Below are 72,089 nucleotides of genomic sequence, written 5' to 3' on the forward strand. Positions count from 1 at the left end.
ACCAAATTAAAGATATATATTAATATTTTTTTATTAAAATTAGTTATTTTTTAATATTTGTAAGTAATTTAATTTTAATTATAAATAATATTAAAGTCAAATTATTAAAAAAATAAATAATTTTTTTAAAAAAATTAAAAAAATAATGCTTTGGGCCGATTTTAAATCCATACTGCGCTATGGCCAAAACCGATTAAACTAAATTGAACCAAACAGATAATGGTAAGTTTAATTTGGTTTGAATTTTTCTGTAGATTCGATTAACAAAAAATCGACCACTCGAAACGAACAGCCATCCCTAGTAATAATATATTACTGTTTTTCTTTTTTTCTTTTTTTGTCATATTATAAAATCCAATATCACTAAAGCCTAAAGTTACTAAATTGTTTATCATATAATGTAATAATATATTAGTGGTTTTTTTTTTTTCCCATATATTTCATAGTTTAGAGATTCGAATCCAAGATTATTCTTTAGAAAACAGTAGCTTTGTCGATGAACTAATCCCTAATTGTTGAAAAATTCATATACATTAAATATGGATAAACGAACCATTAAATAAATTAATGAAACTCAGATCAATTAAATACCATGTTATTTTGTAATCAATTTGGCATTTTAAGTGTTACTCTACAAATTTCCACATTTTTATATCTAAAAAAATAAAAAAAATTAACAAATTATCCTTTTTAGCTTTTTTTTCTTTGCTTTTATCATGATATGGATCAAAAGCCAAAAAAAAAAAAAAAAAAAATTAGAATAGTGACATTCTTTTTACACAACCATTCTTTCGTCTACTGCATTTTATATAAATTTTCAAAAATGTCTTCTTCTAATCTTCTTTGAGATATTTGATAGACTCTAACTAAATAATATTAAGACATTTGGAACACGATAGTCAAATAATATAAATATGTTCAACTAAAAGAACTAAACATAATTCTTCTGATGTTAAAAAATTAAAATTTTTTGTGGTAGAAATTAATTAATTAATATGTAAAAATAATCTATTTATATACTTCATTTAATTGTTTTTAATATAGATACATTTGATAGGGGCAGACATACTTTCGTGTAAATTTTTTCTGCCATAAATATGTTTAATGTAATAATATTCTGTTGATTAAACATTGTCTATTAAATATGATTATAGTTGAAACAATTCAATAAGATCTGAATACATTCTCGTATGTTTGAATTGATTAAAACTCTTTGACTTTTCCATACACATATTTCAATATCAAAATTATATTAAATTAGTTAGCTAAATAAATATGTATCATATGGTTATTATTATCTATATTGTTTGGTTGATGTGCGCTAAATATTTAAATATTTTTTTAAGAGGAGTCTATCAAACATTTGAAAAAATAAAAGTATTTTTAAAAAGTTACATACTCCATTTAAAAAATAAAATATTTTTAAAAAGTTACATATAACACAGTAGAAAAAGAAAAATTGGACAGCCCAATAAAAAAAAAATTATAAATAGAGCAGAATAAAAAAAGGAAATAAAAGAAAAGAAAAGATCTCTTGTCAAAAAGCATGACTAATCCTTTGCTTTATTTCAGCAAAAAAGAATAATCATTTGCTTTAAATAAAATATAAAAAAATAAATAAAAACTTAGAAATAGAGTAGAAAGATTTGTAGTGCGATAGTAATTAAACAGGGAGCAGTAGGAAATCAGTGCTCTTGTCTGATAGTAGTCACGTGCTGAGAATGATGTCCACGTATTTTCAATTAAAAACTCAACTAAAGTTGGGAAAAGATTGAAGTTTTTGCCTACGAGCGATGAACGGCGCGTGACAAACACATTTTATTTTTAGGCAACATTTTTAACAGGAAATTAAATTTTATTTTATTTTATTTTTAGGTGGAGAGGGGAATTTTGACCTAGCATTTTGAATAAACCAATACTTATATCCATCAAAAGGATGAAATTTATTTTAAAATAATAACAAGATTTTGTTCTCTAATGTTTCAATTACATATATATTTTGGAGTCAACTATACATTTACCCTTTGGTTGACCCCAATTTCGATCTAGATTTTTTATTTTCAAAATTTTCGATTAAGACCCCTTTAATTTTAGTTTTTTGTTTTAATATAGGTTAAAAATAATTAAAATTTTGATCAAAATAAACATTTTATTACAAATAAAAAATATTATTAACTTTAAAATTTATAAGATAAAAAATAAAATTCACTACTGTAAGGGTTGATAATGCAGTATCCAGATTCAAAAAAGAAAATAAATAAAATTGAGGGTCTCAATTAAAAAAAATATTGGATCTAAAAAAATTGAAACTAAAATTAAAATTATGATACTCAATTGAAAAAAAAATAAATTAAATATGAAGTGTCTAAATTGAAAGCAGAGACAACTTAGAGGAACCAAATCCCTATATTTTGAACTTTATATGCATTTAAATTTTTATTTTTTATTTTTGAAATAAAATATATATGTTACTGGGAAAACATTTGAAACAGGTTTGTCCGGATAATATGCATTTGAAATTTAGAAGACTAGAAAACAACCTAGTCATATAAATCGGTGATAAATAAGATTGATGACCCAATTGGTCAAATTTTTGGTTGATGAATAGGCGAAGTAGGATATTAAAAAAAAAAAAAATTGAAAATTGTCACAAAGAAAATTTATCTCTTATGAAAATTTACGACTTTCTTAAGTGGATGGCACGAATTGAATCTTTCAACTAGTTCAACTTGATCAATAATTATTATTTTTATACAACATTTATTATAAAGATATTTCATTAAATAAAATATCTAAAAGGTGCAAATAATATTATTTTTCGTTAAATATGATATTTAAATTTATAGAATATTATTTATTGTTATTCAGAAAAAATTAATTATCAAATGTTTACAGTGCAATTTTTAGTTTTTAACTTTATAGATATCTTTAGTTCCAGAAGAAACAAAATATATATATATATATATATAGATCTTTTGTAAGGGAATTCCAGTATTCTCACTTTTTCCTTTCATTTTACAATTTTTTATATAGAAACCACACTATTGATATTTATTATGAGAAAAAAATTACTATTTTGAAATAAAAAACTCAATTTTTTTGAATTAATAAATTTGAAAATTAAAAGTAGTATTGATATTAATTTCTTAAAAGATTCAAGTTCAGCAACTACGCTCCAAAATAATAATAATTATTGTAATTCGCCAGCTTCTTTGAAACATTTATCTGAGACAAGACATAGTTGGGTACATTAATCCCATTCTAACCCCACTTGTCCTTGTCTCAAGTTTTAGTATCAAATGTCGATTTAAGTATATGGAAGGGTTATTGCCCACAAAAAAATAATAAATAATAATAATAAAATAAACAAAACAAAAAAGGAAAAATGAGGGGAAAAAGGCTCCAAATTTTATAGGCTTTAAGGAATAAGGGCCACTAAATTTTTGTCGCTGGATATTTTCTTTCTTAGGCATAAATATCACCAATTTAAGAACCAAAAAGATAAAAGGAAAACAAAATTTTTGAATACCAGTGTAATCTTTTTATTTTTTGCAAACAGAATATATTTATATAAAGTATAGATTTTAAAATAACACTTTCAATTTTATACATTTTGCACATATGCCTAGTTGATTCTAGAAATTACAATATTTTCTTCCATATTTCAATTTAATCCTATCTATTACTCCAACAAGTTAAACATTGTTTACACTACATCTGTTCAAATTTCTTTCACTTTTAAAATAAGAAAAAGATGCTTTAAATAAATATATATATATATATATATATTTATTTATTTATATTTATACAGATATATTATTATTACTTTTTTTTTTCAAAATGAAACATTGAACTTGTTTAATGAAACTGTCATAAGCATAAATTTGTTAAACGTGCTCTTATTTTGTAATTTATTAAGCGAATGGTCTACTAAATAATGGCAAGTTTGGCACAATTTTGCAAGGTTAATTGCGTTTATATATGAGTTAAATTGAAACGATATTGAAAAAAAAAAAAAAGGGAATAAGTTATAATTTAAAAAAATATAGAATAATATAAGTAAAAATTAAAAAAAAAATTATATACGTTAATTAACAAAAATTAACATATTATCAAAACATAAAAAACAAAAGTTGAAATAAATTGCAAACTAAAATATCAGTTATAATCTTTTTTTTTTTTCTATTACAATGAATCACAAAATTGGTTTTTTTTTTTTTCTTTTACAATGAATCAAAATTTGTTTTTTCTTTTTATGAAAAATTGGTGCAAGGTTTGAACATATTTTAATGACTTCCACATAAAAAACAAAAATTATCGACATGCATACTTATCTTAGGTGTTAAAACATCACAGTTTTTCCAAATGCTTTCTGAATAGAGCTTCAAACATCTTCCAATTGATCACATATTAATTTTGATTTATTTAATAATGTTGGTTTTTAGTTTGTAGTTTTTGTTTTTCTTTATTTAATTATGTATAATTCGAGTATCACGAATATCTTTTAAGTATGAATAGTAGTTAAAATTTATTAGATATCTTAATTAACAAGTAAGTTAAAGAAGAAAAAAAGAATATATAAATATCAAATTAAATACAATTTCAAACCGTATTAATTGTGGTTTTTTTTTTTTTTTTTTTTTTTGTCCTTACAAGTTTATAGTAATTTAAGATATTTATAAAATTAATTAATACTAATAAAAATTTATAGGTAAACAAATAACACATCATTAAAATAATGAAAAAAAAAAAAACTAAAACCAGCTATATATATATATACACACACACACACACATATATATGGAAGAAGTCACCCTTCATTTTATAGGACATAATCATCCATAATTATCAAATTATACAAATATGATAATGATAGATAGTTATCATCTGTTATATGATATTTGATTTCGTCCATAATAACAACACGTATATAATATATATGTTTTTGAGTGCCAAGAAGATCATAGATTACGTTTTTCCTTTTTTTTTTTTTTTTTAATAATATCATAAATGATGTATCACTATCACATTCGATGATTGAAAATTATGATTCAAATCTTGACAAACTTTTATTAAAATTTTGATAAACTTTGTTATTATCATATGGTGCATGATTCAGTTTAATGCCTATGATAGTGCATATACATACATACATATAAGGAGTGTCTAATATGAGGATCGTCCGTATGGCTCTTGGCATGAATGGTGGAGGTTGAACCTTCCCTCACGTGTGGGTTTTCGCATATTTCTCCCCTTCCCATTCGCACATTTCTCTTCTCTTCCCTTTCGCACTGTGGTAGCGATGTTGAGCCACTTCCACCCACCATTCTAGCGACGTTGAGCCACCACCATCTCCAGCTTGCACGTGACGTTGAGCCACCACCATTCTCCGCTCTTCGCTGCTTCCACCGGACAGAAAATCCCATTACCCTAATTTGCTTCCACCATCTAGGGATTGGGTCAAATCTGGAACTTCAATTGAACATTGCTAAAATCATCTCCACTGCTCCTTTCCAATGAATGTGGACAGAGTTGTCAACTTTCCTCTTCAATAAAACCCCACTTCTTCTTTTTTTTTTTTTTTTTTTGGTGAATTGAAAGCCTCAACATGAAGAATTGAACATTTCCTCGTAGTTTTCTCCAAATCCATATTCAAATCCTCAATTGCCCATGAAAAATTGCTTTCTCTATTGGACTACCTAAGGTTTCATATTCCATTCCAAAACTTTTGCCTGTATACACTACCTGTGGTATTCAGAGCAATTCCTTCCCTGAACAATTCTATAACATATGGAGCAACTGAAGAATAACCTCCTAATTCTTCTAAAGATTCTTTGCCTAGCCAACACTTTTGTGACTTTCATTTGGTTCATGGTTAATGTACCTATTTTGTCTGTACAAATGGTGGTGGCAGAGCCCATTGTTTTGCAAATAGAGAGCTTCCTCACCATTGCTTTATCTGCCATCATTCTCTTCATTGAATAAGCAAGAGTTAATGTAACTGCTAATGGCAAGCGGCGACCACAACAAAGGTGACAGCAACTGCTATAAATACCACTAAAGAATTCAAAACGTCGTCGAATGGTAGAGATTGAATTTTGGCAAAGTCCTTTCGAGCTGGTGAGAGCGGGAATGTGACTGCTGCGAGCCAGCGAGCGGAAAAGGCTCAGGGAAAATTTGGCCAAAAATCTCACATGAGAATTGCAATTGAAACTGGATTCAATCTCCACCATTCATGCCAAGTCTTACAATCGAAAGGCAAAAAAATTCAACATGTTTTTGAACCGCATAGGAACCATACGGACGGTCCTCATATTAGACACTCCCCATACATATATATAATGTATGTATATACCAACAGAAGGTAGAAAGAATGTAGAGTAAGAACAGAGTAGATTAAATGAATAAGCGGAAGGAAATGAAAGTAAATAGATTAGGCGGCAAAGCCAGCCAAGAACAATTAAATATAAATATAAAATTATATAGGATATATTGAAGGCGTTAGAACCAGCCAAACAATATAATATAAAATAAATTATTATAAAATAAATAATTGAAAATAATGAAATGCAAATGCTTACTTGATTACAGAAAAGTACCACAATTTGGTATCTCAATTGATTACAAAACACTCAGACTAATTCTCAAATATTTTGATTACAATTGATTATGGAAGAAGAAGAGGAGAAACTTTGCCAAGAAAACTCTCTAATTCTCTACTCAATTCAACTCCTCCAATATGTGGTGGTGAGGCTCTTTTATATAGGCAAAGGAGGGCTTGATTCAATAAGTGGGATTCCTGTTGATTGAAATGATTGTGTCGGTGAATAGTAGCTTGAATAGTTAACAGTATCTTGAATAGTATTATGCTTTTCGGTGCTTTTTACTGTTCATGAACAGTGATTGAATAGTATTTCTCGTGATCTGCTTTTTGTAAGTGGAATTCTGAAAGCAACTCTGCACTGTCAGAGATTCCTGATGTTGATTATGATTCAACCTTCCATTTTGTTGATTTTAGTCGGACCCTAGATCATAGGGATCTTGACTGTCTTGATAATCTGCCCATCTTGATGAGGATCCAGGAATAGTTTTGGATTGAGAGCCGGCATTTCTTGTTCTTTTAATCCATCTATATTCCATTCATATAATTTATCAGAACTAACAGAAAATTGATTTTTAGAATTTGATTCTTGAAATTCAGGAGGTAAGGGTTTATTATTCCATTGTTTAAAGGTATTAAATCGTGGTTTTTGATTTTTAAGTCTATTAATATGATTATCTAATGAAGATTGATTTGATTCTGTATCAGATGTATGTTGATTTTTAATAGTAGCAAGATTGGAACAGGAGGCTTTATTTTTGAAACTGGAAGTTTTTAATTGTAATTCTTTTAAGAGTTGACTAAGTTGATTAGTTTTATTAGGAAGGGTTGGAACTTTTGTAATATCTGGAAATTTTATAAATAGTTGGGGTTTAATTTCTTCTTTAGAGGAATTATCAATTTTGGTTTCTATTTTATCTAGTTGTTTACCTATTGTAATAAAACTTTGATTTGTGTAATTATTTTGTTCAATGACTTTTCTAGTTTCATTAATTAAATCTTTGTTTTCATTCGTGGAAGTTTTAAATGGTGAGGCTATGACTTGATTATTCAAATGGGGAATGATTATTTTTTCAACTGGAGGGTGACTAGACAGAACTGTGGATTTATCTGATTTAATACATTTTTCTTTTGTTAAAGTTTTTAAATTATTTAAGGATATATATATATATATATATACGAAAATTCTATGGTGAGGACTGCAGTATTAGTGACGGTTCTTTATAGTATTAACGACGATTTCTTAGAAAATTATCACCAATACTATGAAAAACCATTACCAATACTGTGATCCGTATGAGTACCGTCCGTATCATAGACGGACTGTATACATATATATATATATATATATTTTTTTTTTTTTAAAAAAAATCACTAATTATGTTAATTGATAATGTGTATTCCAACTGTACCAGCTTGATCAGTGCCCAACGGAGCAAACTGCACTTATTTTCACAAAACTCCAAACTTTAATGGCGCGTGGGACCTTTTTCATCACCAACTGCCACTTCAAACTTTGTCTGTTTGTAATTTTATAATATTATATATTTTTAATTTATACCCTCGTTTTCTTCATTTTAGCTGTGGATGAATTTAGAAAATTTCTTTTCATTGGTTCCCCTCTTCCTCTGTCATCATTTTCTGACCACCCAATAAACCATTTTACACCGTATATATTATATTATATTATATTATATTATATATATATATATATGTATAATCCATATTTCAAAACCGACGTAAAATCTTGATTTTGCAAAACGATACTGTCTAAATCATGCTCTTATTAGTTTGCCACCTTATGGGTTGGTGCTAAAATTTGTTCATTGTTTCTGTTTTTCTTCTCCCATTGCCATTTCCAAGTATCTTCTGCATATATACCATGGTTTTTTGTTTTTTTGTTTTTTGGACCTTTTAGCTAGAACAAAAATGAAAAATCTTCTCATCTCCATATAATTTTTTTGTTAGTGCTCTTGTTTTCTTGATTAGCTGTTAATGAATTGGAGATTTTTGTATTTGATTTTTCTTCCTCGTTTGTCATTATCACTGCCCGTCTATTCCTCACCACAAAATTAAGCACCAAAAAGCCACACTACTACTAAATCTTGGTTTTTCTGATAATATTCCACCTATAATCTGGATATTTTGCTTGTTATCTATTTGGGTTTTTGCTTGAATAAGTCTAGTCTTTCATGCTTTTTTGTGTTTGTCTTCCCCTTATTGCATTTTCAAGTGTTTTGCTTTGTCATGGACGCTTTAGTTGACTCCGAGAGACGGTGAATCCTATGGTTTTTCTTTGTTCTTGGTGCGATAAGTATTATGGGAATCTGGATTTGGGGATAATCCGTATGTATTAATATATTCCTAGTTGGAAGAGTGTTTTATATATATATATATATATTAGAGTTTGATCTCCTTGGATGGTAGAGTCGTGGTCAGTCTGAGGTAGTTAAAGATTTGGATAGTTTTGTCTATGGAGATGAAATTTTTTAATCCTAAATCCGTGTCTCCTTCTGAGATAGTCCATATGGGAAGAATGTACTCGAGCTCATTTTCGAGTTTCAGACATTTTGGTGTGAAACTCTCTCCGCAGTTCTGTTCTTGCAAAGGTAAATGTTTTACAATATACTATTGATTTGAGATGTAAATATTTCCTAGATTTGTTTCTTTTTCCTTCATTTTGGATCATGGCTGTCAAACAGAGTTTATGATGCATTTCAACCTCAAAATTTTTCTTCTGTTGAAGTATTTGATAGTTTCAACTTTAGCTGTCCTGTTCCTAAGTTGGTCATTTATGAGTTTGGTTTCCATATTTTGATAAAATTAGCAATATTCTAAAATCCACTTTCATTTCCGTGTTTTAAAAAAAGCTTGAGCTTTTATCTCGACGCTTGAACTAGAAATGAGCTCATGTGAGTTATGGAGAAATGAAAACTCATCTTTCTTCAATGATGTTTTCAGGGTCAGCTCCCAAAGTTTCTTATTCTAATAATATCTATCTGTCAAAAGAAGCCATTGATGGAGGGGATATAGTTGCAGCAGAAACTTGTGTATATCGGATTAATGGCACAACTGGGGCAAGTTCAAATCTGTTATCGAGGGAGACGAGAGTACTTGATGCGGTTGATGATCAGTATGGGGGAGTTGTTGTTGATCCTGAAAAGTTACCAGCAAACCCAAGTGCTTTTGGTCATATTCTTCATTACTCTCTCTCTCATTGGAAAAAGAAGGTAACCATTGCACATGGATAAACAACAAAGTAGTTGATAAAAGATATGAGATAATGAAAATGGAACTTATATAGCTGTATTGAGGCAATAAACAGATTCTTAATGAGCTGTAGAGTCTTCCCTAATAGTTGAGCTAAACTTTTAGCTAGGAAGCTGATTGGTACAATCTTTAATCACATGAAGTTTCATTTTTTGATCGTAAAAAAGTAACAGCTTCCATTTTGCGTATAGTCCTGAAGGTGGATTTTTAGTTTAACCTCACCAACAGCTCATGCAAATGACATGTTTATGGATTTCTGAGGATAGATGAACATCGATTTTTAATGAGAATCATGATGGGACTCTACAATTTCAACTCTAGTTTTGGTTCTTCTTCCCACTGTATAGTTTCAGGAAATTCACAATCTGAAGTGATACGACTGCAGGGGAAGAAAGGAATTTGGCTAAAGTTGCCAGTAGAAAGATCTGACCTTGTCCCAGCTGCTGTGAAGGTAACTCTGACAACATTTAGACCTTGTTTTCTTGAAGTGAAAGTGCATTGTGATTCATTGTTGAAACTTTAACTAGATTGGTAAAAGTTTCACAAATTAACTTGCACAAAAGTATGTTCACGCATCAGAATCCTGAATGCTTTCTTTCAACTTATCTCTTCATTTATTGAAGAGCCATATTATCTCTGAGTTTGAGTCAATTGATTTCAGGAAGGCTTTGAATACCACCACGCAGAACGAGGATATGTGATGTTAACATATTGGATTCCTGAAGGTCCTTGTATGCTACCTGCCAATGCTTCACACCAAGTAGGTGTTGGAGGATTCGTCATCAATGACAAATATGAGGTATGCTTGCTTCTGGAAATATTGTGGATAGAAAAACTAACCCAAGCTCTCCATTTCACTGATATAAACAAATGAAAGGCAATTCATCTGCTTTGGATGTTTTATAATGTTTATTTCTGGTAATCCAATTATATTTGTTTCCTAAGACAATGATCTATTGTTACTTAAATCTTGAAGAATATTAACAGCAAATTATCAAGTAAGAACTCTTTAAATCATATTTTATTTTATTTTTATTTTCTTATAGTGTTTCCTATAATCCTAGACATAACTGCAGTTCCTGAACCAGACTGAAATTTTATCTTTGATCTTCTTTGGCATAAAAGTCCTGCTGTCTTATTACAGAATCAAACATAATAACTAAACCATACACTAAACTTTTCTCAGTTCAGATAACTAGGCAACTTGGCAGATTAAAATGATATTAGATTTTTTTTAGTTACTTTGAAAGAGAACTGCAACTGGCATAATAACGAATAGTTAAAGTTTTGGCAATCATCTTTTACCTGTCAGAAAGTCTTCATTTGTTTCCTAATATATAATTCTCTAGTCCAATTTTACTCTTATTTATTTATTTATTTATTTTATCTGAAATGACAACTTGATAAGTCTTCTGATTTCACTAGGAAAACAGATTTGTTAAACATTTCTGTCACAAGTTTAATTGGCCAACTCATCTTCCAGTATTTCCCTTCAAATTTTTTGCAGGATCTGTTTTATGGATATTAGGGCTGAACATGTAGTTCAGTGAGCATTCAGGTCCAATAATACGGATACATCAGTATCTTTTAACCAATCTCATTTCTATGACTTCATAAGTCATTCAGAACTTCTTGATGTTCTATTTCTGTCAATTAAAAAGAATCTGAAAGCAATCTCATTGGCAATAGCTACTTGGAATTAAAAAAGAAAATAAACCATGCAGTGCTCTTAGTGCATAGCTAATATACTACTCTATCTCCTATATTTTAACTTGTGCATGCACTTGTCTGCCCTTTGTTCAAATTTAATACTAAAACCATATATCTTATGGGTAGAACAGGTACTTGTGGTTCAAGAGAAACATTGTGCTCCTCCATCAGCTGGTCTTTGGAAAATTCCAACTGGATTTATTCTTGAGGTAGTATCTTAGAGTTTTGGCTCTGACTAGAGTTTTTCTCAGAAGCCTCTAATTTTAGCATCAAAATCATTGAAATATTGGCTTTATTTTTTCTTTTTTTGGTTTTCCTTTTTCATGTAATTCTTGGTCAATTATTGTTTTGACAACAGGCAGAGGAAATTTTCACAGGAGCAGTGAGAGAAGTCAAGGAGGAAACTGGAGTAAGAAATTTGTTGATTCTGGTCCATCGAGGATCAACAATAGTTACAAGTCTTTCAAGATGTGTCATACCGTATGATATTTCTTTCCAGTTCTTCAGTAATTTAATTAGCAGCATTTCGTTTTTACTGCAGATTGATACAGAGTTTGTCGAAGTAATAGCATTCAGGTAATGATAATAAGCTATGGTTATTTTTTTTTTTTTTCCCCAGATTCCATTACGAACCATTTAAAGCAAAAGTAACTATTATTTAATGTCTAGAAAATGATTACCTCTATGGTTATAAGATGTGTTCTACCACTTTATTAACTGGTATGCAATATAGTCTTGGAGTACAATGCTTCTAATAAGTTACTGATAAGAATTGCAATAGGACATATTATTATACTTTTTTTTTTGTTTTTTTTTTTTTTTTTCCTTTTCCTTTTCTTTTCTTTTCTTTTCCTACAAGTTATTATAATAGATTTGGCAACCATTCTCCTATAAAATACAATAATCTAATGTTTTCTCTAACTTCAATTCCAGGCATGCTCACAATGTGGCTTTCCAAAAGTCTGATTTGTTCTTCATCTGCATGCTAAGACCCCTATCATCTCAGATCATTGTTGATGATTTTGAAATTCACGCAGCCAAGGTAAATCTCCAATCTTGAAAACACCACCAGGGTGCCTTTCCAATTTGTTTTTCTTCTCTCCTTGCATACCCTTTACAATTCTTGCTGATCACCATATACCAATTACTTCTTTGAGCCATCTATAAAAGAAGATTGTTTGCACTCTCAGAAGATTAAGAAGGGAAAGTAGAGTGAGTTGGGTTTCGAAGTTGATTTTTTGAATTTTATCCAAGTTTCTAGAGTTTCCTTTTGTTCCTTAATCTTCTTGATTTGCTGACGAAGCACCATTGTTTCTTTTGGTAAGCAATTAAGAACCGCAAACTAGAGGTTTATTTGATAAAGTCATGGAATATAGTCAGGCTGTAAAAATTAACCAGAAGTAGTGAACTAGATATGAGCTTGTTGCTCCTTTCTTCGTCCATAGGTTGGATACATATGCCAGCTAGCTCTCTTTATTCATACAATTTCCTTTCAACGCAAATAGACAAGAAAAAAATATTTTTCCAACGGATTTACAGATTTGTTCGAGGATTTGGCTGCCATGATTTTGTTCTGACTTCAGAATGTTGTTATACACATATGCAGTGGATGCCTCTAGTTGAGTTTGTGAAGCAACCTCTTATACAAGAAGACTGCATGTTCAAGAAAATAATTGACATTTGCATTGCTCGGCTAGGGAAGCGTTATTGTGGGTTATCTGCTCATCATCTGGTCTCGAAATTTGATGGTAAGCCATCATCCTTGTACTACAATGTTACAGAAGATCCTAATTTCAACTGTATAGGTGACTGAAGCGCACAGCTATGACCATGCACATATCTTCCATGAAATGCATTTCTTGCTCCTTTGTAAAGACCAAATGATGCTATGCAGCCTTAAAACCCCGGCCATACTATCTTTAACAAATAATTAACATGTAATTTACAATGATCTTTGTGCTGTAAATATGCCTCCTGTAAAAGCTGTTATGTGCGTTTATGTCATCCTTGCGCGCTGTTGTATATTTGCCTGGTATGATTATGCAATGTTGTTTCCTACCATGACCATTACATTTTCAGTGTTGCTAAAGATGTTTTTACTGAACCTCTTTGAACAGTAATTACAAGTTTATTAAATTTTTCTATGTATCTTTAAAATAATAAATTTTGGGCACATACACAGTTTCTAATTCATTTCTTTGAGGCTGAACTTGTACTTAGCATATTTCATGACATGAAAAATGAAAATGTGTGACCAAATGTATGTCGCACCAGATAACAATGAAAATAGATTGTATCATGCAAATAGGAACTGAAGTAACTTATGTTTTATTTTTTAAGATATTTTCTATGTGTAATTTTAATGAAATGGAGAAAATAGAAATTGGCTTGTTTGAAATGCTAGACTATACAGGATTATTTAAATTTTTTATGGGATCAAATTTAAAGTAGTCTAGTCTAATCTAGACAAAAAAGTATGTATAATGTTGAATGCACTGTCTTATATTTACTGGAAGAATATTCATTGTGGTAAAAATGGAAAAAAAATAAAAAATTAAAAGTGAAAAAAAGAAGTTGAAAAATAAAATAAAAAAGAGCTTAAGGAAAATCTACATTTTTAAGAAGCAAAATGTAAAGAAGCATATATATCATGCAGGTAAGGAAATAATTGCCCACCAATTGGTCAAAGCAGAACATCTTTGGGTGGTATGGCCTCTTCATTTTTTCAACCAAGTCAAGTAGTTAATTCTTTACCAACAAAAAGAGTCAAGTAGTTAACCAACATTTCCAAGTCCAATAGGCAAAATATGGGCAATGGCATGGTTTGAGATGTTGATGATGCCAATAGGCAATAGAAGACATTTTCAAAATTCAGATAGTGCAATATTCACTGACAGTAGGTCACATATTATTATCATATAGAATAATGCTATCATGACCAGTGAAACCAATACCTAACATGCTAACTTAATTGATGGAGCACTATAAATTTATTTATTTTTATAATAATATTATAGAACCATCAAATCTATCCTATAGTAAACATTTCTCGTTCGCCCTAACAGTATTTTTGAAAATTTGAAAAACTTTAAATAAAATCAATTAATACGCATCATATGCTAATTCCATAGTGATAATCACTATTTTTTATTTTTTGGCTGAAAGCGATGGTCACTACTGTCAAAAAACAGTAATATTCTATTATTATGTAAATGGTTCATAACTATCAGGTCCTTCATTTTCTAATATCCCAGGGTCTTAGCTCCTTAGAGACTAGGGAACAGGCCTGCACATTTCTTTCAATGAGCTTCTTATGGTACACCCAGTTGAAGTCTGCGAAATTTTCATCTAAACCTATAATGTTTTGGGGGATACTTGGAACCCAAATAGAATATTCTCACCCTCAAATCTGTCAACAAGTTGGAACAGCTGGACCTGCTGAAATCCAAGGAGTAATTCCTGCAAAACTATCCAAAAATAGAGCCTCCAAATCAACACGGTTTAGCTTTGCTGAGTTTTACAACAACTTACAAATATTTTTTTTGGCATAAAATATTGAATACTAATTAATCCTCTTTTTTTTTTTTTTTTTTTTTTTTTTAAAGTACACTAATTAAGCCTTGTTTTTACATACATTTTGTTATGCTACCTAAACACTCTAAATGGATAAACAATACGATATGATTAACTATAATTATATACAAATAATATTATAATATAATTGAAAATTAAATAAATTTTACAAAAAATTATGCTGCATATTGTCCCAACATTTTGAGTAAAAAAACATGAGATAATAATAAAATACAAAAACTAAAATAATTAATATCAAATTAATGAATTCAAAACTCTTTAAATATCGTTATATATTTATTTCAATTATAATATTAATTTTTAAACAAAACATATAATTTTTTAAACGTAATATGAAAATTTAAAGGTATTATTATCCATATTTTTACATTAGATATGATATATTAAATGTAAGTAGATAAATAGTTTAAGATGATTTAAATAATTTAAGATTTTTTTGGGTAAAATTCAAAGATTTGTTTAAAATATAATATAATGAGTTACAAGTTTTAAACTGTAAAGCAAATATAAAATACAAATGCTAATGTACTCCTTCAATTTTCACAATATAGTCACCCAAAAAGAAAATTTTATTTCAACCTTTTACTAGTAGAATAAACATTACCGGTATAATTAAGAGAGGGTAATTGACGTATTTCCCCTCTAAATTAAACATGCTTAAAACATAGTTTAGTTGTTAAATATTTTTTTTTATTTTTAAATTTAAATTTTACTTGTATAAATAATTTTTAAATTGATAATATTTTTAATATTTTAAAAATATATTTTCAAAAATTAAAATGTCAAAAAAATAATTAAAATTGTTGAGTTGAAAACAGACCAATCACCCATTAAAATAAGTTTGAAATATTTAAATGAAATATGTCTTTTTCTGTCTAATCGCCTGATTTTCCGCAGCCAACCCGCAAAATTCCGGAATGTCAGACATTTGAAGCTTGCTGCAAATTTAACAGCACCATTGTAATTGTAGAATGAGACTTATTTAGTTCTGAAACTTCCATTTTGCCACTGATTTTCTTTGGTCTTGTCATGTTAAAACAATAAATTGTATTGTTTATGTATGGGACGAGAGGGCCAATTATGAGAGCATTTCTTTGCATATGGAAAAAAAGTTACTTGGTCTTTTTTTTTTTTTTTTTTTTTTTTTCCAATTTTTTTTTATTGCATACAACACAAAGAAGTTTGAACGTTTGAAAATAAAGCATTTATGATATTATTATAATATATTGTCAATATCATCATTATGTTGAGATTTTTAACTACTTGAATAGTTGTGGAAAAAACAAGGATAAAGAATAGGGAATAGATGAAAATTACCTGTGTAATTAGATTTTTTGAAACAATATATATATATTGAAAAGAAGGTTTAAAGCGTCAACATTTTAAGTCTATAAAATAAAATTACACCTTTGAGAAAAAGGTCAATCGGATTTCAAATTCTAAATTTGAGGAAAGAAAATGACTATTTGATCTTTGATGCAAATTTAAAAATCAACGTAAAAAATTTTCCAGGCAAGTTGACCTATGATTCCAATAAAAGAAATAATTTATTAATCTTTTATATTGAAATGGTAAAGACCATTTTATTTTATTTTATTTTTATAAATAAAAATAGAAACAGACTATTATGGCCTATTTTAGTGATATATGGCTGAGACCAAGGGCAATTTTTCATTGTTCCATTTATTGTCTTTTTAGAGATTTTAAACTTCATTAATTACTTAATTCAAATCAAATTCAGACAAAAAAAAAAAAAAAGGAACTGACAAGGCAATGATTGCCCCTCACGGAAATTTAAACGAACAAAATAGCTACAAATTTCAGGTCGCTGATCGAAACCCATTGCGCTCCAGAATTTCCCCGATTAACTTTTTTCTCGATTCCTATGTTTTCTCGGCCACCAAACAGAATTTGAGTTAGGGTTTTGTGGCTTTTTTCTTGCGCTTGGGCAACTTTGTATTTTCTTATCCTTTTTGCTTTTATAGTCTTTTTCTTGGATTATTATCATCATTATTATTATTATTATTATTATTTTTTAATTTTTTTGTGGTGCAAAGAATCATGAGCTTGTGATTCTTCGAACCCAATTTTGAGCAATTGAGGGCTGGCGATTCAATAACAATGCGATTGTTTCCGTCGAGCTCTAGCTCGAGCTCGAACTCGGAGAAGGAAATGAGTAATGGTAAAGCAAATCGCACCCTTGTGTACCTCAATGTCTACGATCTCACGCCTGTAAATAACTACATGTACTTGTTCGGCCTCGGGATCTACCATTCAGGCATCGAAGGTATGCGAATTTCACTTTTTCTTTTGATTTTTTGAAGAAATGCGAAATGGGCTGCTATCCATTTTTGGTTTTGCTGCTATTTGAATGTGAATAAATTCGATGGTTATGAAGGAATCTTGAGGAATTACTTTAAGGGGGAAAAAGAAAAAGCTTGCTTTAGATTAAATGGAAACTAGGAAGAATTTGGACCCTCTTACAGGTTTAAATTTCTACAAAAATTGACCAATTTTGGGAGTTTTGAAGTCTAGTTTAATATTGACATTGCACTGGTTTTGTTGGGCATCATTGGAGGCATGTGGCATATATTCTAATTGTATATCATGTTCCTCTAATAAGTTCAGAAGTTGTTTTATTTTAGATAATTGCCTTGATGATAACAATTATTCGTAGAGTGAATTATCTCGAAACAAAAATTAGTTTTGAATTATTTTTTCTGCAGGCTTTGTTGCGCTTTTGTTAAGTTATTTGTCTTATCATGCTGAAGATGCAATATTTCTCCCTGATATATAGATGCATGGATGTGTATTTCTCCTTTTAGGTTGTACTTGTAACTATTTTTGCTTAGTTTGAAAGGTCTATTTGAAATTTGGAACACTGTTGTATACTAGATTTGTGACTAGAGATTGTTTGTTGAGATCTACTACAACAACTGCTAGAAAAGGTGACGGTATATTTTAGATTTTAATGTTGCTTTATAGAGAATTCAAAAAGACCAGGTTGGTTTGAGATTATATTTTGATAAAATTGCACTTCAGGGTGAGACTTCTGCAATAAGTTAGTAGGAGGCATTTGAAATGTTGTCTTATTGGAACATCCCATTATACAAAGGGTTCTTTGCAGAGACAATATCGAGAATGCATGTGTACGGATGTTGTGAATAAAAAAATAATGTGGCATTGTAACCTGTGAACTCTTTATTTGAAACTTTATGATGTATAGTTTAATTATATAAAATATTGTAGGAGTGAAAATACCCTACAAGTCAAAGAGGAAAATCATCTTATTGGAAATCTTTGATTTGGTATTGCTTGACCATGTCTAGGTTAATACTATAAAGCTACATTGACCTCCCGTTTCCCTGTTTCCAGGAAATTGGTATACTGCTACTGAAAGATGAGATTAAGAAGCAGTTTGGAAGTATAATTGTGTTGAAATTTATATTTTAACTAGGAAGCTAGCTTGATACCTACTTTCATAATTCTTATCGGTTCATTCTTAAACTTGTGTTGTTAACAGAAGAAACTTTGTACCAGTGGCAATGTTTGCAATGTTATTATATATCTTGTAGAACTCTATAGTAACCTGATATTCTCTTTACATTTTTTGCATGTTTACTGGTTTTTTTAAACTGGGAGACTTGAGGGAGAATCAAAAGAACTTTTACTTTCAAAATTTGAGAATAGATTAAACAAATTCTTTTATAATTAGGATACCCTATTGGTGGCTAAGAAAAGCCCAAATTGCTAGTTGGGATTAGTTTTGTACAAAAAATGGCGTAATGTTGAAAGTTCTTTAAAATATGCCATATGTTTACATGGGTTACTGAGTGGATATGAAGAAAAGGATTAGAACATTATTTTGAGGTTTATTTGTTAAGTATTTGAGTTACATGGGTTACTGAGTGGGTATAAATAAAAGGATTAGAGCATTATTTTGAGGTTTATTTGTTGAGTATTTGAGTTCCCATTTTTATGATAATGGTGATATTCAAAATGGTACTTTTGTGTTTCAATAAGTTTAGATGTTTTAGCAAGATGATGTGCTGAATCAATGGTATTACCAAATTCTGTTTTAACTTGTGCGTAAAGATGGGTTGATGCTAACCTTGGGGTTGACTGGTCAGTTGGTAATTTAATCTTTGTCTATGGAGAAACTTTCATATAATGACAGCATCCTTTACAAAGGAATGCATATGGTATTGAGGTTGCTGGATCAAAGGTCTTGTCTCCTTGCCACACATTAGTGCATGACCGCATCCTAATCATGTGAGTTTTGAACTGCATTTTCACATTTATACTGAATTTGGGGGAGACTGATAAGGCATTGTTGAGACTTGGATCTGCCTAATTTGGTTGTACATTGATACTTAATACTAGATTGATCATTTGAAAAACCCAACTTCCCTCTGTTAGAGTAAAAAGTTGTTAGATGGGGCGTTCATTGTTACAAGCTCAGTTTGATGTTTAAGCAATGTTGATGATGCTATGGTTCGGGATATGGAAAATAATATGGGAGATAATGGTAGATTGATCATTTGAAAAACCCAACTTCCCTATGTTGCAGTAAAAAAGTTGTTAGATGAGGCATTCATTGTTACAAGCTTGGTTTGATTTTAAGCAATCTTGGTGTTGCTATGGGTCGGGATGTGGAAAATAATATAACTTCAATACCTGAGTTTTGCTCGAGAAGAAAATAAAAAACACTGGAAACTCGCATTACTTTCATTAACTTTATAAACTTAGATGTTTGTGGGTTTTAGGACTCTTGGCCTAGCTGAAGAGAATATGCTTAATTAGAGAGAGAAGAGTAGTTACATATTTCAAGTAAATAGATGCATTAAGTATTATGAGCAAATAGATGCACTTAATACAGAGTAAATAGATGCATTAAATGGTAATATGACTAATGGGTCTATAGTCTAAGTGCGTGTATCAAAGATTATGATAGATGCATTATGTACTAACTGAGAGTTTTTTCTAACTACTCAGAAGTTGTCAACCCCAAAGGTAAAGTACAATTTCCCTTATTTATGAAGTAGTGTAATCGGTATTAGACTAAATTACTTTCTGGGTTTGGTATTTGTGAGTTATCAATTTCCCTTATTTATGAAGTAGTGTAATAGGTATTAGACTAAATTACTTTCTGGGTTTGGTATTTGTGAGTTATCAATCTTGGACAGTCAACTTTCTTTTAGTTCTCAGACAAAAAAACCTATGTTTTAGATTTCACAAAGTAGTTATCCAGGTATGCAGCATGTCTACTCTCCATTTAGTTGTGCATTAACGTACAAGTGCAGTAATTATGCTTCAGTGCACTGGTCTCGCATTTATTTTTGTTTGCTCTTGGTTTTAGACAAGCTACTTTTTACTTTTTATTTTCTGATCCCCCTCCCCTTCTTAGTATACATATGTATTAAGTTAATTGAGTAGTTGGTAGTTTCTCCCTGAAATCATTTTGATCAAATTACTTGTGAATAGACCTAATATGGTTCTATTGGTTTTGACAAGCAGCGCATGGTATGGAGTATGGCTTTGGAGCACACGAGTACCCTACCAGTGGGGTGTTTGAGGTGGAACCAAGAAGTTGCCCTGGATTTATCTTTAGACGATCTGTGTTGCTGGGAAGCACTGATTTGTCTCGTGCAGAATTTCGATCATTTATGGAGCACCTATCTGGAAAATACCATGGGGACACTTACCATTTGATTGCGAAAAATTGTAACCATTTTACTGATGAAGTTTGTATTCAGCTTACTGGAAAGCCTATTCCTGGATGGGTGAATCGCCTTGCCCGTGTTGGTAAGAGAATATTCTCTTCTTGCCACATAAACTGAGAAATTTCCTTGAAGTTGAAAAGGTCTCTTCAACATTGGTGATAAAATAATTGGCAAACTCTTGTTTTCTAGTCTGCTACTGCACTATTACTGCATGGTTTTTTATTGACCTAGCTCTAGATTTGCTTGGTTGTATAAGTATATGTCAACCACTATATTAGATCATATTTAGGTGAACACAGTGTCCATTCCATATGGCAGTTGAACATAGTATGGATACTGAGGGTGAAGACTGCATGGCTGACCTATTTCTATCATTTGAATTTAAATTAGATATTCATTTACCTGACTATGGATTTTTTTGAAGTTTCAGGTTCTTTCTGTAATTGTCTTCTGCCTGAAAGCATTCAGATATCTGCAGTGAGACATCTTCCTGATCACCCAGCATATTCAGGTGAGATTGAATTGGCAATCGTGGTTCTGCCTTTTTGTTGAGCTTGATTTTCTTAAGAACACTATGCCTATTATCTTTCCAAGAGAAAGAAGAGCAAATAAAAATAAAAATACAGGTCATAATGCTTAGGCATGTTTATTTAGCCAAACCCCGCAGTAACCTGTGGAATACAGGTTTTCTTCAAGTTGCGAATCTGCAATTCTTGGGCAATAGAAGAAGGTTAATTAAATTGTTTTTAGCATGGCTATATGATAATCTGCAGGTCCTGATATGAAAATATTAGTTTTATAATTAACAATTAAAAACATTAGTTTTATAATTAACAATCTGCAACTAATACAACTTTTCTTTGGATTATAGGGTAATGATGTTGAATTAGTAGTTGATCCATCTCGTCAATGAAAATTTTCTTGTTTTGCTTGAATTTATACAGATGATGATGGATCAGAATCTCTTGCATCATCTGGATCAGCAGAAAGTGAAGAGCATCCGGATCATCATCTGCTTACCACGCCAAATGCTGATGTTGCATTCCTAAAGGAAAAACCAGTCAGGCTAGCAAGGGAACTCCTTTAATATCTGTCTGCAATTCTTAATCACTTTTTTTTTTTTTTTTTTTGGGTGTTCTTGTTTGTTCATTGTTATCCAAGTGTTTCGGGAAACATTTCGTAGAGTATTTATTAAAAAAAAGAAAAAAGAAAAAAAAGAAGTTCCGGGGAACATGTCTCAAGTGATATGTTTGGGTGTTTGAATTATAATCTCAACCCAAGATTTGTCTGTTGCCTTGTTCAGAAAATGTGCGATTTTTTTTTTTAATTTTTTTTGATAAAATGCATGATTGATTCCGCATGGTGATAAAGAAGTTTCAAGTTTATTAAGTTTATGGTTTCTTCAGAGAATATATATTGCGTTTTTTTTTTTTTTTTTTTTTTTTTTTGGTTGGGCTTAATGAATATTTGCCTTATTGTTATTTTTTTAATTACTAAAAGAATTGCTTGGCACTATAATGATTCCAGAAATTATTTTGTTAAATCCGGTTATTGTGTTTTGGATGGGTGGTGGTGCTAATTTGGGTGGTCCAAGTGAAGAGGAGGGTAAGAATTGGTGGTAGATTTTTTGGGGTCTTAAAATTCCTAACAAAATTAAAATTTTCTAGTGAAGATCTTGAAGTGAAAGACTTCTGTGTGATAATAATTTGTTTTGAAGGAAAATAAAGAAAAGTGGATATTGTGATCTATGTCAGGATGGTGATGATACAATTTTTCATGCACTTTGGAGCTGCTCCAATGCGAAGAAAGTTTGGAAAAAAGTGGAGCTTTATTCTAAACATTAAAGGTCATAATCATAGTACTCTTGCTGATTTGTGTTTTTGGGCTCTTGCTATTTTGCTGGTCTTTCAAAAGGAAAATTTTGCTTATTTTAGTTGGGCTGTATGGACCCAAGAAATGCATTCATTCATGATAGATCTATAGAATCTGATAAGCTTCTTCCTTATAGTATGACTGATTTACAAGAAACGCATTCATTCATTTAGAATCCGATAAGCTCCTTATGGTATAACCGACTTAGATTTGTAGTTCAGGAAGCTAATCAATTTAAGGAGATTCCAAAAATAAAGTTGGCAAATTTAGGTTGGAGGTGTCAGAATTCTGGGGATTATAAAAATTAATGTGAATGGTGCTTTGTCGAGACAAATGAATCGACAAAATGGGGATTGTTATTCGTAATGATAAAAGGAATTTGATGGCTACTTATTCTAAATCTTTTTATTATTTTTATTTTTATTTATTTTTCCTTTTTTGTAGCTCGTTGACTGTGGAGCTGCTCGCTGTTAAATAGGCTTTAATCTTTTGCATGCAATCTTGATTTAATGGAAGTAAAATTGTGAGTAATTCACAAAATGGCGGTTTCAAGTATTCAAGATTTTAGTGTTCTTTTAGGTTTTAATTGTTTTCTTATCAAGAATATTAAACACTCGTCACTTTATGATAGTTTTAGGTACTCTTTTGCTTGTAGAGAAACTAATAAAGTTGTGCTTTTTATTGGCTAAGCAATGCTTTATCTTTAGATTTTTTTGATCTCGGATGGAGGAAGGTTATTTAAGCCGTTGCAAAATGATGTAAACAATAGTTCTTCTTAATATATTACAGTTTATTTCAAAAGAAAAATATACTAGAAGAGTTACTCGCATGTTTTATGAAAGAATTAATTGCACACATTGAATTCTTTTATATAAAGAATACATCTTTTTTTTTTTTTTTTTTTCCTTCTTCTTTTAATGTTAAAAAAATAATACATCTTTAACAAATATCTTTTTACTAAAGATCCCAGCCTAACCTTTCATATGCAAATAATGTACTTTAGAACGACTATGGAAATAAAAAACAAAAAGGGGAATTTGGCTCAATGCCTTTATTTTAAAGGGCTTAATGAAAAATACTCCTCTTTCTTTAAACCTTTTTTGTCTACCCACGTTTTTTTCAATATTCCAGCTCTATCCTTACCCGATAAATCACTTACAATTTCTTTCTTCCTCTTACCAGTATCCCACCTACCACATTTCGTATCTAATTTCCCTCCCCTCCCCCCCCTCTCTCTCTCTCTCTCTCTCTCTCTCTCTCTCTCTCTCTCTCTCTCTATTTCTTATCTGTTTTTTTGTTATTTTATTTGATATTTCTTTTGCTCCATTCCATTTCCTTTTCCTTCTTCGTCACATGATTCTTTTCCCTCTCACTCTCTCTATCCATTTCCCTCTTACAATAGGAGCTCTTAAATTCTTCCAGCAACTTCTTCCCTCTCCCGGATACTTTTCTTTCTCATCTTCACGGCTTCGGTTATCTACAGAACTTATTAGTAGGGCAAACGGTGGTCGGAACCTATGCCATGTCAACACAACCCCTTTTTGCAATCTTCCCTCAAACCTATCCTCACTCACGATATGTGTTATTAGGGAAGATAACATACCAACAATAGCAGGTAAGCATTGCCCTTTCTCCTTTCATCCCTTTTCAACTTTTTTCGATTTAGAAATTCTGGTCTGGTTTATACTTTGAATGCATGAATAAGGAGATAGTATTATGTTTTAGAATTCCATCATTATCATTAAGCTGTTAAGTAGAACATGTTTTTTGCCAATGGTTATATGGAAAGCTTTGGTGAGGCAGAGGTGAAGATTTTTCTTCTGGAAGTTTAGCATGTCATTCTTTACAATGACCCACTAACAAATTTTTTCATCAAATGTTAAAAAGTTAACCAAGTCTTTTTTCATTAGTTTTCATTATATTATCACTTTGGACCTGGACTTCCAATTAATTTATGCTGGCCCTTCGGACCTGGACTTCGTCAGTGGATGTGTTTCATAATAGGGTCCTATAGATTTGGTGGCTAATTTTCTTCTGTTCTAGTGTCTAATTGGCCAAATTTCATATTCATTATGTGCTTTTTTTTATATTTTCTTTTTAATGCTCATTCTTGATGTGATTTCTTGAACAAGCTATTGGTACTTCAAAGAGGCATAATGAATTAAAGAAATTGTTTTCCCTATAAAGTGCATACATCAGTCAAACAGAAGAAAAATTTGTGAAAGAACTAAAACCCTAAGCAGCCTTACAAGAAAATACATTTTTCATTACTGTTATTATGATAATAAGTGTTATTTATTAAATCTGATTTCCATGTTCTATGAGGTTTTTGTGTTCCTCAAAAGGTGTCATTTACATATATTCTATACAGGGGAAAGATGGGTGCATCACTTCATAGGTCTTCAAAAAGGCAGGCAATATAGTTAAAACCTTCATACCTTATGGTAAAATTTGTTTTCAAAATCTTTTTATTTTGCTTTTATCTTATGAATACACTTATTTATATGGTGAAAATTGACACTAACTTTTGTAGCTTGTGCATGTATGTTTTATTCTAATATAAAGAGAAATCTACCTCTTATTTTGTACATGTACGTTATCTTATTTTCTGTTTCTCTTGGTTATTTATTAGCATGCATTTCTTCCTCCATATTCGAAGTACAATTTGTTTGTAAGTTATGTCCTGTGTCCACTGTCTTCTTAGTGTTTACTCGTTGAAATTTATCTTTTAAGCATATCTTGATTTTGCAGCCCTTTTTTGACATGTTTGGATATGGAGGACCTATTGCATCTATGCATTTAGGTAGGTATGAGTTGCTTAATTTGTGTCCTCATTCTGATTGAATATTTCTAAATATTTAGTTTTACCTTTTTTCATTTCTTTGCCCTATTCTAGGCATGCTCTTGTTTCTTCAAAGACAAAGACTGCCAAGTAGAATGCTTGACGCAATGTCTTGAAGTAATACATCAGAATACATTTTTCTAGTTGAGTTGTTGAAGAACTTTTTATTTTTCCTTTTTTACTTAATCATGCTTTTCTATTGTTTGATAATATTAATTTTAAAAGTCAAGATGTTCATCCTTTTTGTTGATTGATAATTTAAGTTTCTTCCAATGAGTTATGGGTGCATTGCACTTTATGTGATTAAAAATAACCTCAATACGTTGTCTTCCGAGGTTTCTACACGAGCTACTATAATTGGCTACTGCACAAAATATCATATGCATCATTGTGGTATATATTCATACAAGTTCTTTGACATTAGCATGAAGGTTGAGTGAAATCCTTTAATGAGTACATAGAAGAAGGAATTAAGCAGATAACCTTGAAGAACTATACAAGAAAATTTATGTTGTTGTCTGTGCTGGTCCCACGGTGAAGAAATCTGATAAGGAACCACCCAAGGGCACTATAAACATTTATGATACACTTCCCTATCACCTTTTTGATTAAAAATTCAAAACCCACCACTTATTGGTGGAACATTTTCTCAAGACTTTACAATTTTTTATTTCTATTTCATTTTTTGGTTGCAAACCCCATTTTAGGTCATTTCCTTGTTTTTTTTATTGTGAGCAAAGACTAAAAGAACTATAATAATGGTAGTGAACATAGAAATGATAAAAATAAACAATAAGCATCCCACTTACTATTTCATTCTTGTTAAAACTATATGTTTTCTTAAAGCTTAAATTTTTGATGTTGATAATTATTTAATGTTAACTGCTTTTATGTTTGAATGTGCTTAACCTTATATAATGTTGTCTAGCAAAGAAAATATTTAGTTTAAATCCTAAGCCAATATCTACATATGTAATTTTGTCTAACATATATGTTGTACTTGGGAAGTGGAGTGAGAAAATGGAAGTGAGGAAAGTTGAAGCTAAAAAGTTGAAGCTCTAAAATTTGGCTTCTCATTCTAACGGGGAACTGGAGAAGTAATAGAACTCGACTACAAAAACTATTGTCAAATATTTGTTAAGGCTGTTGAGTGTTTGCACTGATGCCTTTTAATGTTTTCTCCAAAATAGTTTTGTCCTACAAACTATTGGAATTCTGAAGCTGTTGTTAATTAGATTTATCTATTCTTCAAGTTTTTGAGTCCACTTTCAGCTGTTCCTTTGGTAGCTTTAGTTGTATTTGGGCTCTACGAGTTAAGTTTTCTTGGGGTAGTGTTATTCTGCAGCATTAATCATGGTTTACGAAGTGAATTGTTTAGTGATATTGTTTTCAGTGTCTTTCTTTGAGTTCTATGAATGAGTTTTTCGATTTAAAGTATTTGCATTCATACCGCTTCATAACACTTAATATCCAATGTAAATGCACTTTGTTTTTCCTTTATTTTTTTGTATCAGCATGCATTTTTCTTTCTATTTTTATTTATATTATTATTATTACTTTAATATCTTTTATTCAAGTAAATTATTCTTGTGTCAAAGAGATACTTCATAAATATTGTTCTCCATTTTCTTTGTTGATATATTTTGTATTTATCCCCTTCTAATTTAGTAATTTCTCATACATGTTTATTGATTTAAATAGTCCATTGGGGCTTTCATTTATTGATTTAACTCAAACTCCAGTTATGATGTTGTGGAATCATTTCCCTCTACACTTCATGTTAAAAGATGCAATGATAGGTTAACGTATGATAATAATAGAAAACTATGGGAACTGTGCAAGGAAGACATTTTATATGAGTTCCTCGGTTTGGCTGCGAATCAATTATGCTTTTTGGAAGTTAGCCACAACTATATTATCTATTGTATTGACAAATACACAGACACTAAGGGGAAAAAAGCCAAGAAAAGATATTAGAAAACAGGCAAAATCACAATTAATGTAAAATAAGGTGTTCATATGAAAAAAACGAGTAAACCAATTGAAATTGCACAAATAGATATCAACATTTACATGCACTTCAAAATTTAGATGTTGCTTTTCCTCATTTCATCATTAGCCAGACTAAAAAATTTAGATGTTCTGAATTTTGGAGGTCCATTTGGTTCCTATATTGGTCAAAGTAGTGCAATGGTATTATTACCTATATTCTTCTTGTTCAGTTCATATTTGCTGACCTTCAAATTAAGGTCAACATTGAGTTCCTTTCATTGTTGTATATTTGTACATTCTACACACAGGGAGTTGGCATTTTGATCTCTGACTTGGTTGGAACTCTTAATGGATCCTCATTATCTGTATAACAATATTCAAATTAATATCTATGCTTTAGCTTTCTACTTTATTCTACCGAACCACAGAATTTCCACCTTTATCTAAGAACCTTTTTTCTCCTGTGCACTTAATAACTAGTTTTTAGGATTTTAAAAATTAAGCAATTTATTTGTCACATGTTCTGAAACATTGTTAATTTTTAAGAAATGCTCAATCCTCCCGCTATTTGTTGTGTGGGATGAACTTTTTTCTCTTTAGGGTGAAAGGAACTGGTGGAAGATTATTCATTCAATTGTATTTGTGTTGTTAGCATATTATGATATCATGAAGCTCTTTCACTTTAGGTTTCTATTCAAAAATTTAAGGACCACAAGGACCACAGCTGTTGTGGTTTGGATTATTGGTAGGTCCATGGTAGGAGCCGCATTTGATGATTATTATCTTCTTGGGGACATATTAAATTTTTTATATGAGAAGTCTACTTGCTGTTGATGTTTTATGATATCTAAATATCCACAGTTATAGTCTTTAGTTAACTTTTAATGCTTTTATTATGTGATTACTATGTTTAATATTATATTGGTTGATATTATATTGGTTTTGTTATAATTTAGCAGTTTTTTTTCCTTGCGTTAGAAGGCATGGTCTGCTATAATTATCATGAGGAGGAAGGGCAATACTAGAGTTTGTAATGTTTTTGAGCTGTTTTGTTTGCAGACATGATTGAAGAATTAATCAACAAGGGGTATGAACGTCGAAATAACGCAGTTGCAATGCAAACTCTTGTTACTAATTGGCTGGAAAATATCATGCAAGAGCGCTCAAATAATGACAGAGGCTTACGTGTTATTCCATTGAACTTATACGAGTTTCAAATTGTTGGCTATGGCATGTTCGTTGGAGTAGTCAACTTAGAAAATAAGACATGCTCAAGCAAGGAATTCGACATTGATGGATTTCCTTGTGTCCATGCAATTGAAGCATGTAAGCATTGACATATTTCTCCATATATCCTTTGCTCGGTGCATTAGTAAGTTGACTCACTCTGTGATGCATATTCGAAAACCATATATCCACTTGGAGATAAATGTCAGTGGTATGCTCGAGATGATGTCATAAACCAGCTTGTACTTCCACATAAGATTGGAAAACAGTCAATAAGACCAAGAAAGAAGAGGATTCAATCTTTAGCAGAGAAGCATCTTCAATATAGATGCAGGGGATGCAAACAGATTGGTCACAGCAGCCGATCATGCTCGATCGCCGTACCTTTTGATCGCACTACCAACCAACAGCACCATTCAACTGAAGGACCATAAATTGCTCTACGCTATATTAAGCCAATGGGGGCATGTTATACGGTATTCGTGTGTTATGCAATGTAGTACGGAATGCAATTAGTAGCTCAACCGCTAACATGTGTTTTGGCATAATATATGTTGGTTTTATGTGTTGCTTTGTTGGCAAAGTCATCCATCGTATTGTGTTTTTAAAATATCATTCTGTGTTCAGTTTTTTGTAGGTTTTTTACTGCTTCACGGATGCTATTACTACCCAATGGTAATTACCGATGCATCGTCGGTAATTGACATTTGTCCACCGTTGTAAAAAAATCACCACAATTCCATCCGACAACTTCAATCGTATGTGTTTTCACCGAGAATATGCTAAATCTAGCTTTCTTAATGTTAATTGTTGACAAAGTAAGAGAAAAAATGACATTATTAAGTGAAAGCATTCAATTTGTAGCTACTGGAAAAATTACCGTAGGTTTTATCGGTAATTACCAAAACCTATGGTAATCACATTTTACCAATTTTTTGGCCCCCATAAGTCCCCTAATGTGTGTTAAATGCAAAAACATGCAAAATATACATTTTTCAATGATCCTAAAGAGAAAAAAAACTCCAAAAGTTCTGAAAAAGTTCTCAAATTGGCATAAAACTTTGATACTGTAGGGCCTTCGGTAATTACCGATGAAACCTACTGTAATCAGTTTAAACTTGCTGGAACATTTACAGAAGCTTTCATCGGTAATTACCGAATGCCTTACAGTAATCACATTTGACAACTTTTTTAGCCCTATAAGTCCCCTGTTGTGTGCTAAATGCAAAAACATGCAAAATATACTTTCTTCAATGATCCTAAGGAGAAAAAACCCCAAAAATTCTGAAAAAGTTCTCAAATTGGCAAAACAACTTGATTACCGTAGGGCCTTCGGTAATTACCGATGAAACCTACGGTAATCAGTTTAAACTTGCTGAAAAAATTATCGAAGATTTCATCGATAATTACCGAAGGCCCTATAGTAATCACATTTGACAACTTTTTTGGCCCCCACAAGTCCCTTAATGTGTGTTAAATGCAAAAACATGCAAAATATACATTTTTCAACGATACCAAGAAGAAAAAACCCTAAATGTTATGAAAAAGTTCTCAAATTGGCAAAAAAACTTGACTACCGTAGGGCCTTCGGTAATTACCGATGAAACCTTCGGTAATCAGTTTAAACTTGCTGGAAAAATTATCGATGATTTCATCGGTAATTACCGAAGGCCCCACAGTAATCACATTTGACAACTTTTTTGGCCCCCACGAGTCCCTTAATGTGTGTTAAATGCAATAACATGCAAAATATATTTTTTTCAATGATACCAAGAAGAAAAAACCCCAAACTTTATGAAAAAGTTCTCAAATTGGCAAAAAAACTTGATTACCGTAGGGCCTTCGGTAATTACCGATGAAACCTATGGTAATCAGTTTAAACTTGCTGCAAAAATTACTGACGATTTCATCGGTAATTACTGAAGACCCTACAGTAATCACATTTGACAACTTTTTTGGCCCCAATAAGTCCCCTAATGTGTGTTAAATGCAAAAACATGCAAAATATACTTTCTTCAATGATCCTAAAGAGAAAAAACCTCAAAAATTCTGAAAAAGTTCTCAAATTGGCAAAAAAAACTTGACTACCGTATGGCCTTCGGTAATTACCGATGAAACCTACGGTAATCAGTTTAAACTTGCTGGAAAAATTACCGAAGATTTTATCGGTAATTACCGAAGGCCCTACAGTAGTCACATTTGACAACTTTTTTGGCCCCTATGAGTCCCCTAATGTGTGTTAAATGCAAAAACATGCAAAATATACTTTCTTCAATGATCCTAAGGAGAAAAAAACCCCAAAAATTCTGAAATAGTTCTCAAATTGGCAAAAAAACTTGATTACCGTAGGGCCTTCGGTAATTACCGATAAAACCTACAGTAATCAGTTTAAACTTACTGGAAAAATTATTGACGATTTCATCGGTAATTACTGAAGGCCCTACAGTAATCAGATTTGACAACTTTTTTGGCCCCCACAAGTCCCTTAATGTGTGTTAAATGCAACAACATGCAAAATATACATTTTTCAATGATACCAAGAAGAAAAACCCCAAACATTATGAAAAAATTCTCAAATTGGCAAAAAAACTTGATTACCGTAGGGCCTTCGGTAATTACCGATGAAATCTATGGTAATAGATTTATACTTTCTGGAAATATTACCAATGGTTTCATTGGTAATTATCGAAGGCCTTATGGTAATCAAGTATTTTTTGACAATTTGAGAACTTTTTCCTAACGTTTGTGATTTTTTCTTCTTGGTATTATTGAAAAATGTATATTTTGCATGTTGTTGCATTTAACACACATTAAAGGATTTGTGGGGGCCCAAAAAGTTGTCAAATGTGATTACTATAGGGACTTCGGTAATTATCGATGAAATCGTCGATAATTTTTCCAGCAAGTTTAAACTGATTACCGTAGGTTTCATCGGTAATTACCGAAGGCCCTACGGTAATCAAGTTTTTTTTCCAATTTGAAAACTTTTTCCTAACGTCTGGGGTTTTTTCTCCTTAGAATCATTGAAGAATATATATTTATCATGTTTTTGCATTTAACACACATTAGGAGACTCGTGGGGGCCAAAAAAGTTGTCAAATGTGATTACTGTAGAGCCTTCGGTAATTACCGATGAAATCTTTGGTAAATGTTTTAGCCAGTTTAAACGGATTACCGTAGGTTTCATCCGTAATTACCAAAGGCCCTACGGTAATCAAGTATTTTTTGCCAATTAGAGAACTTTTTTCCTAACGTTTGGGATTTTTTCTCCTTAGAATCATTGAAGAACGTATATTTTGCATGTTGTTGCATTTGACACTCATTAGGGGACTTTTGGGGGCCAAAAAATTGATAAAACGCGATTAACACTGTGGTTTCGGTAATTACCAATGAAACCTACGATAATCAATTTTTTTTGCCAATTTGAGAACTTTTTCCAAACTTTTGGGGATTTTTCTGTTTAGGGTCAGTGATGAATGTATATTTTGCATGTTGTTGTCGGAAACATGCATTAGTGGACTCTTTGGAGTAAAAAAAAGTGTGAATTGATGTTACTGAAAGCGTATCGGTAATCATCTTTGTTTGGATTTTTATCACTACCAAGGGTCTTCTTTTCTCTTATTTTGTCAACGGTTATCATTACTAAAGCTAGATTCTACATATTAAGATACCATTAATATAGGGTGTCATAATATTAAACATATGATCTACATTGAAAATTTATTAAAGTACAAGTCAACAGCATATTTTTTTTTCTAAACAAGCTAATGTCTTCCGGGCCAAATAAAAGGTTCTCCTCACTGCTCTTGTATTCAATAAATTTTAAAGCGAAGATGCCACAATCACCCCTACAGAATAGCATTAATGAAAACCAACCACGTGAATTTCCACATGTAAGCACAATTAAACATTAGCAATAGAAGTCGTTGGAAATGACAACACATTCATACCCATTATCTTGACAGGGTGCATCTTTGATCATCATCATCGTGAATGGCTCTAAAGTGGGAAGCACTTCCAGATTCTTCTCGTAATATCCCCCATACCTCAATAGGTAAGGCAGCATATACTTAAGGCATTTCGCATTGTCCAACTCTTTATTTTGGACATATTTATTTCCCATATTTGGATCGTATAAATCAATATGTCGAGTCTTCAAGTCCACACATGCTGCCAACCAATGGATGCCTCCATTGTTGACAGGGATTTACATTTGAAAATTAGAACGTAACGTCATTATACACAAATTGGGAAACTTAGTCAGAATTTTTTTAAATATATGTATAGACTTACATAATCACATCTCCACCACAGCACGCTAAGTTTGGGTGACTTCCCACGCACATAGCTATGAAGTGTCGAATCACATGAATATGTGCTTCAAGATGCCTCCCATATAGGATAACGGCCTTTGATGGATGACTGCCAAATAATTAAATAGATACAATATAAAATGTCATCAATATAACATTCATGAATAAATACCGATAGATGTATTATCACTTACCACACCAAACTACATAAATGAATATAAAACTTACCATCTCATATGAGGAAGAGGAGAGTGGAACGTGCCCTAGAAGTTTGGTGGTTTCTTTCTCAGCTTTAGATTGTTGCCTAGTAGTTCGTCGACGCTTAGAGTTGGGTGCTGATATGCTGCCACTGCATCTCTTAGTTTGCATCTTCTTAACTCCCTTCTTTGATTGAGATCGCAAATTCCTTTTTGGTGCCATTATAAAATACAACCTATAAATGTAACTTGACAACATTAATAACTTTTTAATTACCTTTAGCCACATAGTCAACTATGTATGCATATATAAATAACCATAATCCTAAATTACGAATACATAATTTATATAATTCTAAACAATACAAAATAATCATTTCAATTTAAATTGCCAATGCTGCTCATTTTCATCTACATTTAAAGTGTATATATATGTATACATATATATATATATATATATATAACTACGTATAAACAACTTAAGATAACATAAAATTTGATCAAACACATTTATTTATCCAACCAATTCCACATTTTTTATCACTTCCAAAATTAATTTATATCAGTTTTAATTTTTAAGCTTGTGCCAAACTATAAACCTTAATCAACTCCATATTTTTTCCCCTTTTGAACCCCAAAACTCTTTATTAAAAAAAAAAGAAAAAAAAAAGGGCTGACATCATCGATTACGTCAGCAAAACGTCAAGTGGTCCGTTACACACACACAAAACGACACGTCGTTTCTAATTAACGACATGTCGTCTTACTAGGAAGACGTGTCGTATGGGCTGGCCGACCAAATGACATGTCGTTAATAACAGACAACACATCATTTGCTTCTCCTTCAACCTCCAGCCGGTCGGCCTGAACCCGCCCGAACCGGGTCTCGTACCCGAATTCCGATCCGGAATTTTCTCCCACTTCCTACCACCGTTTCAGGCCAAACCTGTCCTATTTTTTTGTCTCTTCATTTCCTACTGATACCCAGTGTCAATCTATCCTAAAACTTATATTTTAATAATTTCCATATAAAAACCTTAATCTAACATAAATTTCAAAATTTTAACTGGTTTTAAACATCAATAAAGTGATTCACATTTCTAAACATATCACATTGTATTCAAAAAATATTATATATTCTTAAAATTCCAAGTATTTGATGTAAATATGAAATCCACAATATATATATACATCACACACGACAATAAACAAAAAAAAAATTAACTGATGATGTGGATTAAAAAATAGAAAAAAATAGATTTTTGTTTTTTAGTTGAAAAGTTAAAAGGGTTTTTCGTGGTGTGGGATATGACGTGGGATGGGGTGAAGAAAAAGTTTTTCGTGGAAATAAATTGGAAATTAATGTAAAAGATATAGATATCTTTTAAAATTATTTTAAGGTTATAATTGATATTAAAGGATAAAAAAAATAAAAAAATAAAAGAGAAGGGGTATATTTCGTTAATGCCTTGCAAAGGAGGGTAAAAGGCCAAATTCCCCAAACAAAAAATCGCAGCAGCCTGCTTCTAATTTAGAAAATCCAACGATGGGTCTTAAGTTTCCAATAATATGCATGAATTGAAGAGGATTGACTAAAGGGGAATTTGGCCCAATACCCTCATAGGACTGAGGTTAATGATTTTTGCCCCTTCACTTGATATCTTTTTTGTTCTACCCTTCAATATCCAAATTAACCTTCAAACAAAAAAAAATTACTTACATATCCTATTATATTTTAAACCAAACAAAAATCAACTTTTTCTAAACGTCTTTACACGAACACACAAATACAAAAAACCAAACAAACGGCTTTACACGAACACACAAATACAAGAAAATCCCAAAATTTCATAAAAGTGTCTCAAATTTTGCAAAAAAATTGGATGACTGTTCACCTTTGGTAATTCCCGAAGAAATCGCCGGTAACCAACAAATATCCTCCAGAAAAATTACCGACGCTTTCATCGGGAATTCCCGAGGGTGTACAGTCCAAACATTTTACCAATTTTTTGGGCCCCACAAGTCCCATAACGTGTGTTGAATGCAAAAACATGGTGAATGCCTCATCTTCATAAAAGTGTCTCAAATTTTGCAAAACAATTGGATGACTGTTCACCCTCGGTAATTCCAGAGGGAATTGTCGATAACCAACAAATACCCTCTGGAAAAATTACCGACGGTTTCGTCGGTAATTTCCGAGGTTGTACAGTCCATAACATTTTACTAATTTTTTGGGCCCCACAAGTCCCACAACGTGTGTTGAATGCAAAAACATTGCAAATAGGGATTCTAAAATTATACTAAGTAGAGAAAATCCCAAAATTTCATAAAAGTGTATCAAATTTTGCAAAAAAATTGGATGACTGTTCAACTTCGGTAATTCCCGAGGAAATCGTCGGTAACCAACACATACCCTCTAGAAAAATTACCGATGGTTTTGTCGGTAATTACCGAGGGTGTACAGTCCATCACATTTTACAAGTTTTTTGGGCCCCATAAGTCCCATAATGTGTGTTGAATGCAAAAACATGCAAAATAAGGATTCTAAAATTATGCTAAGGAGAGAAAATCTCAAAATTTCCTAAAGGTGTCTCAAATTTTGCAAAAAAATATGATGACTGTTCACCCTCGGTAAATACCGACGAAACCATCGGTAATTTTTCCAGAGGGTATGTGGTTGGTTACCGACGGTTTCCTCGGGAATTACCGAGGGGGTACAGTCATCCAATTCTTTTGTAAAATTGGAGACACGTTTATGAAATTTTGGGATTTTCTCTCCTTAGCATAATTTTAGAATCCCTATTTTGCATGTTTTTGCATTCAACACACGTTATGGGACTTGTGGGGCCCAAAAAACATGTAAAATGTGATAGACTGTACACCCTCGGTAATTACCGATGAAACCATCGGTACTTTTTCCAGAGGGTATGTCTTGGTTACCAACGATTTCCTCGGGAATTACCGAGGGAATATAGTCATCCAATTTTTTTGCAAAATTTGAGAACTTTTTAAGCAATTTTGGGATTTTATCTCCTTAGGATAATTTTAGAATCCATATTTTTCATTTTTTTGCATTCAACACACGTTATGGGACTTGTGGGGCCCAAAAAAATTGGTAAAATGTTATGGACTGTATACCCTCGGTAATTACCGATGAAACCGTCGGTAATTTTTCCAGAGGGTATGTGTTGGTTACCGACGATTTCCTCGGGAATTACCGAGGGTGAACAGTCATCCTATTTTTTTAGAAAATTTGAGAACTTTTTAAGCAATTTTGGGATTTTCTCTCCTTAGAATAATTTTAGAATCCATATTTTTCATTTTTTTGCATTCAACACACCTTAGGGGACTTGTGGGGCCCAAAAAATTGGTAAAATGTGATTGCCATAGGGTTTCGGTAATTACCGACGAAACCTTCAGTAATTTTTGAATAAAAAAAAAATTGAACGTTTTCATTTTTTAATGCCGTTTGATCACTTACTTTGCCAGAATTTATCATTAATAATGCTACATTTAGCATGTTATTGGTTGGAACACACATGATTGAAGTTGCCGGATGGAATTGTTGTCAGTCTTTTACGACGGTGTACAAATGTCAATTATCGATGATGCATTGGTCATTACCACTGGGCAGTAATATCATCCATGCAATAGGAAGAAACATACAAACAACTGAACCAAAAACTGAAGACGGAATGATATGTTATCAAAACAATACGACAGATGAATTTGACAATAAAAGAACACATAAAGCCAACGTCTATTACGCCAAAACACACGTTACGCGGTTGACCAACTGATTGCATTCCTGACTACATTTCATACACACGCATACCACATAACATGGCCTCATTGTCTGAATATAGCATCATGCGATTGATGGGCGTTCATTTCAGTGGTACTGTTGGTTGTTAGTGCTATCAAGAGGTGCGGCGGCGGAGCATGATCAGCTGTTGTGACCAACCTATTTGCACCTCCCGCATCTATATTGATGACGCTCCTCTCCTTGAGATTGAATCCTCTTCTTTCTCGGTCTTCCTGACTGTTTGCCAATTTGAGGTGGAAGTACAACCTGGTTTATGACATCATCTGGAGCATGCCATTGACTTTTATCTCCAAGTGGATATATGGTTTCCGAATATGCATCACGGAGTGAGTCAACTAAGTAATGCACCGAGCAAAGGAAATATGGAGAGATATGTCGATGCTTACATGCTGCAATTGCATGGACACAAGGAAATCCATCAATGTCAAATTCCTTGCATGAGCACGTCTTATTTTCTAAGTTAACAACTCCAACGAACATGCCATGGCCAACAACTTGAAACTCATATAAGTTCATTGGCATAACACGTAAGCCTCTGCCATTATTTGAGCGGTCCTGCATGATTTTTTCCAACCAATTAGTAACAGGAGTTTGCATTGCAGCAGCGTTAGTTCGACGTTCATACCACCACCTTTGCAAGACATCACGAATGTGATCTAGTAATGGCAAAACAGGTTTATCCCTAGCATCAATAAGCACAGAGTTCATGCTCTCTGCAATGTTAGTTGTCATTATGTTGTATCTATTGCCCGGAAAATGTGATCTAGCCCATTTTGAAGGACTTGCATCCTTGAGATATTGTACAGCTTCAATACTAACCCCTTCTAAAAGAAGCATGGCCTTATCAAAATCCTCAACAATATATGCTCTAGCTGCATCATATAAAAGTTGATATAATCGCGTTGACATTACCTTTAAACTTCTTAGCACGTAAATTTGTACCAAGATGATATGTACAGTGGCCATGGTGATTATTAGGGAAAACTGTACGTATTGCTTTTGCAATGCTCTTGTGTCTATCCGATATAAAAGTTGTATTCGGATCATCCCCAAACACTTCTTTAAAGTTCTCAAAAAACCACGTGTAAGCCGCATCCGTCTCCCCAGGGCCTATTCCATAAGCAAGTGGATAAATTTGATTGTTCGCATCCAAACATGATGCAATATATAACAAACCTCTGTATCTATTCTTCAGTGTAGTTCCATCGATAGCTACGACTCTCCGCATATGCTGGAACCCTCTAATGCTAGCTCCAAGTGCCATGAAAAAATATAAAAATCTGTTTTGATCATCAGTTTCAATTCGAGTAAACGTGTCCGGATTTTTGCTCTTCAAAATGTGACTCCATAAAGGAAGTTTTGCATATGAATCTTCTAGCGTGCCCCACAAACCTGATAGTGCAACTTCCTTAGCGGCCCATGCTTTGTTGTAGCTTATGTTTACTCCGTAATTGGAGCGAATGTCACGCACGATATCTTAAGGTTTCTATTGCCTTGAAATCCCATCAAACATTGGTTGGATGATGTCTCCGATAACTGAACTTGTTGCTTGACGATGATCCCTTTTCATGATATTTAAAGAGCAAATATACTCATCCTTGAAGGCCCTAATCATGAAGGCCTCTGTATTATCACCATGTAGTTTGGTAGCACGCATTCGCCCCATGCAATTGTTATTTGCACATACAACCTCATATCGGACTCTGTCCGACTTCTTGACCTTGAATTCAAAATTTCTCCTTAGTGCATAAAGACTAATCTTCTTCTGTAGCACATTCTTACTCGCAAAGATTTGGTTGATTCGAATGATTTCATGGGCATTGACGGATGAGAAGCGATGGTTAACCCTAAGTTCAGCCATGGTTGCGGTAGAATCCTGTCGAATGTCCAAATGGTTTTCGGTACAAGGAGAGGCAAGCACATCATCATTCACATTATCAATTGGACTACTACCATAAGGAGACTCATCATGTCGACTATCACCAGCTGAAAGTCCCGAATGTTGGATCTAACAAATGTCTCGTAACCCATCTTCACTACGATCAGTGTTGACCTCAACCTCAAATTGTTCATCTTGATCATAATCATGTCCACGATATTCATTCATATCATTAATGTCGAAGTGCTCATTATCATGATCATGTTCCACAGATTGCACATTGTTTTCACAAATTTGATTTTTAGAGAATCCAGGTTGAGTTTCCGGCACATGAAGTTTGGTCGCTGGGGACTGCATGTCGGCATCAGAGGTACAAGTAGCTATCTCGGGAACTGCAGATAGTGGGGCATTAGTCATAAATCCTGAACTTGTAGGTATCCTATTCACAACACATCCAGCAGTATTAATACTTTTTGGAACCCTGGATAACACATCAACAATAAGTGGATAGAATATAGTCAATACATTTCACTTAAAATGAAATATAGTCAATACATTTCACTTACAAGAATATAGTCAATACATTTCACTTAAAATGAAATACATAATTTAAAAAATAAATAAAATACCATTGGTTCCATTAGGAAATTAAGCATTCCCAAGTGCAATATGACCCCTGAGGACCTGCAAAATAAAGCAAACAAAATTACTTTGCAAGACTCAAAAAAATATAATAATAATAATGATAATAAAAAGGAAAACAAAATAGATTAGCACTTACTGCAGTATTGCATTTTCAACTATATCACTTTTTAACAAGAACATTTGAAAGTACTTAATAAAGTAGGAATTAACATATCCATGTCAAAGTTCATTTTAAAAGTGGACAACCCTTTATTTCTCTTGATATATTGGAATTTGTTATGCATCGAATGTCATGCTAGCTTTTGAAAGTGGTTGCTAAAGTAGGAATTAGCATATCCATGTCAAAGTTCATTTGAAATTGGAAAACACTTTATTTATCTTTATATGGTGAAATTTGCCATGCTTGCAATCATTCCATCATTATTTGATTAGTGTGTTTTGAAACTGCACAAGCAGAGCATTGCATGCAAACACATAGAAATATACACAAGCTGTGTATTGACAAATTGTCTGATATGGTTTATGTCCTTTTACATTCCTCTTTCAGGAAATATTTAGGCCACAATACATCTCAACTGGTATCTCAATCAAATGTTAGATGTTGCATAACAACCTAAAAAAACCAAAAAAAAAAAAAAAAGGAAAAACAAAAAATGAACTTACAATTGCTTTTTCTTAGTCACTTCGTCTCCCTCCAAGAAGTAACCAGAAACCCCATATATCTCCTACATCCGTATATGCACTAAAAGCTTAGACATCTTTTTATTTTTATTTTTTAGTTTTATTGTTTTCATAAAAAGCTTTTCCTCAAAAAAGGGTATATTGACTACTTGTCCAAGAAATAAACAGATGCACAAGTTTCACGGATTACCTGCTTATCCAACTAGACAAGATATTGCACCATTGCAACGCCATCTCAAATGTGTGCTTTTTTCAAACCTTCCAACTCCACTGGGTTTCAAGTTTTTAAATTATCAGTTGTAAATAAGATAAGGAAAAATCATAATTCAAAGTAAATAAATTGATTGCAAAAAATTTATTCATTCTAAGATATCAAATTGCAAACAGAAAATTAAACATGACATGTTTTTACTGGAAAATGAACAAAAGTCAAATCTTTGGATAAAATCACAGGTTTAATTATATCAAGTTTTTAAATATTTTAAATTTCCTCATTATAAAGGGTTGTCTGACTATTTGAGGGCTATCTCTAATTTGCGTTGCCACCTTGTCTTTTAAATGGCAAGGTATAAAGTTCAATAAAGCATCTAGGATAAGAAGAAACCATCCCTTGAAAAGAACAAACTTGTAAGAACTGCCAAATTTAAAAATAACTTCTTGTCTTCTACATATTGTCTCAAAAATATGAAATGGACATTTTACATATTACATATTGACATATGTCCAACTGTACGCACCAATCAAAATATGTATCTTAAATATGAACAGAAATCCATGACAAGAAATGCATGGTCAAGTTTAACATACCTATCAAACATGCTCTGTAGTATGCACCAATTTAAGGTCCACTCAAGGGTTTTAGTCAGTATCAAACGATGGCACTTTCCCTTTGAACCAGATTTGACAGTTGGACCAGCACCAGGGACCCATTTTGAGATTGGAAATGCAAGTACTCCCTTGTTAAGCATTCCGATCAAGTAGTTTTCCTTTTGCATCAATTGCATCACCACATCATGAGCAGAAAGATCCTTAACCACACAAAGCTGTTGCAAACTTTGTAGCTGGACAACCTTTTCAAGAATCGCTGCCCATGGCATGGTTTGAATTTTATTATCTGTAATATCAAGACTGCAAGAAAAAATCTTGGTCATTGTCCTAAAAAAATGATACACTCAGTATAATCACCACCAAATATTGCTGCATATCAAATTTTGAGTCATACCTATTGTAATAGAAATGACGGATTCCAAGAGTTACTCTTCCTATTAATCATTTTAGAAGTTGATTCCTAAATATATATATATATTCCTTTTTCCAAAAAGAATGTTTATACAAAGCAAAAAGGGAGCACAAGACAAGACAAGCTCGCTTAGTTCAACATTTGATAACCCAAACCCACAGAAGGCATCTGCAATACTTTTTTGTGAAGCTTCCCAAATGCAGGCAAACATATCAAAACTCTCAGATTTTCACCAGCTATTTGACAGTACCACAGGGAAGAACCCACCCAACCAAATGCAAATCTTGTTGTTGATGCCTTGTCTGGCAAGCCTGCATCATCCATTAACACATTCGAAAGACTCAGTACAAGGAGTAATAACACCTTGGCCTGAAACTCAAAACATTTAAAATTATGTATATAGCATCTAAGAAATTATTCAAAAAATCTAGAGTGATTTCCTAACACAAACAGAGGTCCTTCATTATGACCAAAGATGAACACAAAATTTGGACAAAGGTATTGAGAAATTAATTATAATTATTATTGTTCAGAAGTTTGTTCTTTCTTCTCTAAATTTTTTTTTTTTTAACCCCTTCATGTCATGACTGTTTAAGAACCTTCTAATGCATTTTACCAATATCTACTTGGCATGGTTACCTTTCTAGGGGGATATATTTGGGTTCTCCAACAAAGGGCTTCTGATTCCTCCCTCAGTCTGCAATATTGAAGACAGATTTTCTGATGAGTACTTAAAGAAAGCAATAGAACAAGATAAATTTCCTTGCTTATGGAATTTATTAATCTGGCACTAATTATAGTTGCATACAGACTTGATACTACATCATAATTACTGCAACAATTGAAAGTCTGCATATACTAACAAATTTTCTACCCAAAAAATGATGGAAAGCGACAAAATGAAAGGAGGTTCAGGACCACTCACTCATTCTCATCTCTAGTGCTGCTAGTGCAGGTGTTAGAGCAGCTGCAGGGAACACTTCAATTGTTGGCACTTAAAAATTTTCCAGAATATGACTTCCTTGGTTGAGACATTGTGAGACCGTTTTGTAGTTGGCTGCAGCAAATCATCTGAGAGGTCTCTGACGTACGCAGCTTCTTCTGAAGCCTTAACAATCTAGAAAAACAGTTTGGCTGATTCTCTGGTTCGCGGAAACATAAAACAAGGGTTGAAGAAACACCAAAGGAACGAAAAGAAATAACAATGAGAAGGTTGAAAAAGGATATTAAATTAAATTTTTAAGTAATGTAATGTTTTTTTTCCTTAAAAAAACAAAAGGCAGAGGAAACGAAAAGACGATGGAGAGGGGTTTGGGCTATTGGGTATTGGATTGCGTGGAAGAAAAAGGAATTTTTTGTAACGAGGTGGCAACGCAATACCCTAATTCTTTTAAAATTCTCTTTCTTCACAATACCCTAATTCCGAATTCTGAACTATCAAATTGAACAGGTATGTATGGAATTTTAGTGACCTGAGAGATAAAACCAGATTGTTTGGCAAAAAGGCAACTAAGTGAAGAAATCTTCATGAATGAGAAGAGGTGAGCCAGCTTTGGGAGAAAGGTGATGAAGGAGAAGAGAAAGGCCGGCGAAGAAAAAAAAATAAAATAAAAATATTTAATTTTGATATAAGGATATTTTAGGATTATTGAAAAATAAAAGGATAAAATAAAAAAAAATAAAAGAAAAGGGGATATATTCAGTTAAAGCCCTGCCCGTGAGGGCAAAGGGCCAAATTCCCCTTGACTAAATGGAGACAAACAGGCCTTGAACAAATCTTCTGTTCTTAATGTGTTACTAAGGCCGAAATGGTGGAAGAAAATGTTAAGCCCGTGAAGAAAAAAGTGGGTTCACTATATTTGATAGTAGTGGGCCCAAATGTGGGCTATATTGTTAGGAGTCATGTGGTGCAGGCCATCAAATAATAGATGTAGCTTAGTTGAGAGGAAACTTTTGTTTAGGTATGTGCAAAAATAAAATAGAACGGAGGGATGGGATTCGCAGAGGACGTAATCTTAAAAAACTAGCCAGGAAGAATTTAAATGGTGGAACTGATGCGGGGCAAACAGATAATCATTGTCAATATGAATGTGTAGGAATCTTATAAATATTATTTATTTATTTAGTTGCTATAATATTTAAAATATTGAAATTTTATTTTAAAATAAATAAATAAATAAATAAATAAAATAATAACAAACAATGGTTTAGTAAAATAATACGATTTCAGAGTGAAAAAATATCTGTTATTGGAAACGAGACAATTTTTAACATTTTGTATATTTTGAAATATTGAGTTTCTTAATATAGATGTAATCTTTCTTAAAATAATAATTATTTTTTTATTGCTGAAAGATAAGAACAAAAAGAAATATTTATTATTTTATTTTATCATTCATTCATATAAAACAAAGAAAGATAGAAACACAAAAATTATTTGTTGTTTCTGGGAATTTGGACTGCTATTATTCTCAAAAAATAATCGTTGTATCCTGGAAGACATTCGGCATCTATTAAACCGTTGAGCAATAATGAGAGGCGAAAATTGGCTTAAGGCTAAAGAGTCAAATTCTTACCTCGACTAACAATTTTTTTTTTTATCATCTTCTTCTTAAATGTGTATCTGGTGTTTATATATTTAGCAGTAGAAAACCCCTTATTTTGAATAACAATCTTACTACAATTTTTTCTGTATTCTATTGTTAATTTTCGTATTTAAAATCTATCTGGTTAGTTCTATATTTATTTCATTATTATTCTACCCATAGGTTTCAAAAGGATAGGAAGTTTATGAAATTATTGCTCTATATGATTAAATTGAATGCATGTTCATTATTGTAGTTTTACTGATATATTTGATTAGCATTACAAACTGAATTGCGTTAATAATAGTTTCTGGTATACGTATTAATTAAATTGGCCATTGATGGTTTCTTGCTTTTTTCTGTACTCTGTTTTTGGCCATTGATGGTTTCTTACTTCTTGTACTCTGTTTTCGTATACACAAACGCTTTTTCACATATATTGCTTACTTTATATAATAATAAGTTCCTTTCAATTGTTTAATTGATTACAATTAGTTATAAGGTCTTTGCGGCATAGGTAGTTATTAATTTAAAATCTGTTAGTTAATCTATTTATTAATTTTTTAATACTTATTCTATCAGTTAACGCCTTCCATAGTTCTTGTTAGTTTTTGTTCTCTATATTAATTTATTTTCTTTGACAAAAAATATATATGTTTACACACACACACTCGTACAATATATATATACCTATATATTATTTCTGGTTTATTTAATGCATTGCTTTATGTTGATTATACTAGTTTAGGAATCACGTTATAACTACATATATATATATATATATATATATATGAATGTTGGTTGATTGTGTTTTATAGTTTACTTCTTTTGGCTTTCTAAATCTTGAATTTTATAGTATATATTGTTTTTATCTTTAATATATATATATATATATAGATATATACATTTATACTGTTTGTTGATTTGGAGTTCTCCGCATATATTCAATATTTTGGGTTCTTTCTTTTATATGCACATCCTTAATTATATATATATATATATATATTATTATTCATACCTTATGCATTATTTGCCTTTACATATACAATTTTGATTAGATTAATAAGCTGATTAATTTATTAAGGATTTATTTATGCTTTCTTTCTTTAATCAAGTCTTATGGGTTACTCTTATCTTTTTCTTGCAATTGCCGAAGGAAACGTGTTACTCTCTGTTTTCTTCTAATTGGCACATATATATATACTTAAGTATCTTGCTTATATTTGATCTAATTCGATTTACTTTCCATAAACAATTGTATATATATATATATATATATATAAATATTTTATTTGTTATATATTTATCAATATAAGTAGAATTTGATTCTCTGTCATTGAATTTCCTCATAGGTTGAAGAAGACAATCGAAGCTCTGAAAAGAAGATTAAAACTCATTACTTGGAAGCCAAAGCCAATGTGATTGAGAATGGACAGAAAAATGGGAAAAAGAGAAAGTATTTTGGGCAAAATAATAGCCAAGGGAATGCAAAGAAATTCAAAGTGAAATGCTTTGTGTGCAACAAGCAAAGTCATTGTGCAAATTAATGTAGAAATTGGAACGCACAAATTAATAACAGAAAGAATAAATCTTAAGCACACATGACAGAGGAAGATAAATTGTCAATTGACATAGAAAAAATGAACTTTGCTGCTGTGTGATTTCTGAAGTAAATTTGGTTTGTAATAACAAAGAATGGTGGGTAGGCACAGATGCTACTAGACACATATGTTCCAATAGGAACATGTTTACTACTTATCATAGTGTGGACACAGAAGAACATTTTTATATGGGAATTTTCTCAACTTCTAAAGTTGAAGATCAAGGAAAAATAGATATGAAGATGACATCCGGAAAGGAACTTACTCTCAGCAATGTTCTTCATGTACCTGAAATAAGAAAGAATATAATTTCTGGGTATTTGTTTAGCAAAAATGGATTTAAGTTAGTCTTTGTGGTTGACAAATTCGTACTCATTAAAAATGGGATGTATGTGGGAAAGGGGTATTTGACTAATGGTCTATTTAAAATGAATGTAATGACTATTGTATCTCCTATTAATAATAATAAAGTATATATATAAAGTTAATCATAATAAAGTGATTAGTGTGATTTTGATAGGAATTAATTAATCACGTTTAGGTGGTAGGTTTTTTTGAATGTGCTAATGGTCTATTATATATATATATATTGATGTGTAAAATCAACTCGCAAGTGCATGAATCGTTTTCAAGTAATAAAGTGGAAAAATAGGGTTGTCGTACCCAAGTGATTAAGTATTAAGTACCAAAGATAATTATATTTTGATAATATTTAAACTAAAATTTAAGATGGAAATTGAAAACTAAATAAACTAAATTAAACAAAAGCAATCAATCAAAATTAGATCAATTTCAAGTAAGAGAGAGAATTGAATAATTATGAATACTAGGGCATTTGATTTCACTACTAATTATTCCAATTTAATTACTTAAATAGGTGAATTTAATTAACTAGTAATTTTGTTAACCACATTTAATCACAAAATTAATCAAAAGTAGTTTCCACTCATAATTGATAATATTCACATAACCTAATTTATTCCTTCTGGCCTATAAATTAAATCATGCAAATTCATCAAGCATAGATTAAGCAAATAATATGGCATGAGACATAACTATTTTCCAATCAATTATGCATTCATGTAAATCATTGGAGATCCATAATATTATCCTTTTTCAAGCTCAAATATTTCATTCCTTCCGGCCTATGAAAGCATTAAGTATACCAATGATTTATTAACAAAACATATTACTAATTAAATAAAACTCAACATATATTAAAATAATTAAACCTTCATAGTTAGGGCTACATCATAGCCCTAGCTATGAAAATTAGTTCATGGTAAAAATAATTTCAACATCCATAATTATTAAAAATAATAAAATTCACAATTAAAGAGAAAGGAAAAGAGAATAAAAACTATTGAAGAAATTCTCCTCCAACAACTCTCAAAGTCGTAGCCTTCTTCTCCAAGCAAGCCCACGTCTCTCTGCCTTCTCTCTGCCTCCTCCTCTAAGCTCTCCAATTGATCTTCTAAAACTTAAAAACCTAGAACCCTTAAGAGAATCTTAGAAACTTCCAAAATTTGGTTTGTTTCTATTTAAGCTTCCTAAAAGCTCTTAAATAACTCTCTAAACTTGTATATCTTCCTTCAATGTGGTGGGGGCTATATATATAGGACCTTAGAAATCTTTTTCTCGCCTTATTTTCAATGTGGGAGTCTTGGAAGATACTTTTTTTAGCCCATAAAAAGGCTTGGATGAATTTCATGTGTAAAAAAGAAACTGGATATTACTTGCTCTCTACTGCTTTCCTTTTATCTAATTCCTCCTAAAAAAATAGTTAATTAGTCTAATTTACCCTTAATGAAGCATGTGATATGACATGTACCTTATTAATGATAAATTAACCAATTATTGCCACTTGTTTTTATCTTGGCCCTCAAATTGCCTTGATTCCCTCTTTTGAACAATGGTGGAGATTTAACTAGAATATTATTTTTTATAAATTCTAAACTTTAAATGATGATAACTTTTTGCTCGCACCTCGAAATCCAAAAATAACGAGACATTTGAAATCCTCAGATCGTGATGATTCATATGACATTCACTTCCATCATGAAATTCCTGATAGAATCTTTATGGAATCTTCAAGGTATCTTTTTGGAATTTTTTTAATGCTTAGTCCGTTCGAGCTCAAATCTTGCTTCCCACCATAATTCGATCCAAGGAATCCATTTTTATGGTTGTTTTCTTAAAATTCTTCCTGTTTTACCTAGATTAAGAAAAATACATAATTAAGTATCTTTCCATAACAAATTAACACAAACTAACAAATATTAAGCTATAAATATGGCATAAAATCATCAATATTTTAGACCTAACATATATATATATATATATATATATATATGTCTATTTAGGATAGCCAAGTTAACAATAACTACTTCAAATAGTTTTGAAATTTCCTCTCCAATTTATTAGAAAATATATATATAAAAATTTATGATCAAACATAAATCATGTTATTAATATTATACTTAACATTGAGATTTTCTTTTTCAATCATTGAATTGCATCAAAAGTTGAGATTTAAAATTATATTTATTGATGACTGGATATTGATAAGGTTCATTTCCTAAATAGGGTTAGTATATTACTTAACTCATATTTGATTATTTTTAAATTTTAAATCTAACATTTGATTTGATCCAAAGGCTAAAATGAGAAGATCAAATGTTAAAACTATCAAGTCAACCTAATATGAATATGGCCCTCTATATATATATATATATATATATACACACTTGCTTATGTCTTATGCTTTATATATTGGAAGCACTCCTCTCATGCTCTACACTTTTAGAAAGAATCTTCTTACGATTTATGCTTTTCATTGAAACCTCTTTTTTATTTTTTATTTTGTTTTTATTTTTTATGCTTTACCCATGCTTTTCGATCTATATATATATGGGACCATGATTGCACTTAATATGAAGAGTTGTTTTCATTCATCTTCTTCTCCTTTTGTTAAGTTTTTCTTTAAACTATAAGTTTAATAATCATGGAGATCATGTCCACCATATATGAATTGTAAATTATTAGAACAGAAAGCATAAAGGTATATGACAATAATTGTGGTCACGGCAAGGAATTTTCAGCTGTTTTTGTTTGCTTTCTGTAGTTAGGAGAGGTGGCTATAGTGGATGAAAATTTTCTTCCTCAGCTTCATTATCTCATTGCTTGTGCTTGGATGTGGCTTTTACTTTTGAGGCTAACAGAGAACATAATGTACATCATATACTAGAGAGTTAAGTTACATCTGTTTCTTAAAAAAAATAAAATATATAATAGGTTAAAATAATATAAATATCACAATAACTAACAGAAATGATCTTGTGGGAGATGGTCCTCGACTTAAGCTAATATGGATATTAACTAACAAACATGCTAATCTCCAAATTGCTAAGGGTTTTTTACTTTTAATTTTTAAATTTTTTGAAAATGTGGCAATTAAACTATTAGTATTGAGATTTCTTTTAAAAAAGAAAAAAAAAAGAAAAAAAGAAAAAAAAATAGAGCACTATAAGTGTTCAGAAAATGTAAATTTAATGATGACTCATTTTTCATCCTACGAAAGCTTTTGTGAAGAGTAATACAACGTAGGCCCTATTTGGTATAGCAGCTTTATAAATTATTTTTAATTTCCAAAGCCTGAAAGCTGTTTTTATGAGTGCTTGGACAAATTTTTGAAAGTGCAATAAATCTGTAAAAGATTTTGTAGCCAAAATCAACAAATAGCAGCTTATTAGGAAGCACTTATAGAGAAGAAGCTAAAGCAAAGTAAAAACTGTACTAAAAGGGCTTGAGGTTTAGATTGGTATTCATAGAGTTTCTTAGAAAATCAATTTGCGGTATGCTATAGAAAGAATCAGCTGTAGAAAGAATTAGTTAAGTATTTGGTAAATAAAATTGTTTAATTGTTGTTATTATACATAATGACTAAAAAGTCAATTGTTTATTATCATCTATCTTTATTTGTGGTATTATTTTTTATTTATAATATATAACGTATATTACTAAATATTAAGCACAAAATTAATTTTCATCACAACTATAGTAAATGTTAAAAAAAAACCTCTAGTAAATGAAAAAAAAGAAACAAGAATAATAAAAAGTTGATCATACCTATTTCTTGTAACATTTCAATGGCTAACAAAAAACTAAAAAAAAAATAAAAAAAATAAAAAAATAGAAGATTATTTTTGTTTGTTAATATGAATCCATCGGAATTCAGAAAATCCAGTAGAATAGATTTATAACTTTATTCAATAGAATATCATATCTAAGACAAAAATGATATTAATAAGGTTTAAAATTTGTATGTTATTTTTGGACAATGAGGGAATCTGAACTCGAAATCTCAAAAACTAGTCTCAAAAAACTAGTCTTTTGCTGCTTCTCAAAAATAGATGTAATAGAATATAGATTCTTGTGAAATCAAATTTTGAAGTTTGACCAAACACTTAAAATAGCTTGAAAATTTTTAGTAATAAGTTTTGTAGCTCCAATATCAATCCCCAGCGGAGCCTTAAGAGTTTTTGTTTCCAAAACTAAACTCTAATAAAATAACAATAACAATAATAATAATAATAAAAAGAAACAAGAAACAGAAAACAAAAGGAAAAAAGAAAAGGAAAAAGAAAGAAAGAAAACATAGGTAAGGGTCTAAAAGGAGTGCAAAGAATGGTCAAAGAATGGTCAGCATTATATTCATGTTTAAAACTTGACAACTCTAATAAAAAAATACATGAAAGGATTAATACAAAAACCATTTAAATAATCTTTTTCCAAGTTGATTCAAATTTGAAAAATATTATCATTGAAGCTTATTATGATATTAGATAAATTTGAAATTAAATTATAAAATATAAGATTTATTATTAAAAGAAAGATATTTCATGGTAAAAATAAATTTATAATAAAAAATTCAAGTAGAATTTATGATGTGAAATTTCATACTAAAATAAATATAAAATAAAGTATATTTATATATTTGAAGAAAAGCGCTCTTAAAAGATAAATCCGAAGATGTTATGATATTATCAATATTATAATAATATCAAATATTGATGTTTATTATTTCTTGAGATAAGATGGTTATAATTTGTATATTATCTCTTATTTATCTTAGTTATTTATCTCCATTTTATTGTAATTATCTATATTATACAAGGATCTATAAACAGGACCCTCCTCCACCATTGTCATACACATTAAAAATAGAATCAACATATTCTTTATTCTTTCTCTTCCCACATGCTTCTTTCTATATTTTATAACACGTTACCAACACGAGTTCTATCTTTAAGGTTAGTTCATGTATATAAATGTGATATGTGTTTATATAGGATGCTTTAATCTTCTTGTAGTCTTGTGTATTTATATGTTATGTTGGTACATTTTCATAGTTATTGTGTTGGCATATATATATTGAGATCTATAAATTTTTTCCGTCTATATATGTGCCATGACATGCTTTGTTCATGTTTTGATACTTCTGCTCTCAAAAGTTACCAATTCATCTATGTTCTCTAAAATAATTTTATATATTAATTAGTTATTGGTTTTATTAGTGATTTTTTTGAATTGATAACCTGCTATATATACTCATATATTATTATGATCGCTTGTATATATATAAGATTATTTGAAGCATATACAAATATTGTTCTTTGTTTGTAGTTATGCACATATATATTGCTTTTATTTTTCCCATGCTTCGTTGTAATACTTCTTTCTCTCTCTCCCTCTCTCTCTCTCTCTCTCTCTCTCTCTCTCTCTCTCTCTCTCTCTCTCTCTCTCTCTCTATATTTATATATATATATATATATAGGAAAAATAAAATCTATGTAACATGTATTCTATTCCTATATTTATTTCATAAAGCAAACATGCCGTTAGTTAATATCTTTTAAATAAATATTTTGCCTCCCTAAATAAGGTGACAATATTTTCTAATAGGTTAATTATTCTTTTGATTGAAGTAATTTAACTTTTTTTGGTCAAAATTAAATAGCACTTACACATAAATGGAAAGTGTTCATATTTTGGGGGATTTGCTATTTATATAGATTTTAGGAGTGCTTTATATTCTTTAATTGTCAATTAAAAAATAATATGTATTATAACCAAAATAAATATTTCCAAACAAGACTTATCCAAATGAGAAAATAAAAAGACCACAGAATTATTTTTGTAAAATTCAATTAACAATTTTTTTTTTTGTGCTATTAGAAATCTTAAATTTTGTGCTTTAATCTTCATATAATATTTTTTATTTTATTTTTTGATAAATTAGGAAGGGAGACTTCATCACCAAACCTTAATCCCATGACTAGTGATCATTGCCAATTAAGTTATCCCAATGGAACAATATTGTATTTAACTTAACATACAAAAAATAATAAATATTATATATTGTAAGTGTATATATGATCAAATACTATGAGGTAATAACATTTTGTTTAATATTTAAGTATTTAGTTTTTAAAACATTTATGCCGCACTAAAGAATATTTTCTAACTCTACTCTTGGTTTTTGGTTTTTTATTTTAATTTATTTTTTATGTAATTGAGTTATTTTATTGGTTATTAAATTTGCACATCCAACTCTATCCATAAATAATTAGAAGTTACAAGTAGTTATAGTCATTATTTATGCAACATTCACAACCGATTCAATAGCAAAGATGATAATTGTGAAAAACTTTTATCAAATATTTTTGGTATATGAAGTTTGCCCCTTATGTATTTGATAATTGTTTTGGTAAACTATTTCTCAATTTATAATGGATGAGATAGTAACATGACAAAACATACAAATGAGACCTTAAATAATGAATTAATTAAAAATTCAATCCGAGATGGGAATGCGCACACTGCCCTTAGCACTTGCAATATGATGATGTCTTTCATTGTAAGTTGAAAGATGGTTTTAAAAGATCAAATTTATATATCTTGATATATTAAATATCTCTAGCATTCATCTATATATATTAGGCCGATACATTAACATAAACAACAATATTTGAATATATAAAGCGAAGTAGGATAAAATAAAATAAAAATATGATAATGCAATTTCTTGGAAACTAATAAGCCATAATGCAATTATTGCACTTGTTGGTATGCAAATGATATGATAGAATCGTGCTTTATTAGGTTTTTGACTTTATATATAATGCTTTATGCTGCTTTACCTAGAAATTTATATATATATATATATATATATGTATATATGTAGAATTTTGATCTATTGGCAATATAGTTTCCTTTTTATGTTGGACATTTAGCGATGTGATAAATATTATTATTTGCTACATGTCAAATTTAAATTTTAATATTAATTCATTAATTAAGGTAGCACTCTTAGAATTCGACATGTTATAATGTGTCTGCCTTATATCGGGGTCATATTTTCAACAGATCAACTCTCCCCCTTTCTCTCTCTCTCTCTCTCTCTCTCTCGCTCTCTCTCTCTATATATATATATATTCAACTATGTTCAAATCCATTTGATGGTTTTACCATTAAACTTCCTTTATAAATCATTCGGTTACTTGAAGGAAAGAGGTTTAAAAATGGATTTATTATTTATCTAATTTTATAATGTTTATTTTTTCCAAATAAAATTTTAGTATGTCATTAAATCCCTATTATACCATTACTTTATTTTTAAATCATAACTTTTGAAATGATCCAAAGGTTAATAAATAAAGACATTATATGCTTAAACCATCAAGTCAACCTATATAAGCCTCACCATATATATAATATTTCTGTATTGCTTAAATCCTCAACAAAATTTCCCTAGGCTTCACTGTATTATCGGTACAAGATTTGGCATAGTTTTTCTATTGGTAATAAAATGAATCCTAGACAAAAAAATTTCCAAAAAGGAGAAAAATTTTATGTATATTATATACATAAATAATATTCTATTGAGACTTTTACGCTTCGTACACTATTTACAATAAATAGAAAATTCTTTTAGTGGTAATTTTATGACTACTGGCAGTATTTTTGTGACCATAAGATACAACATTATATGAGGGAAGGTACTATCTTATAGCAATTATTACAACCATACATTACGAAAATTATGGAACGCTTAATATTTATCTTACTTTCTAAAAAAATTATTTGGAAATTTCGAAAGAAACATTAAGAGTATCTTTAATTGAAATATACATTGCTATCTATGTCGAATATAAAATAATCATGTTGAACTCTAGGTGGCATGAATGTCTAATGTCTTAAGAGCTAATTCAAAAATTGTTCATGGTACATTGTAAAAAGACTACTGACTAATTACATATTTTCTTTCAAATGGAATTGAATTTTTTGAAAAAAAATTGGTTTTAAAGAAAATTTATAATTTCTAATAGAACCTATAGAAGTGGAAATTCACTTTAACAAAATTTATGCTACGTCAACTTGATATTCATTTTTCACATTACCATTGAAGAGCAATCTTTTGTTTTGTTTTGTTTTTATTTTTAAAAAGATGTTCATATTTGCATAGTTGGCATATTTGTTTTCCCAATTGGAAGATGTTCTAATTAGGTGATTCTTTCATTTTCTACAATAGAAACGTTTCCTATAGAATACTAAACAAAACCTAAAGTAATTTTAGTCACAACTAAACATATGTTTTTGTAAGATATAGCACCTTTTGGCCACTGATACTTTTGGGATTGATTGTTGCATATTATCATAGATGATTATCAAATTTATCATGGATGATTTTGTAATTTTCTCATAAAAGAAAAAATAGTTGAATTTGTAACTAGATATCTCTAGAAATATCTTTTATTACAACTACTGCTAGTCACAAGACTCAAATCTTTATGAACAAAACCTAGCTAATTTCTAGCAAGAGCGTTATAGCCAGTTTCACCAGAGAGAAAAAGAGAGAGTGAGTTGCAGCTGGACAGATAAAACTGAAACTCCAAGTAATAGAATAAATTATAATTTCTTTTAATAAATGAATAATATATAATTTGAGTAAAGTAAAAGTGTGCGTAATTGGCACGCCTGCACTTTTCCTTGAAAGTCTACCCTTTCAATACGTATCCTTGATTTCAAAAAATAATAACAATCCCGAAAACAATAAAAAGAAATCAGCTTTAGCATTAAAAAAAAAAAAAAAGAAAAAAAAAGAAAAAAAGAGAAAGAAATCAAAGGCTGCATACCAGGTATCAACTTTGCGAAAAGGGGAAAAAAAATGAAAAGGAAAAGGAAAAAGACGGGAAGTTTTGATACGCAGAAACAAAATGTATATAATAATTATTCTTCTTTACCCGTTACTTTTGTCTAGTACCATTTCATGAGAATACTTATTTAATTTTCTTCTTCGAGATAGTTACTCACTTAGTTCTTGCAAAATTATAAACACATTATTAGAAAATTTAGTAATTAATTTTGAGTAAATAATATTAGTATATTTTTTAGCTAATTAATTAATGACAAAAAAATTATATAAGTAACTTAACTTTTATATATTTGATAAATACATATAAATATACCTTTAACTCTTCTGTCAGTTTTTGCCTTATAAATTTATTTCACATGTCTTGGGTTATGAATTAATACATTTCAAGTGGATGTTTAAATGCTTTGGCCATTTCAAAATATGGTCAAATATATTTGGTGTGCAAAAAACTCTTAAATTTTCTCCATTTCACCCCACAATCCTTAAGAGTAATGCCTCATCTTTATGGAATATTGATGCAAATTGAAAACATATTTAACAATATTAACTAACCAATGAAATATGACAAATTGGAAACCGTAAAAAATGCATACAAAGAAATTAATATAAGTTAAATCAATATTAATTAATATACTAAAAAAATCATATTATATTTATAATATAAGTTAAATCATTTATTTAACTCATATTATATTTATAGTATGTTAAACCAATGGAAATAAATTAAATCAATTCCTAATAAATTTAATTATAAGTTAAGTTAAAAGAAGTAATAATATTTCATAAATAAATATGCGATAAATAAATAATGTACTACCTTTATTGAATTCCATAGGTTATTTTTAAGTTGTTTTGTTTGCTTTCCAATTATGTATACTAATTGGTATTGTACTTTGGACTAATGACCCCTCCAAATTGTTTATTTTCACCTCCGCGTGGTTAAGAGCGACTCCTACCTTATTATATTGAAGTTTCAAATTTTTTCTTTCACCAACATCCTTTTTAAAACCTTGCATATAGGTCTTCTTCTTTTATGTTCTTTAGCCGGAATACTTGATAATGATCTATCATTAGCATCATCTTGGAAAGCGTATTGATCAAATGGGTCAATAAATTTACATGAAAAGAATGAGAACAAAAAATTAATTAAAACAATAATAACAAATTGACAAAATAAATAAGCATAAACTAATTGACAATAATAATAAAAAATAATTAAGCAATAGGTTAATGTACATATTATTTACAAAAAATATAATAACAAATTATTACATACATTTATCATGAGAAGAAAAAATTAATTAAAAAATAATAACAAAAAAAAATTAACAAATTAAATAAGCATAACTTAATTAAACACAAATTAATTGACATTAATAACAAAAAATTAATTAAACACAGGTTAATGTATACATAAGTAACAAAAATTATAATACCAAATTATCACATATATGTATCATGAGAACAAAAAAATAATTAAAATAATAATAACAAAAATAACAAATTAACAAATTAAATAAGAACAAATTAATTACGCACAAATTAATTGATAAAAATAACCAAAAAAAATTATTTATGTATAGGTTAATTTATTTAGTAAATGGCGTGCTTTTTATCCATATCCCCCCACAATTACTAAGAACATAACCACTCTTACATTCTTCCTCATTATCACTTTCAACCACACTTGGTAATTGAAAGACAAACGGAGTATGAACCATCGTAGTATATCTCCAAGAACATCTTCTTCGACCATTTCATCTTCAAACCATATAGCATGTTTTGGTGGAGTTAAAGCTATAAAAAACTTAGAATCAAGTTGATCCTCAACATAAAATAGTTGTTGAACTTGTGAAGCCATAATAAATAGGTTAGATTTATATCAAATTTTATTTAAGTTAACACATATAGAAACCATTTTATCAACTTTCACATCACTATTGTCGACCCAATCACACTTGAATATGGGAATTCGAAACAAATTATAATTGACATCCCAAATTTCTCTTATTACCCCATAGTATGGCATCTTAGCTAAAATAAGGTGATTATCCTTAGTACTAGCAAAACAAGCTCACTTTTAGCAACTATCTTTACACCACTATTTTCGGTGACACGCTTATGATCCACATTCAAAGTGTTGAATCGAACCCCTTTAATCTCATATGCTTCATGCTTCGTTGCCATCCATTGCGGACTATGTGCTAACCATTTTAAAGTTTTTAAACAATATGATTTGGTTTACTTTACTCCTACTCAATCTAGTCAATAGAAAAAATTATGATAATTAGCTATTCACTAAACTAAAGTTAAAACATTGATATTAATGGTTTGTTTTCTTTACAAACCTTATCACATATCCAGTAATAAATGTATGCTTGTGTTTACCTTGAAACCAATTTACTTTTTTTCCTCGATTTTTTTATTTGACTTCAATACTTCCAAATGAATACTAAAACAAAGAAAAGTTATCCTATTTAACACTTATATACAAAATAATTACTAATTTGTACTTTAACATGGATATATGTACCTAATGTATGGTTTCACTTCCGGTACATTCAAAAGTACACATTTATGGACTTTCTCCCAATGTTGTTGATCAATTGATTAGGTTTTTTCACCTTTAATAGGAGCACCAATATCATCCTTGTCATTTAATTTCTGGTATCTACCAATGGGGTTTCCAATTACATCTAACCCTCTTGGATATTTATTGCAAAACTCAATCAATTCTTCACAAATATAACTCTTAGTAATGCAATATTTTGAGCGATTTTTGTTTTGAACATAACCTTTCAATACTTTCATGTATTTTGCAAATGGGTACATCCACTTGAAATGTATTGGTCCACATAATTTAACCTCTTGTACCAAATGCACAGTTAGATGAACCATTATATTGTGAAACAATGGTGGGAAGAATTTCTCTAGTAGGCACAAAGTTGTAACAATATCATTTTGGATTGTGTCCAAGTTAACAAGCATGATGGACTTTTTCCAAATGGCATTGAAGAAGTCTTGCAATTGCATGTCTCAAGTTTTTAGAAAGGATTGAGTGAATAGCAAACTACCACAGTTGTTGCATCAATGTATGACAATCATAAGATTTCAATCCTATCAATTTTAATCCTCCATGGAAATTATATTCCTAAAGTTCAACAAATAACCATCCGGATCCTTTAACTCTGTCAAACACTTGCAAAACAAATTTTTTTTTTTTTTGCTTCAATAATGTATAGCATGCAGGTGGTAAGAAAGTTTGATTTCCCTGCTTTTAGGGGCCAATTCTTTCCACAAACCCATTTATTCTAAATATAATCAAGCACTGGCTCCATCTTTGGTCTTACCAGGAATATTAAACAATGTACCAAATATGCTCTCACAAATAATTTTTCTCAATATGCATGACATCTAAGTTGTGTCGTACATGTAGAAATTTTCAATACTCCAATTAAAAAAAAAAATGGACTTCTTCTTCTACATTTATTCGAATCAATTGTTTTTTATTTATTTATTTTTTTTCTTCTATTTCTTTGTGTTATCAGAACTAATTGCATTAAACTTAGTTAAGATTTCCTCTCCAGTCAATGGTATTGGAGGCATTCTTTTGAAATCCATTAAAAGCCTTCTTTTGCCTTCTATAAGGGTGATTTGGAGGAAGAAATCTACTACGCCAAGTGAAACTCATTTTATTCACATAGTTTAGCCTTCTTGCAAATGTGTTTTCATAGCTAATTGGACAAGCATAATATCCCTTTGCTGCATGACTAGACAACTTATAATAAGCTGAGAGATCATTTATTGTCCATAGCGACACTACTTTTAAGGTAAAAATCTTTTGACCGTAAGCATCAAATACTATAACTCTCTCATTCCACAACTTCTGCAGGTCTTCAATTAATGGCTCCAAGTATACATCAATACGATTGCCAGGTTATTTTGGTCCTGAAATTAGAAGATTTAACATTATAAATTTCTGCTTCACACACAACCAAGGAAAAAGATTATACAAAACTATCATTATAGGCCATTAAGTATACCTACTACTGTAACACCCCGTCCCAAATCGCACCGGAATCCGTGCACGTTGACCGAGGTTGACTGTTGACCGTTGACCGAAGGGGTCAAAAGTTGACTTTTTGACTCGGTGGGAATTTTGAGTTGACTAGGGTACCGTGGCGAAGTGCACGATGCCACGAGTTCGTAGACTGGTAGCACGTCGAAAACGGAGCTACGGTTTGAAAGTTATGGACGAAACAAGTTGCGGTCCAAACTGTCCAAGGGGTGCCGGAGTTGACTTTTTGTTTATGGGGAATTGAGCTTTGACTCATGCATGGTTGTGAAGTGCTCGTCGATACGAGTTCACAGACTAGCGGCACGCTCAAAACGGACATCCGGTTAAAAAGTTATGGACGTTTGAAGTTTACCGTATACCGTATTATTTTAATGTTTTTGGGTCGTGAACAGTGAAACGCCACGTGTCAGCTTCTGAGTGGTCCACGTGGCATGAACAGTGTCACACAGGGTTTTAATTTTGAAAAACTCTCGGGGAAGAGAGAGAAAGAGAGAGAAGAGAGAGAAAGAGAGAGAGGAGAGAGAAAGAGAGAGAGAGGACCCGCCGGCCGCCGGCCATTTTCACGTTTTTTCGGCCTAGTTACTGTACACGCACCGGCCAGCCAGATTGCCCACCTCATTTCCGGCAAAACCTCCAAATTTCACGGCGAACGGCCGCCGGACGCGCCCGGATCGGACGTCCGAAGTTTGGCGGCGATTTTTCCCCTCCACCGCCGGCCACCGCGAATCGGCACTATTCCGGCCGATATACAGTACACGCGCCATACACCCAGCATCCTCTCCTCAAGTCCGGCCTACCCACCAAAAATCACGGCCATCGGACCACCGACGCGCCGGGATCGGAGCGTTTTCCGGCGAGGGGTCGAAAATCCTCAAACGGTGATTTCTCCGCCGTCCGACCTCCGTTTTGCTCACCGTCGGTCCCGTTGGATTGCTCTCCTCACGATCTACAAATCTGCAAAATTTCACAGCAAACGGCCACCGTCGGAAATTACTGTTCCGGCGACGGTTGCCGGTGACGTGGCGGCCCGCCGGAAATTACTGTTCCGGCGAGTACCCGAAAATTCCGGCCAGCTCCAGTCCGCAGTGTTCGACCTCCTGAACCCAAATCCGACTTCCGTTTCCGCCAATTCGCGACGGTTTGGGAGAATTGCGGAGCCGAAACCCGAAAAGCTTCCCGACGAAATTCAAACCCCGTCGGGTACGATCATCGAAAATTAAGACCGGATCTGTGATTAGCATCACTCGAGCTTCGATTCGGTATATAACTCGTAAATTCTAAATATCGTTTATGTTTTGACCCCCCGGGTACCGGGTATTATTTACCCGAATAAAATATTATTTTATTTGACTGTCTGTGAATTTTGTTCTAGGAGCACCGGTGAGTCGTAGAATTGATCCCGTAGTGGATCATGGGTTAATTGCGTGCTCCAGGTGAGTGACCCACCTTCAAATTAATTTTGGGGAATTTAATTGATGAATATATTGTGTGAATTAAATATTTGGAATTTAATTTCTATGTGCCAAATATTTATTGGATTTATTGTAGAATTATTTATGAATTTATTGGATTTAAGAAAATGCGAATTCTACAAATTTATGCCGTGTGGAATTATTTTATGGTTTTGAGGATTTTGAAATTGGTGTGGTTTTAATGGTAAATTGGGCACGATTTGATTTTCAAATATTTCAAGGAAAATATTTGGTTATGTTGGTGATTTCAATTTTTATGAAATATGCCCATAAAATATTATGGGATTTGATTATGATATTTCGAGAAATTATTTATGCTTGGAAAAAATGTGGATATTTGAATTGATGGATTTGGAAGTTGGTGGATTTGAAAATCATGGAATTTATGGTATGGATTATAAGGAAATTGTGGAGAATTTCCCGGTTCAAGCGGATGGATTATGCCCGCTATGCTTATGAAAAATGTGAAATTTGTTTTATGATTTAAATTTATGGATTTTATAAGTTTTAGATGCACCGTGCACGTACTGGTGTTCTGATTATGTGATATGGTATATGTGATATGGTTAGTGTGCACACGGTTGTGATTAGCGTGCAGGTGGGTGTGAGTAGCGCGCGGTTGATATTATGAGGGTGTCCTGTGGATGCCATCGGAGAGGGCGGCCACCCCCCTTTGGCCGGGACACCAGGTTAGCAGCGGCGCTGTGGGACGCCACGCGACCGTATGCCGGTTTCTTTCTATAACCTCCTGTCTGGCGGTACCTTGGGACGCTGGGTACTGTTGGCGCCACTGGTATATAGTGGGTGCATCAAATGATTTTCAGAACTGTGTTTTAAAAATAAAATATTTGGAAACTGAATTGGAATTAAAAATATAATTGTTACCGCTTCTGGTATTTAATTGATGTCTTGGTTTTCGGGGAATATGGATAAAGGGTTTTGTGAAATTGTTTTAAAAGGGGAACCTTTCCAACTGAGAGAATTGTAAGGGTTTTGAGAGAAAATATTATTTCCAAATAATTATTATTTATACTTATTACTGTGATATTATATGGTATAGTAGTAGGGTCGCTCACTGAGATGATTAGCATCTCACACTCTTAAATTCCGTTCCTCTAGGTACCAGGTTGTCGGTGTTCACTCGGAGCGGACTTGATCTTCCTCGCTGTTTTAGTTCGTACAGTACCCTGTTCTTCTTTATTGCAGTTGTACTATTTCTTTCACTCTTGTTGTATTTATCTTGCACTGGATTACTGTATTTTTGTTTTGAAGTGCTGAAATTTGTGGAACCAGTTTGTAGTTTGTGGGAGGAATAAGGGGATATTTTTGAAGTGTGTTTTCAGTGCAGGTAAATTTATGGTAAGTAAATCCCTTAGGGGAGGTGCTGCCGGATTTTCCGTTGGAAGGTTCGGTGGTATTTCCCTGGGATCAGGGCTTGTCTAGGGTTCCGGGGAGGAATTCTGGACGGGTCCTGACAGTTGGTATCAGAGCTCTAGGTTCTAGTATTCCTAAGGGACTGTGCATTGTTGTGTGTCCCATCCGTGTCTAATCTCTCGTTTTACCCGCGTGGAAGCGTTCTTTCTGTTTGTCTCGAAGTAAATTCGTTGCCCGAGTTTGAATAACTCTAATCTTCGAGGGTGTCAATTAGGATCATCTAGCCCAACGGGAAATTCCTATGGCCTAGTCGATGGTCGAGGATGCCTTTTCTTTTTGAAGGTCAAGCTTATCATCGTGAATGGTATCCGTTTCGTTCATGGAGAAGAATGATGATTGCCTAAGGATGTGTGTCGATCGATTTCAAGGCGTCAAAATATTTTCCCGATCGATTATCAAAATTTAAATGCTTTTCAAGGTGTTTTATTCAAGTATTTTTGGTTTGTGTTCATACATGTATCTGTATGTTATATTGTTTGATATTATACTGCACCATATGGAGGCGGCGAACCAATGTGGTCCATGTAGAGCTAGCCCCATGATCATGTTGCCTACGAGCCCGGGGAATTGGACGGCCAATATAGGCAACCACCCTGGTTTGTATTGGTAGCAGAGTGTCGGCGACAGTTGGAATCATGGATTACATAACATGTAGAAGGTGTCGTACGTACCTCCATTACAAGCGTGCATATTTTATTTTATGCTATGGATTTTCAGATATGATTTTCAATGTGGAGTTTTAACAACTGCCTATGCAAGTTAGGTATATTTGAAAAATATATTTTATTATTTGTTTTATGTTATGGTTTTTCCAAGAGCGACTTAAGGTTAAGTATCGCCAGTCGAGAATCCAAAGCAGGGTATCGTTGAGTTCAAAAAAGGAGATCTTAAAGGAAGCACGTGATTCAAAGTATGCGATACACCCCAAGGGTACCAAGACGTATGGAATGCTCACTGGATGACATGGTGGTTTGGCATGATAAAGGAAGTTGCAAGATCCGAATAAAGGTACTTAAGTCACCGACAAGTAAAGTAGGGAGATGTAAATATGGATTTCGTGCTTAAACTATCGTTCACAAAGAGAAGGTACGACAGCGTTTAGAGAATCAAGCAAGCTCCGGATAGCGACTAAAGTTCTACTTGGTGGTTGATGAGGTTAATGAGATGAGGATGATTCCTTAGGCATGGTTGGATGTTTAAGCATGGTTATTTTCATTCTAGAAGCTAAGATCTTGATATCTTATTTCCTTGGAGATTTAAGGTTCGTATTGGTGGTGCTTTATCGATTCAAGGTGGTTGATATTGTTGGTGATAATTTACAATGATAAGGAGTATGATTTTTGGGACGGAGTTAGAATTTAAGAAGTGTGGAATACTTTATTGGGTTAAGGATCTAGTGATTTGTTCATAGTATTGGTGGTGATGCTAGAATTAAGATTTAAATTTCTTATTGCTTGAGGTGTGGATTCATGGAATTTATTTGAAATAAGGGAAACTTAGGGTTTTCAAGAATGGTATTTGGATGTTGAGAATTTTATTCATGACCTTGATGAATTTAGTTAAAAGAAAGATTGATGTTTGTCGAGGTTAAGACTATTGGTTAATCAATGAGGAGTAAGGGTTTTATAATTGTAAGTACTAGGAGGGTAATCGAAGATAAGTGAATTAATCTCAACCTTAACTTGGTGATACCAGTATTTGAGGAAATTAGACTTAAGTTCTAATCTTACCTTTTAAAGTGCTGATCGAGTCACGAGAGTTGGTTGTTGGTTTAAGGATGCATGCTTTAGATTCTCGTGGACCAATTTGAATATCCTTAATTAGTGGGCATGAGAATGAAAGTTGCACAAGAGGAAAGTTAAAGTCACTATTAGGCGTGATGGTAGTGTAGTGATAGTGGATAAGGCCTCTAGTATACTTGCTAAGTTACGCTGCCGACAAGTGGAAGCGGGAAAGCAGACATCGGCATGCAGCGTAATTCATGTGTTGTTGCTACAAAAGAACATCGAATACCTGTCAGTCGAGGAAGCGATGTGGAAACTCGAGGCACTACTTGTATAGAGCCACGTGCCAAATCTATACCGACCACAAGAGTCTCAAGTATATTTTCACACAGAAGGAGTTAAATATGAGGCAAAGGTGATGGATGGAGTTGGATGGAGCCCTCGTGTATAAAGGACGACTTTGCGTTCCGGATATCCCAGGACTCAAGAAGGAGATTTTGGAGGAGGCGCACAGCTCGATGTGTGCGATGCATCCTGGGAGTACCAAGATGTACCGGACGCTTGTTAAGTATTATTGGTGGATTGGTATGAAGAGAGAAGTGGCAGACTTCGTATCAAAGTGTTTGATTTGTCAACAAGTGAAAGCAGAAAGACAGAAGCCTTCGGGACTACTCCAACCTTTACCGATTCCCGTGTGGAAGTGGGAAGAACTCAACATGGACTTCGTATTCAAGCTTCCTTCCACACCTAGAAGGTACGACGGCATTTGGGTAATCATTGATCGTCTCACCAAGTCGGCACACTTCCTACCGGTGCGAGAACGTTTTTCACCCGAGAAGTTAGCCCAGTTGTTCGTGCAAGGCATACGTGGGATCAGTTCAAGATGGCCTTTTCTACTGAGTTTTGTCCTCCTGCCTACCGTGAAGCAAGAAGGAGAGAGTTCGAAGAACTACGACAGGGGAACATGACGGTGACAGAGTACGAGAGGAGATTCCGAGAACTATCAGAATTCTACATGCACCTAATTCCCGACGATCACACGAAGAAGGGATGCAGCGCTCGAGCTAGAGAGACAGGAGGAGATACACAGACCCTCAAGGCGCAGATCTTTCGAAGGTTCGTATAGCGGAGTACCTCGACAGGGGGCAGCTAAGAAAGGCCATAGCTCAGGCTCAGACAGTGATGGGTTAAGCCCACGAGGCAGATTCCAGAGGAGAGATAGTTATCGCATGCCCCAGCCAGCTCGCCATTCGATCAGTGTGGATGCAAGCTTGTATCAGCAGTCACGCATTAGTTCTCCGCGGATTTGTCCACTTTGTAGGGGGAATCATTCTGGGCAATGTCAGATGGATGGGTTCTGCTTTCGGTGTGGGCAGCCAGGTCACATAAGGAGGGATTGCCCTTATGGTAGCGGCAGTGTGCTAGGAGCAGGTCGACGGACACAGCATACGGGAGTATTTCCAGGACAGAGTTCCTAGGGGAGTCAGCCAGTAGGAGTTTCTTCGGGATCAGTCCAGCCGTCTGCAGGATCGAGTCGAGGTAGAGGAAGGAGACCCCAGCAGACAAGTCAAGGCCGGGTGTTTGCTATGACGCAGCAGGGAGCCAGGACTACGCCCGACGATTTCACAGGTACTTTGACTATTTTTGGTAATGACACATGTGTACTTATAGACCCGGGAGCAACACATTCGTTCATCTCTAGAGAGTCAGTCGTTCGGGTGGGTATGACCCCTACTCCTTTAGAATGTCTGCTAGAAATAGCCACTCCTGTAGGAGAATCCTTGTGGCCTAGCCAGTTAATCAAGGAATGTTTCTTCTGCATCGAAGATCAAGTGATGGAAGCGGATCTGATCCTGTTGGATCTATTCGGACTTGAAGTAAGTTTGGGCATGGATTGGTTGGTAAGGAACCACTTAGTCGAGGAAGCGACGTAGGAGCCCGAAGCGCAAGTGCGTGATCAGAACCCTTATCTGTTCTAGTGACGCGCGGAAATTTCGAGGACGAAATTTTTGTAAGGGGGGAAGGCTGTAACACCCCGTCCCAAATCGCACCGGAATCCGTGCACGTTGACCGAGGTTGACTGTTGACCGTTGACCGAAGGGGTCAAAAGTTGACTTTTTGACTCGGTGGGAATTTTGAGTTGACTAGGGTACCGTGGCGAAGTGCACGATGCCACGAGTTCGTAGACTGGTAGCACGTCGAAAACGGAGCTACGGTTTGAAAGTTATGGACGAAACAAGTTGCGGTCCAAACTGTCCAAGGGGTGCCGGAGTTGACTTTTTGTTTATGGGGAATTGAGCTTTGACTCATGCATGGTTGTGAAGTGCTCGTCGATACGAGTTCACAGACTAGTGGCACGCTCAAAACGGACATCCGGTTAAAAAGTTATGGACGTTTGAAGTTTACCGGATACCGTATTATTTTAATGTTTTTGGGTCGTGAACAGTGAAATGCCACGTGTCAGCTTCTGAGTGGTCCACGTGGCATGAACAGTGTCACACAGGGTTTTAATTTTGAAAAACTCTCGGGGAAGAGAGAGAAAGAGAGAGAAGAGAGAGAGAGGACCCGCCGGCCGCCGGCCATTTTCACGTTTTTCCGGCCTAGTTACTGTACACACGCCGGCCAGCCAGATTGCCCACCTCATTTCCGGCAAAACCTCCAAATTTCACGGCGAACGGCCGCCGGACGCGCCCGGATCGGACGTCCGAAGTTTGGCGGCGATTTTTCCCCTCCACCGCCGGCCACCGCGAATCGGCACTATTCCGGCCGATATACAGTACACGCGCCATACACCCAGCATCCTCTCCTCAAGTCCGGCCTACCCACCAAAAATCACGGCCATCGGACCACCGACGCGCCGGGATCGGAGCGTTTTCCGGCGAGGGGTCGAAAAATCTTCAAACGGTGATTTCTCCGCCGTCCGACCTCCGTTTTGCTCACCGTCGGTCCCGTTGGATTGCTCTCCTCACGATCTACAAATCTACAAAATTTCACAGCAAACGGCCACCGTCGGAAATTACTGTTCCGGCGACGGTTGCCGGTGACGTGGCGGCCCGCCGGAAATTACTGTTCCGGCGAGTACCCGAAAATTCCGGCCAGCTCCAGTCCGCAGTGTTCGACCTCCTGAACCCAAATCCGACTTCCGTTTCCGCCAATTCGCGACGGTTTGGGAGAATTGCGGAGCCGAAACCCGAAAAGCTTCCCGACGAAATTCAAACCCCGTCGGGTACGATCATCGAAAATTAAGACCGGATCTGTGATTAGCATCACTCGAGCTTCGATTCGGTATATAACTCGTAAATTCTAGATATCGTTTATGTTTTGACCCCCCGGGTACCGGGTATTATTTACCCGAATAAAATATTATTTTATTTGACTGTCTGTGAATTTTGTTCTAGGAGCACCGGTGAGTCGTAGAATTGATCCCGTAGTGGATCATGGGTTAATTGCGTGCTCCAGGTGAGTGACCCACCTTCAAATTAATTTTGGGGAATTTAATTGATGAATATATTGTGTGAATTAAATATTTGGAATTTAATTTCTATGTGCCAAATATTTATTGGATTTATTGTAGAATTATTTATGAATTTATTGGATTTAAGAAAATGCGAATTCTACAAATTTATGCCGTGTGGAATTATTTTATGGTTTTGAGGATTTTGAAATTGGTGTGGTTTTAATGGTAAATTGGGCACGATTTGATTTTCAAATATTTCAAGGAAAATATTTGGTTATGTTGGTGATTTCAATTTTTATGAAATATGCCCATAAAATATTATGGGATTTGATTATGATATTTCGAGAAATTATTTATGCTTGGAAAAAATGTGGATATTTGAATTGATGGATTTGGAAGTTGGTGGATTTGAAAATCATGGAATTTATGGTATGGATTATAAGGAAATTGTGGAGAATTTCCCGGTTCAAGCGGATGGATTATGCCCGCTATGCTTATGAAAAATGTGAAATTTGTTTTATGATTTAAATTTATGGATTTTATAAGTTTTAGATGCACCGTGCACGTACTGGTGTTCTGATTATGTGATATGGTATATGTGATATGGTTAGTGTGCACACGGTTGTGATTAGCGCGCAGGTGGGTGTGAGTAGCGCGCGGTTGATATTATGAGGGTGTCCTGTGGATGCCATCGGAGAGGGCGGCCACCCCCCTTTGGCCGGGACACCAGGTTAGCAGCGGCGCTGTGGGACGCCACGCGACCGTATGCCGGTTTCTTTCTATAACCTCCTGTCTGGCGGTACCTTGGGACGCTGGGTACTGTTGGCGCCACTGGTATATAGTGGGTGCATCAAATGATTTTCAGAACTGTGTTTTAAAAATAAAATATTTGGAAACTGAATTGGAATTAAAAATATAATTGTTACCGCTTCTGGTATTTAATTGATGTCTTGGTTTTCGGGGAATATGGATAAAGGGTTTTGTGAAATTGTTTTAAAAGGGGAACCTTTCCAACTGAGAGAATTGTAAGGGTTTTGAGAGAAAATATTATTTCCAAATAATTATTATTTATACTTATTACTGTGATATTATATGGTATAGTAGTAGGGTCGCTCACTGAGATGATTAGCATCTCACACTCTTAAATTCCGTTCCTCTAGGTACCAGGTTGTCGGTGTTCACTCGGAGCGGACTTGATCTTCCTCGCTGTTTTAGTTCGTACTGTACCCTGTTCTTCTTTATTGCAGTTGTACTATTTCTTTCACTCTTGTTGTATTTATCTTGCACTGGATTACTGTATTTTTGTTTTGAAGTGCTGAAATTTGTGGAACCAGTTTGTAGTTTGTGGGAGGAATAAGGGGATATTTTTGAAGTGTGTTTTCAGTGCAGGTAAATTTATGGTAAGTAAATCCCTTAGGGGAGGTGCTGCCGGATTTTCCGTTGGAAGGTTCGGTGGTATTTCCCTGGGATCAGGGCTTGTCTAGGGTTCCGGGGAGGAATTCTGGACGGGTCCTGACAACTACTTAACATACTGTGTGACTTCACTCCATCTACTGTAACCCAAAGTCTCAAATTCCTGTCTTCTACTGCAAAGTTTGGCCATAAACGACCAACCAACTTCCAAGATGGAGAATCCGCAAGATGTTGCATTTTGCTCTTTTTAACCTTTCTGCCATTAGCATGTCATGTCAAATTCTTAGCTTTTTCAGCACTATGAAAATTATTTTTAAATGTGGAATAGGTAGAAAGTACCATAATACCTTATTTGGAATACTGCTAACAACTTCATTTTTAATAATTTTATTCATTAAGCTCCACATATTGTTTCCTAAACAAAATACAACTTTTAGGATATGTGTGAATCTTCTCGTACTCAATCCCCGTAGCACCCAAAATCTTCTTAAAATTGTATATGGATGTTGGTGACACATTGTCATTTAGTAACATCTTCGACAATAATTTCAACAATAAATGAAAACTCTTGTTGGAATATCCATATCATGCCTTAAAGTTGTACAATTTCACCAAAGTTGATAACTTGGTAAATTTGGTACAACCTGAGTATAAAGGTTTCTCTACATCCTCCAACAACTTAGCAAATTCATTAAAATCATTATCAAAATTTTCAAAGGCAACATGGGTCACTTCTATGTTGTTGAAAGCCAAATCTTCCTCACTACCATTGTCATCTTCATTAAATGTTACGTTCATATTCTCAAACTGAGAAGATGTGTCAATACCATCTTCACATGACTCATTATGCCAAATCCATTGACGATAATTGATATCATTCCTGTTCCAATATATATGACCTTTTATGTCCTTAGTAGTATGAATTTGCATATTCCCACATTTCATACAAAGATATCTTATGGCATTACAATCACTAGTATTTTTTATGCTAAATTCCAAAAATTCCTTTACACCCTTAGAAAATTCCTTTGATATTCTATCTTTTATTATCCACAACTTATCTATTTCTCAATCAAACTATGCAAATCCAATGATAAAAATTGAATTCGTTATTATACATTTATTAGTTTACATTTTAGTTTAAAAAATCTACATTTATCCTATATTAGCAAAAGTTAAAATATTTTTAGGTAGAATTTCCCCTAAATTTTAAATATTCACCCAATAAACCTACTGTACTCCATAGCATGTCTCCGTTACCCCCAAACTTATATTTACATATTTCTCAAATCAAGAATGATAAACTCATTCCTCCATAATTGTAACAATTAAATCCTAAGCAACTAACAAATTGAATCATATATACTCACATATATATATATATATATATTAAATCATAGCATATCTAAGAAACAAATAAAAATACAATCAAACATTTATATTTAAACTAAAAGGATTATGGCAGCTTATAATAAACAATTGTCATTACTACTCAAATTTAAATATATCTATGTTTGGGATACACATATAGGAATTACAATGGTTTATAAATATATATATATATATATATTTAAAATACAGATATAGGAATTATGGTAGTTTTTAAACTATCGCCATAATGACTCAAATTTCCTGTGCAAATTAAAACAACTATAGCTTGAATTTAAAAAATATGAACATATATTTTATGCATAATGAATATTTTCACCCAATTCAAATGATATAATAATTCAACTTCATATTATCAACCAATAAAATAAAGCTAGCCATACCCTTTCCAAAGTTGCCAAATCCGACACAATCCCAGTCGACCAAATTTCTGTAACCAAACCTAAACAAAATAGCAAACTTAAGGCAAAGCTGGTGACCCCAATTGAGCAAACTCTGGTTGTCGTGCTAACCCAAACACTTGCACAGCGAGTAACCCACCACTGGGTCAAATTAAACCCTAATTTTATGGCAGTCCTGATGAAACCGCTGCACAACAGGCAAGCCACCCAAAACTTGTGGAAACCCAATCACATTCCATCAACCATACCTGTCAGCAGCAAAAACACACTTCACCCACATCTAATGGCCGATAAAATTGAAAGAAAAACTCCAACTCAATGCAAAATCACGAACAAAACCCCAATCCTAAGCAAAATCATGAGAAAAAAATCCAATCCCAAGCAAAATTGTAAAGAAAATATCAACCCAAGCAAGATTAAACAAACCCACCAGTTAGATTTGAAGAAAAACCCACAACCAAACTTTTTCAACCTTACCACTGTTGAATGTTTCTTAAACAATGAGCACGTAAAAACCTAACAAAACCCACTGGTTAAATTTGATGAAAACCCACAATCTAACCTTTAAAGCTTTGTTGCCGTTCAATGTTGGCAGAGAAACCCATCAAGAAAACCTAAATGTTGGCCAAAAAATGAAAACATAAAAACCCACGATTGAACCTAGCCTTGCCGCAGTTGAATGTTGGCCAACACCAAAAATGGAAAAACCCAGCAAAAACCCAACCTGTGTTCAAAAGATAGAACATGGCCTATATACCATTTAGGGCTTGTAGCTTGATCATGAAACAAAGGGGAATTAAAAACGTGTGGCCAATATATGTTTAAAATCTGCAAGATGAAATGGTGTGGGTTATGTTTTAAAAAAAAATGGGAAATAAACGACGCTTTAGAGAAAAAGCTTGGGCCAATATACGCGCTTTCAATAAAAAAAAATAATGATTTTACAATTTGAAGTAAAAATCAATTTATTTAATATTTTATTTATTTTCATGACTATTGCTGCTTGGTATATTTAACATTTTTATACTACTAAATGGTATATTTAATGAGTAAACAAATTTAAAGAAAAAATTGAAGCACATAGCTTACACTTTCACTGAAAAAGCATTGCACAAAATCTTTGTTCAGAAAAATTTTATCATGGTTTTTATTAATTTAAAAAATAATTACTTTAAAATTGAAATACAAATAAATTAAATGAATAGATTAATTATTTTGCTGTATATTGCTAATTAATATATTTACTATTTTTATAAAATGAAATAAGACACAAAATGTATAAAAATTTGAAAAAATAAAACAAAAGCTGACGCTTTGAACAAAAAAAACATTGCCTAACTTAGATAAATTTTATACAAAATATTTTAACAAAAATCAAACAACACAACCGACGCTTTCAACATAAAAAGCGTTGCACAAACTCTTTTTAATTTTTTTTCAAAACAAAATTATCATAGTTTTTATTAATTTACAAATTGATTACTTTATAATTAAATCAAAAACCAATTAATTAAATAATTTTTTTTATGTATATTTGTAACACCCCGTCCTAAAGTATAACGGAAGTTTTCCAACTTTGACCGTTGACCGTTGACTTTGACTTTGACCGTTGACCATTGACCAAAGGGGTCAAAAGTTGACTTTTTGTTCCGGTTGGAATTCTAGGTTGACTGAGGTACCATTATGAAGTATACATTGGCACGAGT

At 32.5% G+C, this 72,089-nt stretch overlaps 2 protein-coding genes and 1 long non-coding RNA gene across 4 annotated transcripts; 2 read left to right on the forward strand and 1 right to left on the reverse strand.

The window, feature by feature from the left end:
• Positions 1-8,194: 8,194 nt before the first annotated feature.
• On the forward strand, positions 8,195-13,729 carry LOC107430381 (nudix hydrolase 8). The gene is made up of 9 exons (XM_016041216.4): positions 8,195-9,210; positions 9,563-9,831; positions 10,257-10,322; positions 10,533-10,670; positions 11,713-11,790; positions 11,940-11,990; positions 12,123-12,157; positions 12,515-12,623; positions 13,188-13,729. The coding sequence occupies exons 1-9, from the start codon at positions 9,075-9,077 to the stop codon at positions 13,392-13,394; spliced, it is 1,089 nt and encodes a 362-aa protein (XP_015896702.3). The 5' UTR covers positions 8,195-9,074; the 3' UTR covers positions 13,395-13,729.
• A 3,172-nt stretch (positions 13,730-16,901) lies between these two features.
• On the forward strand, positions 16,902-22,308 carry LOC107430380 (deSI-like protein At4g17486). 2 transcript variants are annotated; one of them, XM_016041213.4, is made up of 4 exons: positions 16,902-17,462; positions 20,693-20,980; positions 21,323-21,409; positions 21,843-22,308. In XM_016041213.4, exons 1-4 carry the CDS (start codon positions 17,297-17,299, stop codon positions 21,983-21,985), a joined length of 684 nt encoding a protein of 227 aa, XP_015896699.1. In that variant the 5' UTR covers positions 16,902-17,296; the 3' UTR covers positions 21,986-22,308. The 2 variants fall into 2 exon arrangements, with proteins under 2 accessions (XP_015896699.1, XP_015896700.1); XM_016041214.4 differs by having other exon boundaries at positions 16,903-17,462; positions 21,329-21,409.
• Positions 22,309-40,954: 18,646 nt separating this feature from the next.
• Positions 40,955-43,210, reverse strand: LOC112493361 (uncharacterized). The gene is made up of 4 exons (XR_007237887.2): positions 42,538-43,210; positions 42,252-42,309; positions 41,595-41,923; positions 40,955-41,500 (listed from the first exon to the last, which is right to left on the reverse strand). It is a non-coding gene; the product is annotated as an uncharacterized LOC112493361 (long non-coding RNA).
• Between the last annotated feature and the right edge of the window lie 28,879 nt (positions 43,211-72,089).

Source organism: Ziziphus jujuba, chromosome 6 (genome assembly GCF_031755915.1).
Source record: "Ziziphus jujuba cultivar Dongzao chromosome 6, ASM3175591v1".
In the NCBI taxonomy this organism is placed as follows: domain Eukaryota; kingdom Viridiplantae; phylum Streptophyta; class Magnoliopsida; order Rosales; family Rhamnaceae; genus Ziziphus; species Ziziphus jujuba.

Bases quoted from the DNA above. Each gene is read 5' to 3' on its own strand.
- LOC107430381 (XM_016041216.4), top strand. From the start codon at position 9,075: ATGGAGATGAAATTTTTTAATCCTAAATCCGTGTCTCCTTCTGAGATA. The intron at 12,158-12,514 runs GTAATGATAATA...CTTCAATTCCAG, and splicing joins GTCGAAGTAATAGCATTCAG to GCATGCTCACAATGTGGCTT. The intron at 12,624-13,187 runs GTAAATCTCCAA...ACACATATGCAG, and splicing joins TTGAAATTCACGCAGCCAAG to TGGATGCCTCTAGTTGAGTT.
- LOC107430380 (XM_016041213.4), top strand. From the start codon at position 17,297: ATGCGATTGTTTCCGTCGAGCTCTAGCTCGAGCTCGAACTCGGAGAAG. The intron at 20,981-21,322 runs GTAAGAGAATAT...ATTTTTTTGAAG, and splicing joins GAATCGCCTTGCCCGTGTTG to TTTCAGGTTCTTTCTGTAAT. The intron at 21,410-21,842 runs GTGAGATTGAAT...GAATTTATACAG, and splicing joins TGATCACCCAGCATATTCAG to ATGATGATGGATCAGAATCT.